We start from the raw sequence: 52,234 nt of genomic DNA on the forward strand, positions 1-52,234 counted from the left end.
GCCCATCTGTCCCTCACGATCACCAAGCTCCAGGGCACCGAGGCGCACCTCAGCTGGAGCAGATCCCCAGGCTGCCCCCCCCCACCCCGCGGCAGGGGTGTCGGCTCCCGCAGCAGGAGGGGGCAGCGGCGAGGCTGATGCTTCACCCTCACGTCACCTCACCCCTCCGCCCTGCCCCGGCCGCGCTCTCTCATGGCGGCGGCAACCGCGGCTCCCCACAGGCGCCGGGAGCCCCGCCCCGCCCGCGGACGCCAATCACCGCCCCCCACCTGACTGACAGGTGTCCAGGCCAACAGAACCCCAGAGTCCAGCCCCGCTGCGTCTCCACCAGCCAATGGCACCAGTGAAGGCCGGCTGGAGCTCCCTTCCACCCTCAGCTCGTCTTTCAGCCAATCGGCGCGCAGGCTCTGGCGGAAGCGGCACGGCGGGCTGCCAATGGGAGGGCGAGGGCGGTTACTAGGCGGCCGCAGGTAGCGGGGCTGGTGCGGACGGTTCGGAGCGGTGGTCGGAGCTGTTGGTGGCCCCGCGGCTGAGCCGGGCCTGCAGGTGAGGCGGTGGCTCGGGAGCCCCTTCCCCGCATGGCTGAGGGAGCGACGGCCAGGCCTCCCTCCCTCCCTCCCTGCCTCTCAGCCTCTCAGCGGTACGGGGCCCGAGGGGGCGTGGGGCGTCCGCTGGCCGTTCCCCCGCGGCCGGCTCTGTCAGGCGCTGGGCGGTCTGAGCTGCTCCTCTCTCTCCGGTCTTAGGCTCCTCCGTGCCTGCCCCGCCGCCTCCTTTCTGTTTATTTTCTGCGGCAGGCATGTCCGATGTGTGTATTCCCTGGGGTGGGGGTGGCCCTGCGGTGGGGTTTGGCCTGGTTGTGGTGGTCTGGGTGCGGTGCCTCTCCCGCCGGGGCCGGGCGGCGTGGTGGCGGCCTCACCGTCGCTTTGTGGCGGTGTGAGGTTGTGCAGGGCAAGGAAAGCGGTGGTGCCGGCGCAGGGAGAGACGGCTGAGGTGGGAAGCAATCGGGAGCTGAGCGCGGAGCAGCGGTCCTGAGGGCGATAACTGTGTGAGTTAGAGCCGGGTGGGTTCTAGCTGAGATGTCCATCAGGTCACACTGCTCCCCCTAAATGATGCTTTTCTCCTCTGTTACTCCTGCTCCAAGGTCCTGACACTGCTGCTAACGTTTTATAACAATTTTAGACTTCCTTTGGTTGGTGAGTGCTATATACACCTGCTTGTCAGCCTGTGTGACAGGACTCCTCTCCGTTCTGCAGATTCATATATAACAGTCTATCGCAGTTGATGTTTTACAGCTGGTAAATCCCTTACCTGATGCTTAACTTCTTTAAGGAGGTATGTTAGCAGCAGCTTTATTTCTACAGTTACGGCTGGAGGGGTTGCATTCTTACACAGGTCTTTTCAGAGAATTCATAACAGTTTCCTCTTACTGTTGATGTACCGTTGTCACTGGTGTGGCAAGTAATAAAAATTCCTGTCTGCCTCTTATAGATTGCTGTTTGGCTTCTGCAACGCTGGTGCCTCCTTCTGTAACAAATGTTTGTGGCTTATTAAACAGCGAACTGGTACAGTGTGTTCATCTTAACATGCCTTGTCAATGATGATCATGCTCAGCCATGTTCGTAATGCTTGGGTTGACAAGTTGTAGTCTTCCACTGATACGGTGTTTGTAGAACACAGTTCAGCCATTTGTGTTTGTCATATCTCATTTCCAGACCTTTGATAATGTGCATTTCCTGTGCAGGGAGTCTTGTTATTGACAGCTAGTCTCCGGTTGTTCTGTTGGTGTGTCTGTTTCACCTTCTTTCCTAGATGCTTGCTTAGTTCCCATATCAAAGAAGTTTGCATAAATTCTCTTGTCTCTTCTTGGATTAGTGGGTATGCAGTGTTTCTTATTATCCTAGCCATCATTTATTTCAGTCTCAAAGCCAAGAGTAAACAGGAAAGATCTTAAAGAACTTTAATGTTTGGGGGGTTCTATTCTTCTGTCTTATTTTTTAAGAATGCTTTTATTTCAGCTTTTTCGTGGGAGGTTCTCTGTGTTACTGAGTGATTTACTTGCATAGAGGATGAGGCTCACCTAAGATTGTGCCAGACTATCTTCTCTAGGGGTGGAAGAGATGTGGAGGTTTGGGATAAAACCTACCATCTTGCAAAACTGTTTCTGAAGAAGTTAAACTTAAAAAATAATTTGTTCTTCTTGTAAAAGCCTTTTTTCTATTCAGGGAATGAATAGCAGCTTAGGCTCTTAGTGTTTCATAAAGCTGCATTATTAAACTTGTCATGTGAAAGCCCAGAGATTAACATGCTGAAATAGTCACTGTTCTGAGATGTGGTACTAGGAAGGAAAGATGACAAAATACCATCATTTGTCCTTGACAAAGACATATGGAGAGGTTATCCAAATCTACTCAGTTCCAACTGTACATCTAGATGTAACTTGATGTACTATAGAAAATGGTGGCTTTAGGGCAGTGATTCAAACAGTCTGTAGTTGTAGTTTGACCTCGCTTGATAATGGAAATGTTGTGGGCGCTGCTGGATTCACATTGCTCTGTTACTCCCCTTTCTTGCTCTGTATCTCTGGCCTCTTCATCCTCACTTTAATGCCACCAGCTCTGGCAGTGCCAGAACTTAGGTTAACAAAGAGGATTTAGTAAAGTCTGTAGTAGGGGTGTACATGCCAGGGTCTGTGCTGCTAATTCCTGTTGAAAGGTGCAGGCATCAGCCTGAAACTGGTGTTTTTGACTTCTCAGCTAAAGCCTAAATCATCATAGTTCTGCTAGTGTATTGGAGACTTCATCTACACTTTCGAGTTTCTCTGGCAGACCATATTTCATGAGGTGTTAAACCTCTGAATTGCTATTCTTAATGTGCACTATAGATCAACTGAACTTCTGGGCAAGTATTTGCCCTTCACCCTAAATAGCTTGCAAAGATTAAGCTTAGATACAGTTAAAAAAATCTGATCAAACTCAGTTGATTGAGTTCAGTACCAAACAATTGATTTAACTTTAGTGTGCTAGGGCAGTCTGTCCTTATGGAGAAGCAAAATTCCACTTGCCCAACGTGTGGGTGGCGGTGATGCTAATACTCAGGCAGCTATCTTAGCCTCTCCTAGCTCTGGGAAGGCTTGTGTGCCTGAGGGTTTGTCTTTTCTCCAGCTACATCAGTTGACTTGATAATAAAGATTGTTTCATACTGCCAGCATCAGCCAGCAGTAGTTCAAAATGCTTTGCAGAGCAGTTCTGTACAAACCAGGTCCTTGAAACATCTTTTTGCTTGTGCTCTGTTAGAGGTAATGGCAGTGGAAGGAAGCATCATACTTGGCAATGTACAGACTTTCATCTGTATTTGTAGGTCGACCAAGAAGTGTAGTTGCCTAGCACTTACTCTACTGTTGAAAAATACTTGAGTTTCCCATCATCATGGGTTGTCTGGCTAAAATAAATGGCAATGGCAACTTCCTCTAATATGGACTGAGCTTCTGCAGACACAAAATCCTTCTGAGACTTCTGATGTACTAGTTACTAATCTTTGAGCTACAGCCCTGTTCAGGGTATCGAGTACTCCAATAGCATAATATGGGCTCCTGATGGAAAGGGTCAGCTAGGACAAGTGACTGCCTAGTAGTGGGGAGTTCACTGTTCCACAGTGTGTCCTGCTTCTAAACTTATTTATATCTCTTTGAAGATGCTTTTGTGTAGAGATGCAGGTTCCAGAAATGTTGTGCTGAGGGTGTTCAAGCTGGCTGTCTCTTAACTGGAACACCCAGTTCTGTGGAGTGTTGCTTGTGCATATGTGAATATGAAAGATTGTACAAAGTGAGCTAAACAGACGCACAGTCACTTACAGGGGACACCCTTGGAAGAAGGAGAAAAGATTCTGACACATGTGCCTGTAATATCCCTAACATCCCACTCAGATTCAGCAGGAGAGTGGGCAGTGTAGCTCCTTGGACTTTGAGTTGCTGGTGACTGCTCTAGTGCTCCAAAACCTCTGTTTGTTTTAATTGTCATTCTGGTAAAACTTGAGTATTCTGCAGTAGTGGTAGCTGTGTGTTGGTCACGTCCTGTCTCTTTGTATTTTGTTCTTTTGTCCTGAAGTGTTGCTGCTTCATTTCAATATAATTTTGTGAATTAAACTTCTCTAGCATGAGCCTTTTATCTTAATGGACATACTCTAAGGGAATGACTCTGCAAATCTTCTGTACTGCTGTGGAACAGAGCTGCCCATCAGGGGGGCAGTGGGAGCAGGAATAAACAAGGTCTTTAAAGACCTAAGAGTGAAGTGGCACCTCAGCTTTTGATCATGTTCAGATATAGGTGTTTTCAGGCTGCTTGAACTGGACCAGTCTTGAACAAAGTTCACTTAGCTTTCTTAACTTGGGCTTTGGTGATAGTCTTTCCCTGGTGTGGAGCATGCTTCCCATGTATTAGGGTGTGCACCCTGTAGCTGAGCAAACAGCTCTGAGGTGCTTGGACTTCGGACTTCGTGATACTGTGGGGACAGAGGGGTTGGAGTCTAAAGGTAAATGAGGCTTTAACAATATGATGGTACATTTCAAAATACAGTAAAGGAATAGAGCAGACTCCTTTGGGGGGGTTAGTCTGTAATGCAGTTTTTATTACCTCATTTTGCTATGTGTGGCTTCATGTTAGTAGCATTCCCTCAGCTGCTGATCACGGATTGTGGAGTTTTCTGCAATATGTTTATCCTGCTTCTTCCCTTGAGCTTAATGCTGCCTGCTGACAGTAAGCAAGTGACATCTGCTAATGCTGTAAGACTGGAAAGGTGTCAGCCCGTATTTCTTCTCTCTCAGTGCCTAAAAGTACACTTGACCTCTTCTAGGAGTAGCTGAAGCTCTGCCCTGTAGTTCCTTAGGGCAGAGGTTAGGGTGTGACAAAGTCCTGTCTCTGCAGTAATTGAATAATTGCTTGTTTAAATAACATGAGCCTTTCATTTAAGATAAGATGTGATTAGTTGATCTCTGTGGAGTCATCAGAGCCATGTCTTAATTTAATCTTGTACATCAGGTGTGTGTGATAAAAGCTAGTGCAGTGTTTTTTCCATCAGAGACAAGCAGGAACCAGATAAGGTGACATACAGAGAGTCTATGTAGCAGCCTTATTAGATAATATACAAAAGCTGCCTGTCATGCAGTGGAACCATTTTGATCAGTTAAAATGATACTATGAAGAAACAAAAGCAGTTCATGTAGTTGGAAGGAAGTGAAATTCAAGGCTCATTTGACTGACTGTCAATTAACCTTCTCGGGGAAGTGAAAGACTTGTGAGTCTTTGGCCCTGTTGGCTATAGACTTATTCTTGGGTGCTTTCTTAAGCAAGCTGCCTTGGTGTGTATACCCAGCCCTCCTAGGTGCTTGGCTTGTGCTCTGGAGGTGTAGGACTTTCTCAAAGACAAAAAAAAGAAAAAAGCTCTAGTTAAAGGCACCTGTCTTTCTGGCTGTACTGATGGTGCCTTGTGCTGTGAACTTTGTCCCTGTAACCTCACAGTACCTCTAAATTTAGTGTATGAGCCAAGTATTGTATCTGATGAAAAGGTCAAATTCCATTAAAGGCAGCAGTCAAATTCTTGTTAGAACATGGTGTAAACAGTACGTGCTGCTTTGTATACTCGCCAGCCAGCCGAACCCTGGCCTGGGTGCTGGTTCTCGCACAAGGTGGAGGGATTTGCATCAAGGACTTCCATGTGCTGTCCAAGTAATGTTCTTTTAAACATCCTTGTGATCGGATGTGTCAGTGTGCCCTCTATTTGGAGATAAAATGTCAGATGTCTGACAACAAAACTGTGATGGGCTTTGCCAGACTCCTGATGACTCTGGTGGAGGACTGCACTTCTCATGGCCACATCTAAACTGAACCTTAAGAGCTTGAAGTGCTCAGCTAATTCTTAATTATACCCTCTACGCTTTGAGGTCTGAGACTTAGTTGGCTCTTAAACGGCCAGAAGTACTGAGTGATACATCAAGATGATCTCAGCATTTGCTTCTGACATGTTCTCTTCTGAGCTACCGCTAAAGATAATAGGAGGTTCTGCATGGGGTAAGCTTGGGCTGGTTAGATGCCAGTCTCAAGATAAGTGGTGTAATGCCTTGCTTTGTGTGTTAAGCTGAGGCATAGTACTGGTGTGGCCCTAAAATATAACTATAATTTTTTGGAGATCTTAAAGTACCAGTTTAAGCTTAACGCTTTTCTGTAAAAATAAAATCTCCTTTTATGAAAGTGCCTGGTAAAAGGCAGGATACAGGACTGTGCAATAAATCTTGTGGTTTTCTTCTTGATTCCTTTTGCACAGGTTCCTGTACTCGTGTAGCTTGTGTGACCTCAGACTGTCCTTCAGCGCTTTACAAAAACTTGATCTGGCAGCCTTTCCCATTCACACACCTTGCTTCAGAGCCTTTCCCAGGTGTATATGTTCCCTATGTACATTTTCATCTGGATGGTGTCTAAACAATCTTTCTCTGCATTTAAACCATTGGAAGCTCAGCAGTGTGACACATTTCTGTACATTTCTTGGAGTGAGATTTGAATAATATGCTGGCATAAAACTTGGCTTTGTTTAAAAACCTTTGTAGTGCTCTGACTTTCTGCCCTTTTCTTAATAAAGTTCCCTTCTCCACGATGTGGTTCTAAGTATCTTACCTGGTAGTGACAGGCCTGTAACTTCTGGTTTTGCGGTGTAACTTTCAGAAGAGGCATTAGCTTTGGTTGATATTAAAAGTGCTTAATTTCCTGGAAACATTCCCTAAAGAACTAATTTCAGTGGAATAGCCTTCTTTCTTCCCCCTTCAAAGAGGTGTGTGTGTGGGAGGAACTTATTTCTGATCTGAATCTGCCTGGGCACAACTCTTTAAAGTAGGATGTCTTGCTTTCCTCTTGTCTAGCAGAATTGCGTCAGTTTTGTTCCTCAAGCAGGCACCACAGATAACTTATCAGATGTTTCTTGGACTGGTTTTATTTAACAAAGTCTGTCTGCTTAATGTGTCTAGAAACAGCCTGTGGCTCTTCTGAATCTTAGTGGGGAAGAGTGCTATGCAACTTGGTAGAAGCTGTAAAAGGACAGGAAAGGGGACTTTTAAAGGCTTTCAGTGCTGGTCAGGCATGCTCCAGTGTTGTGGTGTCCGGCTGAGCTCTCACAGCACTAGTGTGCCAAAAGCTGACTGGTGGGAGGGCATCTAGGAGGATTTTCTATCGAACTTAACGTTTCTGGAAATGTGATTCCTTCAAGATTCTTCAGTGAATGTAATGGGGCATAAAATCTCTTGCTAGTGGAGCTGCTATTAAAGAGGCTGCTTTTACTGATGTCTGGGCAGTTGCACACAGCTGCATCTTTGCTTTAGCCCAAAGCATTTCATAATACCTCAGTGAAATGAGTCTGCCAGGCTTTCAGTTGCTCATTAGAAGGCCTGAGGGAAGGGTCCTATGGGAGTGGCTTCCTTTAATGTCTTTGCTTTTTTTAATGTTGGCTTTCCAGTATGCTGAGTCAGGCCCAGCCTCGGCATGGGTGGGGAGCTGTAATACCTGGTACTTAGCAAATCCTGTGTGTGCCCCATTGAGTCACAGGGTGAAGTGACTTCTGTCCCTGGAAGTCTCCTCTCCCTGGGAAACCTGGAACAGAAATGTATACAGGTCTCAGATTTGTTGTCAATTGTGAAATCATTTACTATACAAGTCAATATCTTGATGATAGCTTTCCCAAAACCCAGTGCCTTTGAAAGGGTACATAAGAAATTTGCTGTAACTCTACTGGTGTTGGTTGTATCTTTTATTCCTGTCTGGAAAGGGGAAACATGGGGGGTATGTGTGTGTGTCTCATACTTGCACAGGTGAGGTACGCTCTTAACAGTAATGCTGAAGTGTTTCCTGTAACAGGATTTTCATCTTTTTATTCTGTGATGAAAGGGCAAATAAAAAGGCTTTACAAATCCAGCACTTGCTTTCTAGTGGTTGATTTTAGTTAGTCTTCAGTCACAAATGGGATGCAAGAATATTGCTTGAAAAGACTCAATCTTTGGGGTTGTCATGGCTTTATTTTAAAAAAGAATTGTACACTTAAGGTGCTTCAAATAACATCCTTGGCTCTAAGAGCTTCAGCTTCTTTGTGTTCCTCAATGTGGTTCTCAAACCCTGTGATGGATGAAAAGGCAGCCCTGACTGCTTCCACTGATATACTTACTGCCTTTTGCTAATTTTGTCTAGCCTGCTAAAAGTTAATCTTGTGTTCTGTGTGCAGAAAAGGCCAAATGTTTGTCTGTTTATATTAATGCTGACCCATTTAGAGGAGATACTAGATTAAAATTTGACTGGCTCAACACTGTGGTTGTCTGTCCTTTTTCGTCAACAGACAAGTTTATTGGGTCATTACAAAAAGGGTTTAACAAAACAGAAGCAAGGTGACCTCATCCCTGCTTTTAAATAGGGAGGCATTTGTCCTATGTGATTAGAGGCAGAGCTCTCAAATACATTTCAGTAAACTAAACCCTTAAAATCTTAGAGCACAGTGCTTTGGCTCAGCCCCTGCAAATCTGCTTTGGCTGAGATCAGGTCTGCTTAGGTCTTCAGAAATAACATATTCTAGAGGAAGTACCTGAAGTGCCACAGCTGGATCCACAGGGCATGGAGTTTATCAATCTAGTCTTCATGTACTCGATCATTACTTAGTTAATCACTGCAGACCAGACAGCTGTGCAACTGCAGCAACAGTGCCAACTTTGTTAGCTATGCACAGACTGATCTGAGCTTTTACATAAAGATTCTGACAAAACCATGAACCTCTAGCACATCTGAAGTGTGTAAATTCATTGAATGTGTATTTAGACTGTGTAAAATGGAAAAATACTAGTTCACAGTTGTTAAAGCATAATCCTGCCTACCAACAGCTGACTTTTCTGAAAGTAACTCCAAGTTAGTGTACTTTCTTTTAAGGTAGTGACAGGCTAAAATGAGATGTAGAAGTATCAGAAAAGATGTGGTGTGTCTGTAATCTGAAGATTATGTAGGAGAGGAGAGAAGCTCTCTCTTGGAGATAAAGCTTAGTTGGATCAGTTATATTGAGTCATGAGTACAAAATGCTAATGACTAACTGTGCCCAGTTTTCTTTTTTTACTAATTCACTAATAATGTGAAAGCTGTAAACAAACTAGCTTCAAATCCCAGTGGCAGGAAGGCCTTGGGTAACTTTTCTACTAGTATCTGTATTTTCTAAACAAAACAATGAAACAGAGATGCCAGCATAATTTCTGGGATTTCCAGCTGGGGAAGATTTGCTCAAGCAAGCACTTGGTTGTCTTGGAGTTCAGGAATTTGGTCTACTCTTCTGCCAGTTGTACCTTCCCTGAAGAAGCAATTGCTGTAGCTTGCCTGTTGTCTCCTACACAGCTGGCAGTAGTGTTGGTGAAAGTCTACTAAGTATGGAAGTGAGGTAACATATTACAACTTGGCACTGTACTCAAACGCTTCACTGAGACACAATACCAATGTAATCTTCTGATTAGAAGAATAAATGGCTTTTTGTAACCCACTCCTTTCCCTTCTACTGTGAAGCTCAGAACTGGAAAATAGAAGCTTCAAAGTAGTCCAGTATTAAGTCTGCTCTCCTGCAATGCACATGATTATGGTGGCAAAAACTTGCAGCTTTCCAGCTGTTGATCAGTAGCTGTCAGACTTGTTTTCTTCCAAGGGGTTTTGGTGCAACTGCATTGAGTACAGAAAGTACTTCTGCAGTTTTGCCTTCCTGCTAGGAAGAAGGGTAAGGCTTTAGTATGGCCTGTCCTGTTGGGGTGTTTTCAAAGGTAGAAGCAACAGCCATGGTAGAGAGTAGACTGTTCTGGGGCTTTTTCCTGGAAGCTCCAATTCCCCAGTGGTTTGCTGTGTCTGTAGGGAATCCAGTTCTAATTGTAAATGCCATTTAATGTTTTTATGGTTACAGACTGAAAGCTATCTCTCTTCTAGTGCCATCATCAAATTCTTGCAACAAGCCTTGTGCATGTGCACTAGTGTTAATTAGGTGGCTGTATCTAAGCCTCCTGGTGGCTCTCAGTCTTGTTGAAGTGTGATGTGTTGTAATGTCTCAAAAAGCAAGTGTGGGAATGAGCAGAGACTTGTTTACAAGCTTCCATCTGTAGGAGTGAGCTGCCTTGCTAAGCCTTGTAGAAGTAGCAGGAAACTTCTTTCAGACTGGCTTCACACTTCAGTAACAGTGTTCCCTCTAGCCTTTTAAACATGAAGGGGTTTGGGTAGCTTTTGTAACTGGGGGCAATGTCAATGTCTTGCAAAGATAGTGACTGTGATCTTCTGGAAGTTCATAGCTTGGCTTTCCTCTGAAGTTGTGCTAGTTCTCATTATTGCTTCTGTGTCTCTCTGCTCATGAAGGTGTATTTCCATACTGCAGATGAATTAATATGCTCTAGGCAACTGATCTAGTCTGGAAACTGTCCACAAGCAAAAGATTTCTGATGCAAATGGATCACAGTTGAAGCGGTTGTGACTGAATACACAAAACTGCAATATCTGTGATGGGACCTTTGCATAGTTTGTGCTCTTCCCTGGCAGCTGGGAGATGCAGCCTTATCAAGTAATAATCAATTTGCTTTTCCTCTCCTCATAGGGTAACTCGGGTAGCACGTGGATCCAGGTGGTGACAATTCTGCTGTGGACTGGCAATTATTTCTGGCTTGGATAAAAAGTGAAATTGGTAAGACTTGTTAGTCGGGGTTAACTTACTGGGGTTAACCATGTGACTGAGGAAAAATGCAGGGAAAAATCTGCCCCTTCAGCATGAATGATATGTCCCTGTAATAACTGCAGCCAGCTGTTAGAAATGTATCTTCAAACTGACCCAGCTTCTTTTAAGAATCTGATTTCAAGAATGAAGGATACTGTTATATCTTGAGATTTTTAATTCTCTCCCCCATTTCCTTTACTGTGAAGCCCTTGAAAGACTAGATGTTAATCTAGTGCTCCTTCAGCTGCAGAACTACAGTGAATTAAAAGAAATGCTGAAGTCACTGGTACATAGTGACCACCTTGAATACCTGGAGTTAGTACTAGTATTCTCATGGAGTTGCAAAATTCAGGCTAAGGAACTAAACCAGTAGTTCTTTCAGAAACACCCACCCAAAGCTGCTGATGTGCCTTTATAGCCTGGCTCTTCATTCAGCTTCCATTTGAGCTGGGTAGTCCTTGCCAAGATCCTGTAGGTATTGACTGGCTGCAGACTGTAGGGTTTGACACCTGAGACACTGTTGCAGTTCTAGTGCAGCACTGATCAGGAATAAATTTCCTTCTCAGTTGATCATCCAGCTTCTGTTTCTTGTGGTGGTTAGGGTGGTTGATCAAAGTAAACTTCCTTTCATCTTAGAAGTTGCTAGTCTGAGTTGATATGCTAGGACTTTTGTAGCAGTGTTAACTGGCAAATTTAGGTGGTTAGCACAGTCTTAACGTGGCAGTTGATATTTGTATCCAATGCTATATTGCAAAAGCTTTACTGTTTTTTTTTTTAATCTCCAGGCTCAAAATGAGTGCGATGTTGGAAACCCCTGAGCTGCCAGCAGTGTTTGATGGGGTGAAGCTAGCTGCAGTTGCTGCTGTTCTGTATGTCATTGTTCGCTGCTTGAATTTAAAAAGCCCAACTGCCCCTCCTGAACTCATTTACCAGGACTCTGCTTTGGCCCGCTTTCTACTCAAATCCTGCCCACTTTTGACCAAAGAGTAAGTAGTGTGTCTTTTCCTGTTGACCTGTGTTACAGGGAGAAGAGCTGCACTTAACCATTCTTCTGCCTAGTGTGTTTCTTAAACCTGGGTGCAAATGAATGTCAGGGTATTGTCTTAACTTGAAGCAGGTTTATTTTATTAAGCATTTCACTATTGTTGGTGTCTTGGGTACCTGGGTTTAGGACCGAGCCTTGTGCAGGGCTCTTCATAGTCGTATAGAAAAAGCCATCCGTGTCCCTCTGCTGTATGCTGATACTGTACTGTGTAGCCCGCTGTTTCTGGGAATGGGGGGGTGGGGGTGGATGCAGTCAGCACTTGTTCCTCTTCATGTACTCCCCTTTCTGTTAGGGAAGAAATCTCTTTGGGCTCACAAGAAGGAAACACTGTCGTGGTGTGGCTGTATACTTACAGTGAACACAGGGATGGCAGCTTTAGCGTGCCTACTCTTATCTGAAGTGCCTTAACTTGATTGAAGACTAATGAAATTTATTACTGGGTAGAGCACGTCATCATAACTAGTTTAATAAAGTAATGACATACTGTAGAACTCGTAAGTCTGTTGAATGCACTTTCAAATTGACCTTATGTCAACTATGTGTTTGAGCGGGTTGATCCTTGACCTTCCATTCTAGGACCTCCAGAGTTAGTGCAGCTGCCCTTACTTTCACCAATAATATGAAGCATTTGCTACAATTTCATGAGGCTTTGGAGGGACAAGGACTTTGATTATGGTATTTCTCTTCTGCAATCATTTTGAAAACTTGCAAGTCCTATTTAGGAGCCCTAAATACATCAATTATCTAGTAAGTGCTGAGTGCAGCTGCATGAACCTTCCTTTTGGATCTCAAAAGTCAAGCTGGCTTAATGATAGTCATTCTAGGGGAGATGTGAAGCTTTTAGCAGTGCTGTTAGGTGCCTTGATTACATAAGATGTAAGATCTTAGCCATAGGATCTGTAAACTCCTAGAGGAAGCAAAGCATTATCCATTTAAAATTGGAGCCCCGAGAGGGTTCCCTGCTGCCCTCTGAGTTTGGTAGTAACATAAGTGTGTGTGTTAAAGCTGAGCAATGAAATTGGATTCTTGATTATGTCTAGTGCCTTAACTGCAAAGCAGTTGCTTCCGTAAAAAATACACTAATGAGGTTCTAGTTACTTGGTGCCTTGTCATCTCAGTGTTGGCGCTCCAGATTGACATGTCCCTAGTTGCTGAAAGAGCAAGCATGAAGCTGTGCTGATTACCAGTCTTGAAGGCATATTAGTATCAGGCTAGTCTTTGAAATAGATTGTAAGTCAATTCAGAGTTGGTTTTGCTCCTGTTTCAGCTCTGTTCTTACAGCACAAGCTCCTAGGGCTACTGTATTAGAGCCATGTTTTTGACTTTCACTCAGCTGGAGAACATAGCATTCCCCAAGGAGTGAAAACACAGAACGTTGTCTAAATTGCAGTACATCTGCTGTGCATTAATTGCAGGAGTGAAGAGCTTCTTGTGGAATCCTAGTGGTGTTATGTGCAGTCTTGGGTTATTTGCTTTCTCTGGATCGACTGAGCTCAGGCTTGCCAACTTCTCTGAGAGCTGTAGCAGTGATTACCAACACATGGTTCTTGGGTAGAACACTGTCTGAAAGGCTTGTGTGACCCCAGGAAATACACTCAGCTGAAACAAACTAGAAAAAAAAGTGTCAATAGGTGGTAGTTCAGTCTTGTTAGCTCTATACCTATGCTAGGGAAGACAGGAATATAATTGCTGTCAGGGACTGAAAAGAGGTAAGTCAATGTGTATGTGGTTATTTTTTTCTATACTAGTGATGTTATCACAGACCCTTTTTTAATACAGAAATTTTAAAAAATCAAATAAATCCTGTCTTTAGGCATGAAAGTCACCTGGAGGCTGAAGGGGAACAAATATATTTCAATTCCTGCAATTATGCATGAAACAGTTTGTAGGATTAATTAGCAAAAACCTATGTGAAAACAGATTGTGCCATACTCCACTGGAAAAAATCTTGCAAGGCTTTGATTACTTGCTAATTATTCTGAGTGTTAGGAAAGCTGATTAAGCAGCTCTTTTCAAATTCTACCATGAAAGCAAAATAAGTAGCCCAGCAATCCCTCCTGCTATATCAATACTAGGTTTGTTGCAAGATCTGCTATAAGACCAGCTCTTCTGTACCATTGGGAACTGGCTTTCAGAGCTGGTTTGTTCAGCTCCCTTATGCTTAAGGGAGGAAGGGGTGAGAGAGTATTGCTGGAAAAACCGAGGTGGCAGGCAGAAAGCAGAAATAAGCAAAGTTACTTTATCTGTGCAGCTGTTCAAAAATACTTGGAAAAAACACTTTTGGATTTTTTTCCCCTTTGTGGCACCATCTTCACCTATGGACTTAATCAATATATTGTAACCATAGCGTCATTCTGTAAGCCAAGTGGTGGTGGACGAATTATTTAAGAACTTTGGATATAAAATTGCCTGAGATGGCTGTGTGCCAGGTACCTTGTGCTTGCAGATGTTAGTACTGCTTTTTACAGTTCTCTAAGCTGCTAGAAGCTTTCTACGTACCTGTTAAACACTGGTAAGCAAAAGACTGTCTTCCTAGTCTTCTTTTTCTGTCTTACTTCTATTTCCCTTCCTCTACTACCCTGTGGCCAGCTCTGTACTTCGGTTTACCAAGTGGAGTAGCATAATCAGGCCATTTTTCATTCAAAGAACTGCTTATTGCATAGAAGTTCTTGCAGATCAGCACAGCTGTTGGTGCCCTCAAGCACTTGGGCCTAGCCCCTGGCTGCAGCTGTCTCTTTTTCCTGTCTTTCAGATTGGTACAGAAAGTCTGCCATTTGCTCTTATTCCTGTAGAAATGCAGCATTGGCTCTTTGATTCATGGGGACAGATTTTTGGCGAGTGCTTGTGGTACTGGACTGGACATTTTTTTGGCTGATGCCAATTTCCTCTACCATCAAGAGTGCGTGTGTATCTTTATGTAGAGGCAAGGCACAAGTGTCATCCTTATTGAAAATAATTACCCTTGCTGTCTGCATGCTTTTATCTATTAGTAAAGGCAAGCTTTGCAAAGACTGAGGCAAATGACTGTCAAGCCTGTTAGTAAACACTGTCAAAGATCCAGCCTAGATCCTTCTTATCCTTTGTTTGCACGGTGACCTATACTGGATAAGCAGGCTGCCTGGTACCAGAAGACTCTTTTGCGCTGTCATTGCTGTTCTCCTAGATGCAAGGAGACAAGTAGTCAGAAAAACTGTCTTCAAGCTTTTCAGTGTTCCTTTTCTTCCACCTAATAGCAAACAGTGTTTGATTCCTGTCAACTCCTTGGTGTTTTACCCTGGGAGGAACACTTCCAGGAGAATAATAAACTAGAAGAGCAGTATTACTCCTGAAGCTTTGGCAGGTGAACATGTTGAGAGGTAGAGAAGAATGGCAGCTCCCTACTGATAAGCTGGAACATTGACCCTGGGGGGAGAAGCCCCCTCGGCAGGTATTAGTCCTTGCTGGGTGCTCTGCTGGGGCATTGGCAGCAGCCTGCTGTTCTCCAGCTGTTCCCAGCAGGGAAGATGTGCTGTAATACTTGTGCCCTGTTTTGACTAGAAGACTTCTTGTAGACGCTGAAGGCTGAGGAAGGGTGTGATGGGCACTTTACTAAATAAAAGCTGCCTAAATTGGGAAGGAGGTAGTTTAACCCAGGAGGCCAGCCTGTACTTTTAAGTAATTCTGACTTCACACAGTTTCCAGGGGCAGCAGATACTTCTCCGCTTACGTTAGCCTCTTTTTCAGAGACTCATGGGACATGGAAGCTCTTGTAAGCTGCTTTAAATTTTTGCTCTTGCATATTTGTGTCTTCATCACATAGAACAGTCTGAGCTGATGCAGAAAAACCTGTTTTCTACATATTTGGGGAGGGGGCTGAACCCTGCAGACTTGGAGGTGCTTTCTTGATTGCAACTAAAATTGCATTCTCTAGAATCAAACAAGGGTCAAGGTTTGGTTTGCAAAGCATCCTTTAAATACCTTCAAACTGCTCTGTAAAGGGGGGAAAATAACCTGTCACCTGCTGTAATACGGGTGGCTGTTCTTGGGGTGTCCCCTGACACAGACAAATTGTAGGCTCTGCTTTCTTGCCATCAGTATCCAGTGCACATCAAAGTGATGTAAGAGTTAATCTTTAAAGTGTTAATCTCCTCAGATGAAATGAAGTAATGCTCCAGAAATAAGCCTGTTGCTGAACTTCCATTGCAGTTCTTTGAGGACCTGAATGCTGATGCTTGCTAATAAAAATAGCACAGTTTTCATGTGCTTTGTGTGAGCTGCTTATACAGCTGCTGCTTTCCTAAATTCCTGCATACTGGGCATGTACATGTTCTAAAATTATAATCTGCTACCTAAGACCCACTAAAACAATCTACAATCATGTGTTGGAAGTCTTTTAAGTATTAAAATGCTAGGAGGATGTTTGTGAAATGCTTAGGAATTCTCTTGCTCTCGGGCACTGTTGTGGACCTATCAGGATCTCGGGCTGTGCTGCACAGCTGAAACACAGCATTTGGAGCTAAAACATTAGCATTTTTGAGCAGATTTATGTAACTGGCTGTGAATTCATTTAGCCAGTTAAGGCTGATGAGCTCTGTACTTGTTGTGCCATTGTAAGTCAGCTTCCATAGTGACTGTCATCCCCAGACCTGTTCTCGTCTGCCTTCTGTTGCAGAATCCTGTTACTGGAAGTTATAGGACTGGCTACTGGAAGCCATAACTAACTGTGTCAAATATTTATCTTTACTTAAAGTGCTTGGTATCTGTGGTGCAGCTGACCAAATCAAAACAGGAAAGTGAGTCAGCTAAAAGCCTTTGGGTCTGGAGCAAACTAGGAAGCTTTTTTTTTACCTCCTAAGTTATCAGTACTTGCTTGTCTGTGGTATTGTAGTACATCATTCTTGTCCTGATGTGGACATGTATATACATTTTTAGTAAGAGGTCTTCCTGATGACTGCTCAGCTCCTGTCATTTGTAAACTGCTACAGTGGAAATGCTGCTTATAGACATGGTGTCTGTGCCTGGGCGCTCATACATCTGTGACAGCTGTTCTGGAACAGGGTACACAGAGGAATACGTAGTGACTCATCTCAGTACAGTGACATTTGCCGTGCTGGGGTAGTCTTTACAGTATACCGCTTTGGTTTATAGCAGGCGTTATAGAGAAGCTGAAGTCTGTCATGTCCTTGAACACTTTCACTGTTTCTACTTAATATCAATGCCAGAGGGAAGCCACCTGCTTTAGGAGTGAGGGCCCCTTGTTTGGCAGACATGGTTAAATTTAGCAGTAGTGATAGTTTTAGCAGAAATCTGAAGGGCAATGCTTGAATGCTCCTTAAACTGAATACTTAGTTGCTCAGTCTGTATGGTATCTAGCTTGTGTTACCCTGCTGAGCTTGTTTTGTTAAGGTAAGCCATAAGAAAAATACCCTGAGTACACGTTCTCCTGCCTACAAGGATGATTGTTTTAAAGGAGCATCTCTTTTCAGCTGTTTGCCATGAGGAATGTTGGCTTAGCTACAAAACAGTCTGTGCTGGCTATTACTATCAGCACTGGACAGTTAGGTTTTTTCCAGCTGAGTTGAGGATGAAAATGTCTCAAACGTTTTTTACATAACCTAGATTTTATTTAACCCTATTATCAGATTTGCACTTTAAGAGAGTGAAGTCTTGCACAATTCCTGGCAAGCTTTTTTCCATCACCAGTGTGGTGTCATGCACCTTCATGATAGAGTTCTTTGTGCTCTCTTCTTTGAATAGTTTTACTAAAAGCAAGCTGAAAGTCCAGGTGTCTTGTCCTTCAAAACTGTACAGTCTTGCACTGTTATGCTCAGTACTTGGTCTTATACACTTTGTCTCACTGAAATATGTAGATAGAAGTCACTTATAGGAAGAGTTTCAAAAAAAGATTTGTGCATTGCTGAAATAGTGTCAGCAGCAATAGTCTGACAGGCAGATCATATGCCTGATTCTGCTATAGATTATAAGGATGCCTTGCAAAGTCAAACTTGGCCCTCAGCTGAGGACAGCTTTTACTGGAATGCAATGATGCAGAGGCATCACTTTGTTACTGTCAAGGCTTTATAGGGTTTTGTAGTAGTTTAGGTTGGCAACTTGTCATGGTAAATGAAGGTCTAATATTTTTAATAGCTGCTTGCTTTTGCATCAGTCTGGTAAAGTGAGTTATCTGTCTTAGCTTTTCACTGATCATGCAGGATGTATGCAATCTGGCCAACTTCTTTATCCTTCCCTGTTGAGGTCTTGTGATGTTTAGTCTCCCAGAGTCTGGATACTTAAAGAATTTTAGGGTATATATGTCACCACAAGCCTATTGCTTGAAGGCTGATGTGCAGTAGTAAAAGAAAAGTGAGAATAAAGCCCTGAAATACATGCAAGTGTTAAAACAGTTCACAAGCTGCTGCTCTATTTTTAAATGCAAACATAACATGTTTAAGTATGACTAACTGGGAGTAACAAATCTCTGCATCGGAGTACTGTCCTATGCACATTACTCATGCTGGAATGACCTTTGAATATTTTTCTAGAGGAGTGTAGTTACATGTAGACTGACTAATGCTAATGCGTCTTTGCAGGCAATGTGACGCCTAAACAACTTACTGGAGTTAATATAGAAAATAAACTGAGCATTTATTTGCTTGGTCTATAGGCTGCTCAGAAACACAAGGTTCTGCACTCTGAAGGGAGCAAGCAGTGAATGCACCCATGTCTGTAAGGCTTCACACAGTTTTAACTTTGAGGGAAATGTGGATCCTACAGGTATAATTTGTCCATCAGTATGGATGGAATCACAGGGGATTCCTGCCTTGGTTTTACTATTTCCTTTAATGAAGAGCATACCAATGAAACTGTATATGCTGTTTGGCTATGTGTAGTGTAAAGGTTTGACTTACTGAAGATCAGTACTTCAGGTAACTTCCAGATGAGTTATCTGAAGGCAGGCCGGGTTTGGTTTTTTTCCCCAGAGGAACCAGCTGTGACCTGAGGAGGTAGGCTGTGGTAGCAGTGCACTTGGTAAGCAATATGCTTGAAGCCATTTATCTTCATTTAAATGCCAGCAGTAGTGGTGAGGCTTTGAAGACTCTTCTAATTTCCTAACAACATCCTGTGGTATATGCTGCTGCGTCTATTCTGCTGGATGACTGTGACTTATGTTTACCTACAATTCAGTGCCCAGATACAAGGAGAGGCTTGGTGCTTGCAGAGATTCCTGATATTTTTTTTATCAATGTGGTAGTGGTAATCAGTCACAGCTGTATAACTTGGTTGCTGTAGCTGGAGAAATTGCTTTCCTGTTAGCCCTTTTGGGTAAGACTTTGGTTATGTCTTTGAAAAGCACTGTATAGAAGCAGAATCACCAAAACTTTCCAATGCATGTGCTTAGCCTAAGATTAGAAACAATGCAGCAATATTGATGCCTTGAGTGTCTTCTATAATAAGCATTTGCAGATCTTTCATGTTGTATTTGACAGCTCTCCTCAAAAGCTGCTAGCAAAACCTCGGCAAAGGACTTGCGTGAAAGAAGGCAAAGAGGCAGTCAAGCATAGTCTAGTGTGGGGATGGCTGCTGACCTGGACTGGTAGTAAATGACTGGGGTGAACCTAGCTGTTTGTTCTTGTGCTAGAAGAGCAGTGTCTCTTCCATCTGGCATAATAGTTGCTGTTCAAAACCCTCTGCAGTGAGCTGTATGTGACTTGAGCAGGACCATCTGTAGCTCTTCTTGTGCAGCCTCGTTTAAATTGACTGCACAGTCCTGATGGATACCTACTTTGAATTGTGAGAACATAATCTGCTCTGACAACTTTCCATCTCTACCAGCAATTGCAGAGGATGAGTTTGTATGGTCCCCATCATTGCTGGGGATCTCGGCACAGCTGGCGTGCTGCACCTTGCATCTGGCAAGACCCACGTGCAGTGCATATCTTCCAGTGCAGATGCTGGGCTGGTGATAAATAGTGCTATTAGTCTGACATAGATTCTTTGAAAAGTTTTATAGTTGAGTGATCAAATCCAGGATGCACTGAGGGCTAATTAACAAGGCTGCAAGGATGAGTTGGCAGCTTTTGCAGCCTTTATTGAAGTGGTATCTTCTTCTACAGGAATCTGTTTTGGGTCTTTGGGAAGTACATTTGCAGAAACTGAGTGAAACTGTACAATGAACTGCTGTGTTACTTTGATTGTAAGAAGTCTCCCTCATAGATGAGAGAACAGAACAGGGAGAAAGCGCATACTGCTGCCTTTGTCTTGCTAAACAAGCATAGATAGTTCTTATTTTTGTAGGAAGTCTTTCAAAAGTGTAGGGGGGAGAAGGAAGTTGTGGCCATGACACGTGAGAGCTGGCATGGGGAAGAAGGTCCAGCTGTGTGGGTAGGTAGTGTCAGAGCACAAAGGCAAGGTTTCTGTCACATTCTAGTGGATTATGGGCTTAAGTAGGAAATCTGAGTCCTGAGCTGCCTAGTTTTCTGTGAACAGGGAAGAACATGATCTCTACTTCATGTGGTGTCAAGCAGTCAAAGGGAATAACTGCAGGAAGCCCTAAAAATTGCAATAGGGAGGGAGCTGCTAATCTCTTGGGATCCCAAGGTGGTGTAAGTAGCTCTCGGGCTTCTTCTGGGTATCCTGCTCTGTGCAACAGAGACTGCAGCTCCTTAATTGGAAACATGCCCCCTGGGACTGTTCTTCTAGACAAGAAGTCAGTTGTGCTTTCCTGTTGAGAGCTGAAGTAACTATCTTTTTTCAAGGCATCAGCTCAGTCTCTCCTTTGTGGAGTGGCCAGGTGACTGCCCTGCCACCACTGTGTATGCAACAGTATGCTTCCTGTTAAACCACTTGCAGCTGCTCTTGTACTGAAAAAAACCCAGTAGCTAAGCCTTTAATGCGTTTGGGCCCATAGCTGTGTTTCCCCTATGTCCTTTTTTGAGGGCCAGGAAGCCAGGGAAAAAGACAGTCTGCTTTGTCACTTAGTTTTAATGTGCCCTTGGTAAAGATAATTGCTAGACTCCCCTCTTATGTTGAGAGGGATTTATTATTCAGTGGAGTTTAGCCAGTTCCAACAAATCCTTTTAAAACTGTCCCAGCTTTACCTAACTCTGCTTGTGAGGCAATATCACTCTGTACCATGCCTTTGCTTAACTGAGAAAAACAGTTCTGTGTAAGTGTGTCCTTGCTAGCAAGTCTTGGGGCTTTTGGTCTTCCAAAACTTGCTATGGATCCTATGATTTCTGCCACTGGCTTGTACAGTCAAGTGCTTACACAAGTTCCTGTGGTTCAACCCAGCAGGCTTCAGTGTTTCAATTAAAACAGATTTACAATGCTTTACAGGTTCTGGAGGTCAGTTTGGTTGGCTAGCAACATGCTGTCCCAATCTGAGGCACAAGGCTGCTGTGTATTTGGTGTTAAACATATGTGCATGTAACACTTCAGTATAGAAGAATGTCTGGTTTCTGACTTCTGCTGCTGTTATCAGTGCTGATTTCTCAGCTTTGAGAACTTCAGTCTCTCCTCTTGGGTAAGGCTGCAAAGGTCAACGTTGCCAGTTCAGTCAAAGCAAAAACAATTTATTTGTTACTATAGTTGGTAGTGAAGGGAAGATTTGTTGTGGGAGTGCTTATCTGTTTGCAAAGGCTTGTTAACTCAGCAGGGGTAAGCAATTAAATTACTGCCTCTTCCAGGTACATTCCACCCCTGATCTGGGGAAAGAGTGGACATATTCAGACTGCCCTTTATGGAAAAATGGGGAGAGTGAGATCGCCACATCCGTATGGACTTCGCAAGTACCTCACAATGCCAGATGGAGCAACAGCCACCTTTGATCTCTTTGAGCCACAGTCTGAACACTGCATTGGAGGTCAGTCAAACAGCTGCTGGCTGCAGCTAGCTGCTAACCTTGATTCTCTGCTCTGGGGGATGGGTGAGGACACTGCTACCTGATTTGTCAGCAAGGTTAGATGTTAAATCTGATGATGGAAGGGGGCTGTTAAGCAATACTAACCAATGTGTGGAAGTTATGAGGCCATCTTGCTGTATGCTTATCTCTGACAGCAGGAGAGACCCTATTGGATTAAGTAACTGTTTGTGGCACGGGGCGGGGAGTTATGGAATGTTTCTTCTGTTCCTTAACTTGTGCCTCAGGTGAGAGGCTGGCAAAGAGAACGTGTTGGTAAGCCTTGTTTGGAGTGTCCTTTGCCTGTTAAGACTGTGAGATCATAGACCAGAAGCTAACTGTATGATGTTCTTCATGGCCTGGTGCGTATGGAAAAGAAACTCAGCTTTCTCTCCCCTTTAGAAACAGATTCTTGGTAGACTTTACTAACAATAGATGTTTGAAGGTCTGCATGAAAACAGACTCTGTGCACAGTGTATGAAGGAGTCCAGACATGAAGAGAATTCTGTGGAAAAAGTAGAATACCATGGTGATTCCTTATGTATTCAGAGTGAATGTCAGCTTTCAAACTCACTGTTACTGCTAGTATCAGCAATGCTTAAAAATGAGTTACTGTGGCTTAACTTCACAATTACAACTTACAATAAAATCAGCTACTGCAGGGGTAAGCCCATGACTAGTACTTAGGCCCTCAGAAAAAGCAGAGGTTTTTTCCGAACTGTCAGTGAGGTCCTCATGGTATAATGCTGCATGAGAACAGTTACTGTTATCTTTATTGCTGAAGAGAATCTGAGCAGTGCTTTCCTAATGAGGGAAAACTCAGTAGATAGAGCTGCTAATGTTGGAGCTTTGCATGTAGGAGTCTGATAGCTAATTTGAAGCACATATGCTAATCCTAAATTTAATTTACTGTGGTTACTTGAATACAACAATTACTTCCTTAGTTGATGAAATATCTTGTTAAACTAGCAGTCATCTGCTTTGTGGCTAATCTAATGACATTTGATCTGCTGACACTGTTCACTAATGTCAGCTGATGAGAATATCTGTGTTTAGCAAAGCTTCATTTCAAAAATCTATTACACCCAGCTCTGGATGGGAAATGAGGGAAAAATAGCGCAGCCAGTACACTTGGTGCATGAACAAGCAGGGGGCTCCAGAGCTTACATACATTTAGCAGTCACAACAGGCTGTCAGAAGGCAGAACATGTGTAATGTCAAAAACATCCTTCAAAGGGAAGAATTTACTCTTGGTCTCTAGGCAGTGCCTGCAGAACTGTTTGGGCAGCTTTCCCTGAAGTTAGAAAACTGTTAGTCTCCTGTAACATGAATTACTTTTTTACATCTGTAGCACCAGAGCCACTAGTCTTCTGTCCCATACTGGATTTTTGGCAGAGTAGTAGGATTTTTAGCTTGCTTCTGGTAGATGGTTTCCCACGGATCTGAAATGGAAACCTTCTGAATCTCTTAATTTGCATAAAGTGACATTTACTTAACTTTCCTCTCTTTCTGTGCACAGAGGATGTCACAATGGTAATCTGCCCCGGGATTGCTAACCACAGTGAAAAGCAGTATATCCGCACTTTTGTTGACTATGCGCAAAAAAATGGGTACAGATGTGCTGTCCTGAATCACTTGGGAGCTTTACCAAATATTGAGCTCACTTCTCCACGAATGTTCACATACGGTAGGTACTTTATGGCAGCTGGGGACTTATTTTCAAGCTTGTCTTGTGGAATTTCTAGGGCTTGATCAGTCTCCTTCAGCATAACACAACTGCTGTATCTGAATGTGGATAACAAGTTTGTACTATTTCTTGGGAACTAAACTGAACTTACATGTGAGGAAGAGGGGAGCCTAATACTGGGATTCACTTCTCTGTTCTTACATGTGTATCCTAATAAAGGAGGCAGTTTTCCGGAAAGAACTACTGGGGAAAAAATCTCTGGTGGCTACTAAAGGCCTGCTCAGATGATTTTTAGAGATGCTGAAATGTCAGTTTAGTGGAGTGTGAAACAAACCTGGCTCTGAAGGATAAACACTACTTCTGAGGCTTTGTAAAATGTAATGAGAGAGGAGTTTTTACCGGCCTATGCAGAAAGTACGTTTCTGTCCTAGGAGGGACAGGTAAAGATTGGCCTCTGAAGTGCTAGTGCTTAACTGTTGTGACTTTGAGCTTCCACCTTGAGTATAAGGAAGTCTGTCTTAACCTAGAAATTAAAAGGAATAAAGGATTTGGAACTGTTAAGGGTGACTCCAGCTATTCTGAACTGCCCTGCTAGTGAGTAACATGATATTTGTAGAATGTGGCTGCCTTGCCTGTGACCTGATCTGCTTCTTGAGCCTTCATGTCCCTCATCACTGCAAATGTCTATAGGTACATCATGTTGGGAGTCGATTGTGGGTTTAGCAGACTGGTATTAGGTTTCTTTTAAAAAGATGACTAAGATACTGCTAAAAGTTTGGATTAACAGTTTGAATGTTTATCTTGAACAGCTGAATTGCCAAAACATTGTGCTTTGAGATTCTGAGTCTGGCAGGCAAATGGGTTGTAATGTTATGTTGCTTGTTTTATAGTTATTAAATCCACTCCTTGGTGGAAAACATTTCAGCAATACCAAGTACCTCAGTTTGTATTAAGGCCCTAGGCTGTTAATGGATTTAGGCCTCTGTGTCTTGGGAATTAAGCTTGTCCTCCTTAAAGGATTTGGGTTTTTTATAAAAGTTGAAGGCTTTCTTCCATGGAGTTTTACTTTAGACCTTAGGGAGTTAGCCTGTAGTGCATCTCTTGAGACATACCTTTCTGAGTCTTTTATAGCCTTGGAAAGGGCAAGGAATGCCTAGCACTTTGAGTAAGACAGTAAATCACTTGGCAGAGTTGCTTATTAAGTGGAGTGCCAGCAAACCATGAGCAGACTTTACTCTGCCTCCAACCCAAATATCCCAGTGTCCTTTCAGCTTTTGCTGGATTCCTGACATATTTGTTGAGGAGCAAGTAGCCTAAATGTGGGATTTGCCAAATCCTCCTGCCTTTAAATCAGGCTTGACCTGTAGCTACTCTAGTTTCAGATTTCTGAAATAAGTACCAGCTGACCTCAAATCATTAGGGTCAAACACTAAAATATTCTGACTGCTGGGTTTTTCTAGAGGGAACTAGAGCAATGCAGTACTGGCTATCTTGAGGAGAGTTGCTCATTAAGAATGCTCACAAGTTAGTGCCCAACTGTGCTGAAATGCTCAGCCAGAAGCTTGCTGTTTCACTGAAGTAAATAGCTACCTCTGGAGCAGACTGAGCACCAGGGTTGCTAAAACCACAGTCTGTCTAGCAAGGATGATACAGTTGGGGGGGGGGGGCACACTGGAGCAGTGCTGGGGTTCTACCCTGTGCCAACCTAACTCTTAGGGCTTATCTCCCTGGACAAGTTCCACAGGATAGAGCTGAGTTTCTGACTTTAGGCAGGAATAGCTGGAGATTTATTTCTTTTGTTCATGGGATGCCTCCTGTGTGGTTTGCAGTCTTAAATTCAATGGGAGGGTTAACAAAGTGCATAGACAGTCAATAGCAGTGTACTAATGCCATCAGTTTTGCAGCTGCTTCTCTTGATGTTTCCTTTTCCCAAAGTCAGAGGCAGGAGAAATAGCTGTAGGTACTCAGATACTGCGTGTGTGGAGGCCTTCAAGTCTGTCAAATGTTCTGAGGACTCCAGTACTGCCAGAAACTGGACCCCTTGGTGCCTGCAGCCTGTGGGTGCAAGTTGGGGTTAGCTGAGAGCAGAACAGATCTGTATAGAGGCACTTCTCTCTTGAAGAGGGGATACCTATATGTCTTCTAGGAAGCTGCAGTACCTTTACCTCTCTGGTGGTTAAAAAGGGCTAGCTGCCTCTGCTTAAATGCTTCCCTCTGATTCCAGAGAGCACCTGCTTAGTCAGGCTCTGCAACAGTCCACCGAGAGCTCTGTCCTGACAAGCCAGCTCTGCATTTCCATCCCTTCCCTACATCAGCATGGACTTAAGGATCCATAACAGTCTTGCTAAAAGCGAAGGAGCAAGCTGCTTTCCAGACACCCCACTGGAGTTTAGAAGTGGCAGACTGCCTCAGGAATGTAGTGATGTGTGCTGTTCTTAGATAGTAATGTCAAGCCCAGAGTTGTTGGACTTTTCTTAAGCTGCTTTAGAAAGGAGGAGTTCAGATTGTCAGAGTAGCTGTTGCCATGCTTTTTAAGCAAGTTAATTTCATCTTACTTTGGCACTCTGTCAGAACTAAGCATGAGCTAAGGTCCACAGGACTTGTAAAACAGATACACGAATACGTGTGAATCAGCTCTTAAAACCGTAAGGTTATTGGAAAGCCAGAAAGGGTAAGAAGCTGGACTTTAGGCACGCAACTGAAGTGTGAAGTGGTAATCTAGGTATGTTAGAAGATGACTTTTGACTCTTGCCTTTATTTTAGGTTGCACCTGGGAATTTGGTGCCATGGTTAATTACATCAAGAAGACCTACCCTCAGACCCAGCTCGTTGTTGTGGGCTTCAGCCTGGGTGGAAACATAGTGTGCAAATACCTGGGAGAGAGCCAGGCCAACCAGGAGCGAGTCCTGTGCTGCGTCAGCGTGTGCCAGGGGTACAGTGCACTGAGGTAGGTCTAAAACTTCTCTGTGCTGGTCTCTTCTGGGAGTGCAGGAGGGGGCAGATCTTTGGCAGGGTACGTGCGTGGAAGGGCAAGGTGAAGGGTGCAATGTTTTTCTTGCATTGAACTGGTCTGACTGCTCAGTCAGACTGCAGTGTGGGATGCCACCTTCCTGAAGGAGCAGCCAAAGCTATGTTGATTTGGAAGTACAAATAAGCTTTCTGTCAGTAATACAAATAAGTTTTCTGTACCTGGCCAGGTGCATGTTGGCAGCTTCTGGTCTGTGCATGTGAGCTGGCCTGTGTTGTTGCTACAGCATCCTAAGAGGAGGCATTCCTCATACCGTGCTGGTCTAATTAACCAGGCAGGCTGGGCAGCATGACAGATGGCTGAGATGATGCCAGGTTTGCAAGCAATAGTTTATGCTGTCTCTTCAGTCTGAGAAGTATCCCTTGGTTGCTAATAGCTTGTCTGCCTTCAGTGTGCAGTTTCATCTGGCAGCTCTTACCTGGGGAGACCAGAAAGAGACACAGCTCATACGCTGTCAGTCCATGCTCCCCTCTTGGTGCATGTCACTGAAACAGTGTTGTGGGCTGATGAGAAGATGGAGAGGGACTTGCAACTATGTTACACAATTTGGAGGGTGAGGAGGCTTACAGCCCTGAAGTCTAAAATGTTAACCTGTGGTTCCCCACCTAAAAGCCAAGGCTGTCAAGAGCTGTAACGGCTCCACCTAGTGCTAACACTTCCACTTCACTGATGGAGGATCTAGGTACAGTACTGGTGGCTTAACTAATGTGCAGTAACTTTCCATGAGTACATAGGTAATGAAGTTTAAGACAGTGTAACTGGCTAAGCTACTGCTTTCAGTTTTTACTGTTGGTACATAGCTACATCTCAGTAGCTGTCCATGACTTTACGGTAACATAACGGCACTTTTGAGCCCTGAGACTATCTGCAAGGCGAAAGAAGCTGTTGAGACGAGAGTAATTTGGGTTAAGATCCTTTGGGCAGATAAAAATGGTGAAATTGACAGCCCTGTGAGGGGTTTGCGATGGAATTTGGCTTCCCAGTGTGGTCAGGGTAGGAGGAACTCTCTTGATGCTGCTGATGCTCTGCCTGTATAGGGACCAGTTTGATATTTAGCAGTCTAAAGACACATTTAATGAGTTAACTCTTACAGGTGGAAGAAAAGCTTTTCTGGAAGCATTAGGATGTGACTAAAAGTTTGATGTGCATGTCAATAATATTGTCATACCTAACCCCTTCTGAGATCAGATGTGACTACACACACTTTTAGCAGTAATCTACTGCTAGGTCCCCATGAGTTCACACCCTTAAAATCTGAACAGATGCTTTCAGGAGCAGGTTTTTTCCTGTTTTGTTTCAAGTAAAATGTTCTTAGTTGTATTAAGGTTCTGGCATGGAGCACAGAGCATCCTTTTGAAGCCAGCTCCTCAATTGCAGCTGTCAGACAAGGTTTGCAAGGATCACATCTGGCTGTGGTGCACTTGGTTCATCTGCAGTTACGCAATATTGTTTTTCTGGTCTCCAAAGTGATGGTGCAAGTAATGCTGTTCTCTAAGCTGATTTCTGTAGTAGTATGTCATGATGCAGAACAGCAGGGAACAGACAACCTGTTTAACAATACCACAGTTGAATATCCGTGCGGAAAAATAACAGCTGCTTGTCTGAGTTAATTCAAGTCTTCCGTGGGTTATGTAGATTACTGAGCTCTTGACTCCACCTGCTGGGTAAACATCTACTAGCAAATCTTCGGTCTCTTCAGTCACAAAACATCTGCTATGCCTTACTGGGCAATCAGCAGGAAGGCTTTTCAGAGCTTGTCTCCCTACCTAATATCTACTTCTGCTTTAAATGCTAATTAGCTGAAGAGCTAGGGGAAAGCAACATCAGTAAATATCTTCTAAGCAAAAGAGAAGGTAAGGAGAGCATTGTGCCCTCATTTTAAAAGGAGGAGGGATGGGGTACAAAGCCCCTCCAGGTAGAATGGTTAAGCCTTAGCCTTCCTGGGCTTGGTCTGGTAGGGTAAAATAACTGGCCTCATCCCTCTGGGCTACATGAAAGTGGATTACCTTGGTAGGCATGACCAGTTAGTTTACAATTCCATTTTATTTTTATATTAGCTTGTACAGCCTTTATACCCCAAATAACTTTAGGAGATGTGGGGGGAAAAAAGTGGTGGTGAGCAAGGTGAAGCAGGGAGCTGAAATATGAAAGCGTTTCCAGAGCATTAAGCATGAATCCCATAGATGGGCATAATAAAGTAGCAGTAATACTAGGATCTGCCAGAAGAAAATGAGACTCTTAATTTAATGAATTAACACGGAGTCTGGGGAATGTGTTCCCTGAGGCTAGATGGGGACATGTTTCTGTATTCCTTAATCTCTGCCTGCACAGGCTTGATTCTGCTGCTTGATCTTGTGGAATGCATCTACACCATAGCTACAGGCTTTGTGGAGAGGCCTCAGCTTTGAAACCTCTGCAGTCCTCAATGGAAGCAGCCTCTTCTAGTGTTGCACCCCTTCATTTTAGGAGTACTACTGTACACCACAGAAACTGCAGGGAAATATAGTAGTTTTAACTTCACATGTCTTGTAGTAACTTAGTAGGTTTGCTTAGAAAATATTTTGTGAGGAAAGAAATACGCATTTTCCTGTCTTCATTCCCCTGCCCTGACATAAACATGGTAGGTGTAGTAGCCAGCTAGGCAAGAAGATATGGAAAGACTTTCATGCTTTTTTGTTTTTAATTCTGTACTCCAGCATTGCTTACTATGAGAAAACATAGCTTGCATCTGCTCTGATAGGGGACTTGCAGGTTGTGGCCTGGGAGGTCATGCTAAATCTGCTGCAGTTCTTACGGTATGTTAATGTTTAAACGGTAGGAGTACTTCAGTAGCTGAAACTGCTCCCAGCATTCTTAAGTTGCTCAGTAAATGATAGTTTGTTTCCTCAGTAACAGCAAACCCTGCAAAGAGTAAAGCTATAACCTGCCCATGACCCTTGCATAGCAAAGGAGCGCTGGTATCTGGCAGAGCTCACAGAAGTCTGGATGACTTTAATTCTGTTTTAACAACAGATAAGCTCTAAAGTGCTGTTCTGCTTTGAGAATAGGTAAAGACTTCAACTCAGATGCCACTTGCAGCTGCAGCTAGTATTTATTCCTATAGCTCCTGCCAATGAAGCTGAAACAGTAATGGTATCTGTACATATTGGAAACATCTGCACAAATTATCTCCTCTGCAGAGCTATATACACAATAGACAACAGTTTGTTCAGCAACAGGTTTTATTCCTTTCCTTGGTAGTCCCATTTAGGTAAATTGCACTCAACTTACACAAAGGGATACTAAAACTCTTGTCAGTGTTGCAGATCTTGATTGATAGCTCTTAAATGCTCTGATCAAAACTGCTAATTGCATTGTGCAAAATGAGACTGCAGATCTGTTTTCTGATACTAACAAACTTCATCGAAGGGGAAGTAATTTCCTGGAAAAGGTTAAGCTGTGGCAAGGAGGGCCTGGAGATTTGTTTTCGTAGCCTCTAGGCTGCCATAAGGTGTTACACTGTATTAAATCTGATCTTTCAAGATCTCCATTAACAGCTTTGATTGTTCTGCACTGTGGTTTTTCTAGGGCACAGGAAACCTTTATGCAGTGGGATCAATGTAGAAGATTTTATAACTTCCTCATGGCAGACAACATGAAGAAGATCATCCTTTCTCACAGGTACTGCAGTACATCACTTACACTGATAGTACTGATTCAGTCAATTGCTATATTGGATATGTCATCATGGTCCTTTAAAATAGCACTCCTGAAAGATGATGCGCCAGTTCCTTGCTTGGTGGTCTTTAGGTGAACCAACAGAGAAGGGGAGCACATGTCAATCTCATTCATGTACTGTAAGATATACAAATAAGCTTTGGTGATCTTGTTAGAAGAAAGCAGGCTTTGTTTTCTTTTTGCCTTTTGAGAAAACTTGCTTAACAAATAAACTAGATGTTCACAGGAAAACATTGCAATTAGACTTCAAAGTGGAGTATTCTGCATCTGTTTCACTTCTAGCCAAAGAATTCCATACTCAAGAAGCCTCTTGTTCTGCCATCTATCTGAGGTAGGACTAATCTTCAAGATCTGCTGTACGGGGCTGCTGCTTATCAAATAAGCAAATAGTCAAGCTGTAGCTCTGGCTTCTAGCTGTTCCTCTAGAAAGAGCCTGTAGCCAGCAAAATACTTAATGTTGCTGTTCCTGGAGTGCAAGTGTACTTGTAGGATCCCTGTGCTGCTGTTGTGGTCCATAGTTCTTGCAAAATAAAGGAATGTGTGTGTTAAACGGGTGACATACTCAGTGTTGCTTCCTTCATCAAAGTTTTCAGGGTGCTTTTTTCTAGGGCAGTAAACATGTAAGTACCTCATCTGTGTATATTTGAAGCTGTCTGACTCAAGGGAAAAGGAGGGGAGTATCTACGACCTGTTCCGATTAAGAGCATATGTCACTTGCAAACTTCTGGTTCATTGTTTACATTCCTGTGCAGTACGAAACACTTGTAGAAGGAATTAGGGCAGCTGACATGTAGGGTGATCCACATAATTCATTCCAGATTGACAAATATTTAGACAACTTGACAAAATTTAATGTGAAGTTAGGTAGGCCCCCATTAAAAGGTACTTAAATTCATAACCCAGAAAAAGCCAGTGCTGGCTCGAAGGCAAGTCTGTTAAGTAAACTTTTTTCCATAATCACTTGTGCTCTAAGGTAACTCCCCCAAATCAAATCTAGCCTCCCTCCTACTCTCTCCTGCAGCTGCCTCTGAAAGGGAATAAAGACCCCTTTCCAACTTGTGGCTTTTGTTATGTTTGTTAGGGGAGCAGTTTGTTCTGGTAAAGAAACACATCTTCTCCTGAGGGCAATAACTAATTATGACAAGTGTCCGTGGTAAATAGCTTTCTGCTAAGGTAATGCCCCAAGTAACTTCTGCTGTGTGAGCCAACCTCGTATCTGTGCTGGGGAGACTTTAGGACCAGATGGTAAAGGAGATGCTATGCCCAGGACTGCTAGTACTCTCACCCAAGCCACCCACAAGTTTGGTCTGAAGCCAAAGGACCCTCCCTCTAACATGCAGCCTCTGTTCTAAATAATTTTACTGCTGTCTGTTCTGGGAAGATTCTTCAGAGGCCCCTCATGCAGTTTCTAGTACAACAGGAAAACATCTTTTTTTCTGTAAAGGGGCTGCTAGGGTTTCTGTTATGCCTTGCTGCAGAGGGAAGTGGATTAATAAACTGTGCTTGTTCCCAAGAAAGCCTCGTGTATATTGTAGGCCACTTCTGGTCTGATCTTGACAGACCTGGTGAACTCGGTTATCCTTGAATAGGTCATGGCTTTGCTGCCCCTGTTATTTGGATGTTTTTCTTGATGTTACTCTTTCAGGCAAGTTCTTTTTGGAGATAACGTGAAGAAGCCACAAAGCCTGTCAGATGCTGATCTGAGCAAACTCTATACAGCAACATCCCTTATGCAGATTGATGACAACGTTATGAGGTATGAAGGGCAATTCTCTGATCCTTTGCAGAAGTCTGAAAGTACCTTCTCTTTCAAGTGTTGCTCTTGCGTGCCCCTTGCTGTGCCTGTAGGAATCTGAAATACAGTGCTGACAACCTCAAATTCTTCCTTGCCTTCACATTGAACAAAATGTACCAGGAAAAAAACTTGCTATTGACAGTCACAGCTTCTGTACGTAAATGCCTCCTGGGTGATTTTATCAGTAACATCTGAACCTGCAGCCCTCAATAATGTGGGAAGAGGCCAACTCTGCCTGCAAGCTCTAGCAAAAAAAGTGAGGAATGTGGAAAACAGCTCAGAACTGCTCATGGATGTCCTTAGCCCTGCTTGAATTTTCAAAAAAACCTTCTCCCCAAAAAACACTGTTCTCAATAAACATTAGGGTTGGCTGACAACATAACCTTTTTTACTTGTCGTGCTAACACCTAAATTAAGCTTTCTGCTTTACTAAGCCTATTACTGCCTGTGCCCTTGAAAACACATAGCACTTTTTTCAGTGGCAGTGTTCATACCATGGCATGTTCTGTATCAGGCATTGACACCTTCCCAAGATGAACCTGTAAACTGTCAGTTATATACCTGTAACGCTTCTGGCAGACTGGGAGTATTGCTAGCTGCTTTGTTTTTTTTTTTAAAAGCCATGGAAGAGAAACCTTCCTACTTGTCCCTCATCCCTGAGGCTTTCCTAATTTGGGCCAACAGCTATGTCATCTCTTATGTTTTTTGGTTTTTTTTTTTACAAACAAGGCACTTGAGTATGGGTTTACTGAATTCTTAGTTTGGGATGGAGTACAAATGCTTTAGCAAGGCACTGAAATGACAGTGAATTCTAGGTGGCTTGTAGGCAGACCCTGTTACTAGTATGTTTGACATTCGTAAACTGTGGTGGTCTTGTATTTGAAAAGGCTTTCAGGTAAAGATGAACAACACTATAACTGTTTCATATGTACAATTAACTGGAGTGGAATACTTAAGAAAATGCCCTGAAGGCTGCTGTAGACTTCAGCTTGCATATTTAACTTGCCCATGCTGTCATGGGTTTAAGCGCAGAAAGCATAAAGGCATGTGCTGCCGAAGGTGAGTTTGCAGAGACACTGGGTAGAAAAAAAATTGCCAGTGAAAATTGAGGCATCATTCCTGTCGCTGCGTATGTGTCCTCATGGGTACTAGAAGCAGACTATTGCAATGAGGGTCTTCTCTATTTCAGGAAGTTCCATGGCTACAGTTCCTTGAAGGAATACTATGAAGAAGAAAGCTGCCTGCATTACTTGCACAGGGTAAGCTATTGCGATAGCGATTGCTCTTCTACCTTCATTTTCCTACTGGAGGGAAAACACTCTGTGGTTTCTTTTGTTGATACCTTGACATAGCTGTCTTAGCTGGGATTTTCAGATATAATTGAGCGCAGTATATTGGAGTGGGATTTCAATTCCTGCTACCTCTAATACTGGGGCTAAATGCTCTAGACTATAAAGAGCTTACAACTGACAAGTAGTAACATGCAAGTGATCTAGATAAAGCCGTGCATTCAGCTGAACTGCGCTTGAGTGTATGAAGATAAGGTGAGAAAGGTATGGTGACGTAGAGCCTGCAGTTTTAAGGAAGAAAGGTTTGCTAGATACTGTGAAAGAGACTTAGGATGTTATCTGGCAGGCAAGATGCTTAGCAGACCAAAGTTTTGCAGAAATGGAACTGGAAGACTAATTCCTTCTTGATGTACCGAGCCAGAGGATGGAGACGTTCCAAGGGAGTTTCCTGGACTTTACCCAAGGTGTCCATAACAGAGCTGGCACTAACTGCCTGATGTGCAAAGCAATGCAGAGCAAAAAAGGGTGTAGCTATCTGAATTCTGAGAATGGGTAAGATCTGTGACTCAGTCTGTATTTGCTGTCATGCACCTCTGGCCCTTTCATACAATTGAGTTGGGGGGGGGGGGGGGCAGTGTGTGTAACACAAAAAAATAAAGTACTGCAGAGTAGCCCATTGGTAGGAAAACCACCAGTCTTAATTTCTGACTCTGCTTTTCTGATGCTTTTCATGCTGCCATGTACCTGGAGAAACTCTGAAAAAAGATACCATAATTGAGTGAAGCTAAGATGCTTTTACCATTTGTAGACTGAAATTCAAATGCCTCTTACTAGTGATTTTTTTTTCCTTTTCTGCCATGTTTCTTGATGCAGATCTATGTTCCTCTTCTGTTGGTTAATGCTGCTGATGATCCTCTTGTGCATGAGAGTCTTCTATCAATTCCAAGAGCTCTTTCAGGTATGTTGAAGCAGTCTCCTCAGCTGTGTATGCTTGTATACCTGCAGCTTCCTTATCACATCATGATCTGATTTCAGAGCAGGTTGACTTGCTTCCTTACACCTGTAAACCTGTGGGATGTGTACTAGGCCTCTTTAAATCATCAGTTACTAGAACTAGCAAGGCTAACCTTGAGCAGGGAGAACTTGAGTCCTTTCAGGCACGTTTTGCTGTTTTGGCTTGCGTTGATAGCCAGCAGATTACGTTCTTGGATGAAAAAATGCTTCCTTGTGTCTTCATTCCTCATTGGGATTTAGTAGAAAAGTGGGTTGTTATATTGATGGTCTTCATCAAGTACACCTGAGTGGCCCCCTTTGCTGATGAAGGCAGGGAGCACATGCATAGCTGTGTCATTTGGCACTGAACTAGGATCTCTCCCTTGAAAGAAGTCCTGCGAGCTGTCTATCTTGAGCTAAGAAAAAGGGCAGATGACCTCTAGAAGCTCAGAAGAGAGAGCTGGCTGCTGCTTCATCACACAGATAGCAGGTGCATAGGGCGGGAAAGCAGGGTTCGTTCTTTTCCTAGTTCAAAGCTGTGAGCAGACTATTTGTCTACAGCTGCTTACAGACAGAAGCAAGCATGGGGGCGTTCTCACTATATGTGGAACAAGGTGGCTGATCTACTGTCAGAGCTTAGGACAACTCAACATGATGCTTAACAGTTCTAATTCCAGTGTATGTGTGTTAAAGATGTTCACTCCTTCACGAATGAGTGTTCTTGTGGCGATACAGATATTGCTGTAAGGGCTCAGCCAGCAGCATTTCTTTCAGCAGCCTTCTCGTACTGGCTGGGGCTGGTTCTCATGGACTGTCCTGATCTGTGAAGCAACAGGTTTGTGCTTTGGACTTCAAAGTAGCTGTGACCTTTTGTCAGTGCACTTCTGCTTCCTACACATGACTGCTCCTTTGGTTCAGATGCTATGCCAGAGGTTGAGTTTAATTATCACAACTTAAGATGGTTTCATTCTCAGCTTGAAGATGTTAACCTTCTGGAACTTTCTGCCTCCTTTTGTTTTACAGAGAAAAAGGAGAATGTCATGCATGTGCTGCCCCTTCATGGAGGCCATCTGGGATTTTTTGAAGGGTCTGTACTATTCCCAGAACCTCTTACCTGGATGGATAAGCTTGTGGTACAGTATGCCAATGCCATCTGCCAGTGGGAAAAGACAAAGTCTCAGTGCTCGGACACAGAGCAGGCTGTATCTGGCCAGGAGTAATTGACCCAAAGACTCTGGATCACTTTAGTGTATCTCCCCCTTTGGGAACACATTGTTCCCTCACCTGCTGCTTCAGGTTTCCATTCTCTTTGGTATCCTATGGCTGGGGTCTGATCACAATGTTTTCTTCCAAAGTGGAGTTAAAGCAGAGATTAGTATCTGGTCAGAGCATCTTTGCATATATAGTCACTTGGGTTTGTAATTTACTGCTCTGCTTGAAGAGTTAGGTTGCTGACTGTGACTTGCTACAGGATTACTGAGCTAAAGACTGCTTGCTTTAATATAGCAGAAGTTTCAAATGTCACAATCTCTTCACCTGTGGGTCAAAAACTTGATTTGCAGTGTTTGTTTAGGTGTAGATGACAGGGTAACAGTTGACTGTTTTCAGCTGACCTGGTGCTGGAAAAATCCTGTACCAAGCCACAAGCCAGTGAGCAGTTCAGTCCAGGCCACTGAAATGTGGGCTGGAAAAACAGATGCTTGACTACAAATGGAGTTCCAGCCTTGCACCATCTCAAGGGAAGCCTTTTAGTTCCTAGGAATGCACTTACATAATTGAATCAGTTTTAAAATACTTTTCCATGCTTCAGCTGTCTGTGGATTGAGGTGTCTTTATGCTGGGAGTCCAAGTAGAGAAAAGCTGCAGGCTGGTAATAACAGTTAAAGTTTCTGTCTGAACATGTTCTTGCACCAAGACCAGATCAGTCACCTTCTCATGATCTTTGCCTCTTTTTAAATGTAGTCATCTTCTTAGTACTAGATTTTTTTTTTGTTTGACCCAGGGCTTTTTAAAGCTGGCTGTGGCTTCCAAATGGAAACCAGGGATTCGGAATCTGCAGGATCTTTGTGACATTGATCTGCTTTAAAGAATATTTTGTAAAGAATTAGGTACTCTGTTAAGGGTTAATTTGGTTTTGGTGGTGGGGTAGGGTATTTAGATTTATTCCCCTAATATTAGGGTAAATAATACAAGAATTCTTCCCCTTAGCTTTCAAAGCATCAAATGGTTTTCAGACACATGAGTTGCCTTATATTTGGTGGGGAACTGGATGTCTCTAGCCCTGTGCAACTACAGTGATATCTTTGCATGGCTAACTACTCCCATATCGATGTAAATGTCGTAGGATTACTGGCTCCAGTAAGACACTGGGCTCTTCCTCACCTGAATTGCTTTTCCACACCCAGACATCCTCTTCTAGTTTTAATGTGCAAAGTGAAGTCTGAAAGCTGTTTGCAGGAAAGATGCCTACTCACTTGTGCTTTTCCCTCAAGTGGCTGTTATGGTCTGTGCAGAGATGGTTATTAAAGACCATAGTCTACCCCCTGGAAGGAAAGCAGTCCCATGGCAATCTGGAGACTGAAACTTTGAGGTCAAAATCTTTTAGTTTGTTCTGTCAGTGGTGTTGTCTCACTAATTCATCCTTAGGACTTCTTTATCAGTGTCAGTGAAGTTCTTTTCCTGTCACACTTCCCACTCTATTAGCACTTTACTGCTTCAGCCTTGGTCTGTGTTCCAGGCACTTCAGTTTATAGCTTAAGGGTGAAACAAGCAGCAAGACTTCAGTCTGGTAATACAGGGGAACAAGCCTTCTGGACTGTCCTGTCCCGAAACCTTCAGTAGGTTGGAGAGGTGGGTTTTTGTTTTAATAAAGCAATAATTAACTATTGTAGCAAAGGTGCATTATCGTATCAGGAAACTCCTTTCATTTGCCTTAGGCCAGACACCTTGGCCTGTTACAACAAACTGTGGGTATCTACACATTCTCCTTATTAGTAAATACAGGTTTCCTTTTTTCTTCGAAGAAAAGATGTGACCAAGTAAAGCTATAGCAAGACTTGGCCATGGTTGTGGCTGTTCCTTTAGAACTATTTTAGGGCATCAGTTAGCAAGGATATTCTTGGCTGATGGATATCTTGTCTCTATGTTGTTATGGTCTTATTCATACTGCATCTGTATATCACTAAAATCTGTCATAAAAGACACTTCAGATTTTTGCTTAAGTAGATGTTCATGTAATAATCATTGGATATGACTTAAATACCTTCTCACTTTAACAGAAGTGGAGTGTAAACAACACTTGTAAGCATCAAATAGATACAGGATAAATTTAGACATGTAGAGGTATATGGTTTTTATCTCCAATGGGTTACAACTTTCGAAGTGTTTCAGATTTCACAGTATACTACAGCTGTAGCTTACACAGGTCATGGCTGTCTGCCTTGAGGAAACAAAACTGCCCTTCGTGTGCTTCGTGTGTCATTCCTCAATCGACCTTTACTATGCTGAGGTGAGCATCAACTTCAGATGGCTCTAGGGGAGCAGAGGTTGTCCTTGGTACCAATACTGCTGTTGAGGTGAAGAGCCAGCCATATGACCCAACATGTGGTTACCTATGAATGAAAGGTCAGCGTGCGTCTGACCTCCTTTTGAGAGTAAAGTGTCTGCCTTCCTCAACTGGAGAGCCTTATCAAAAGCAGAGGCACTCTGGCCAGCTCCCCAGGTGGCTGAAGCTCTGTCATCTTCCCCAGGACTCCAGGCTGGCAGAGCAGTTCAGTGGTTGACTGGCCCAGAACATGAGTCAGGAGGGTGAGAACTGGCTGGGTGCTGCCTGGGGAGGTTAGTGCTGAGGCTAAGCAAGTGTTTTAGCTCTGCTTTTTGACCGCATCATGCCAGTTGCTCCTGAATGCACAGCTTTGTCCTGGGAAGCTTTTCCTTGGGAAAAAAATCTTCTTTACAAAATGGAATGAAGAAAACTATTCTTGGCGGACCAGACTTTCAAATGTTTTTTTCCATTTCTGAGATATGAGGAAGCTGCCACCTTGTCCAATGTACCCTTGTTTCAAACAAATTTCACCACAGCAGGTGGCCAGTCAATGACTGGTTTTTAAGCAAGTCTTCTAAAATGAGGTGAGCAACTAGGCAGTTCTCAAAGCAGCAGGAGCTGTAGCTTTGTCTGATCAAATAGAGATATTTTTTTTTTCCCCTCCCTTGAAAAGACTTTAAAGAATCTCCTTCCTGCCCCACAACCCAAGCCTTCATACTTCGGAAGTGCTGATGCTGTGGACTTTCTGAAACTCTTAACTACAGAAGTAATAGGGGTTTCTTGCTCATTTGAACTGTTTCTGCACTTGCATCTACAGCTGTTCAGACCACTTGTGGCTTGACAAACCAATTCTAGCCTGTTTGGGGAAGAGAAGCTTTTGTTTATAGCTTATTTGTGCAAGGTTTCTGGAGCCTGAGGTTCATCTTAACCAAGCTTCTTGTAGATGGAAGCAGTTAGGAGGAAAAACATTCCATCTCACCCAATGTGATGCTGCTTTCAAAGCAAGACTAGTGGTGTCAGACTCACAGCAGTAACTTAAAGAGATCTTAAGGATGAGGGAGAGGAGAAAGTTAAGCTGCAGTGCTCTAAAGACCTTCAAATAAGAGAATTCTATATTAAATCTTGCTGCTAAGAGTGATGGGCAACCCCAAGATGTGTGGGACTTTGTCCAATCAGAAATACTCTTCTCTCAAAAAATACTAGTCTTGTGACATGGGCAAGTGGCTTTCATCTGCCCAGCGAACTCAACCTTAAGTGGATTCTGAATTTTTAAGTCTCAGAGGTCAAGCTGTCTTTTTTCATCTTTTGTCAAGACACGTGAGGCTGAAGTGTACACTTGTAGATCATTACAGTATAGTCTGATAGTGGAGGTCAAGATTACAGCATGATGAATCTGTCATGCTCTGTTTAGTTTCAAACTGGGCTTAGAAAAAGCATTAGCAGAGCTCTTCCACAGGTAGTCTCATGTGGTATACACCCCTCTTTCCTGTCACTGCACTTGAACATAAACCCCAAGGACTCTCAATCGGATAGCAAGTTACAAAGCTATTACTCTTTGGTTAGGCTGGTCCAACCATCACCTTTGCTAGTGTCTGGAGAGACCTGAAGATTGAAGGTGGGCAGCTGGGAATTGCTCTTACTGAATAAAAGGAACTTGTGGGTTCTGCTACATCAGATCTGCCAGCATTTGTAATGTCCCTTGGTTAGCTTCTAAATTGGAGGTGCTTTCAGATGGGTCTGGCAGTGTTGTAGTTGCACTATGAAGACTGAAGTTTGAACTTCCCTGCAGTCTTTCCTGAGTGTTTTTCTGCAGTTGCTGTATATGAAAAGATAGGTTACAAAGACAGGGCATTAATCAAAGAATGTTGGGAACTGTTAGCTCCAGTACTGAACTTAGCCAAGTTATCTGTGTGTCATCTGTTCTGGGTCTGTCACAATTTCCTAGACCACAGCCCTTTGACACGTGGTGCCTTGCCCTTCTCCTCCCTTGACATCAGCATATCTAGAGATTTCAGTTAACAGCTCTGCCAGAGCTTTTGAGGCTTTGCTTTTTAGTAAATTAATTTTCAGACGCTAGGTAGTGAGACAGTTCTGGCAATGCATACTGTAGAAGCGTGTGCTGACTTAAAGGACCTCTGTGGGCAGCCTACAACTAGCTACAGTCTATTTTGAGGCTTAAAATAACAATGTACATAAGCAGTGGAGATCACTTTCAGCTCTCTGCTCCTCTAGCAGGGATTGAGTCATAGAAGGAGGGTTTGCTTTGCTTAATATGTGACTTGTTAACTTAGAATCCCAAGGCTCTTGTGTCTGTTAATGCTCCAGCAGCATAGCTGGAGGTGGATTGCCTAACTGCCTACATATTAAAAGACAGTGCAGAGAGTAGCAACTTCAGGATTTAATTGCCAAACAGTTTAGTGACCTGGATTGCTTCCAGGTTTTTCTAGAAATACTATGCCAGTCTGGAACTCATTGAAATTCTTCAGTCTTCTTCCAGGAGATCAGAAAAGACCCTAGCCTTGTGCTGCATGTATAAGTCACTTTTGTGAAGAGCATCTTGTTTCTGGCTTGTCATGCTCCATATGTCCTTACTCTTTAGGTAGGTCTGTTGGTTGAGTAGGTCGTGGAGCCACAGTGACTCAAAGCAGTGTCTCCTTCATGGCTTCTAGCTGAAAAGCAAACAGCCCTTCTTGGCATGAGGACTTCCTGAGTTTTCTCCAAGCTTAGAATGCCTCAGAGCAACACCAGCCCAAGGGGAGGGTGCCTTGTAATTGTACCCCTTTTATCACCTGGACCTTTTCAGCTGCTGGGGTAGCTTAGGTGTAAGTGCCATCAATGAGTTAAAGCAGTTGCCAGCTTTCCACACTGTGGTAGAAGGGTTTCTAGGGTTATCCTGAACCGTTGCATTCTGAATATCTGTATTCTTGGTTTTGCTGGTTAATCAATGAACACAAACACTGCAGTCCAGGGCAGCATTTATCAGGTTGGCTCTGCTAGTATTGAACAGCCTTTTTCACATCTATCTGATAACACACTAAAAGCTCCAACCCATCATTTGTGGGTAAAGGCTTTTCTTTCTTTCCCACCCAATGGCCTTGCCTAACCCAGGTAGTTGAAATGCAGTAAGGAGCCTGATCCTGCAGAGTGGCTCTACACAAAGCCTTTTTGCTTCTGTCTGAATGACAAGCTTGCATTGTCTCTCTGGTCATGCAAGAGCTTTGATTAGGTACAGAACTTCCTTCTAGGATCTATACTATAGTTCTGTTGGGATGTTGACCCTCATGGCTCCTGCTAACTGGGAAGTCTTTTTTTAAAAAAAAGCCAAACAAAACCCAGTTGTAGTTAATATAACCAAAGTCTACTGCCCAAGTCAGCAGCTTTCCAAAGAAGTATGATTTCTCATTGTGTTACTTGACAGCTTGATCGTAATGTCTAGTGACAGATCACTAAATATTCTTCTTGAGAAAACGTAACCTCTTTCTCTGACAATCCCAAGCTGAGGTGGTGTGCAGGGAGCCTAGGAAGAACAGACCTGTGCCCTTGTTTTGCCCATGCAGCTGTGCTAGAACAGGCTGAGTGACTTCTAGTGATCTTGGTGAGTAGTTAACTATGAAAATGTTTTCAAATTGGCAAAATTATACTTTGCAACCATCTCTAAATGCTGCCCTGCAAAAAGCTTGTATACTGAGACACTCTCCCCGCTGCCATGTTCTGAGTCAGATTCTCTGGAGCTGAGAGCTGCAGGGAAGATGATTTGCAACTAGCAATGCAATTTTTCTATATCTGCTGATGTTTACCTTTGAAATTATATATATAAAACAATGTCTGATTTTTTCTTTAATTTTTGTTTGTGTGGTGTAAAATGGAGGTCATTGCAAAACAAAATGTAATTTTGTTATCTTTGATTCAGTGAGATTTCTTTATTTAAAAATAAAGGACTTATTGAAGTCAGTGATAATGTGTAGTGTGTGCAATGTTGTTGGGTGGTGAAGGCCAGCTGTCACTTGACAGGCACAGCAGCCATGCCTTCTTATTCAGTTCCTCTGCAGCAGGGAGAGGATAATTTGATATGGGAATATATTGGGCCAACAAGGTAATATTGATTAAAATGCAACTGGGTATCTGAACATGTTCCCTCGGTTGCAAGATTCGGATTAGCTAAGGGGAACACAAGGAATCATTTAGACCCAGCCTTTACACATGCGAAAGATTTTAGTTTCTGTTCACTAGTGCTGCCTAAAGCAGGACTGCCTTAGGGGAAGGCTATCCCTACATCTCTGCAGTATTACACCAAGGCAGCAGTTAGCTTGTTGACAAGACAACTTTTGCAAGTAACTCCTGTTTCTGGTGTTGCCTTTACACTTTGATGCACTAGTTTGCTGTTCTAGCGGTAAATGCAAGAACTCGGATTGTTCTAGGAAATGTGAATGAACCTCTCCTTCGAGGGAGAAGGCTCAAGTTTGTACTCCTTCTGCACTGCCGAGGTGGGGAGGATGGGAAGAGTGACAGTTGGGAGTATCTTCACCTTTCGCTTGTTGCAGCTTCTGTGCCCACCTCTCAAAGACCTGGCTCTGCTGCCCACTGAAAGCTGAAGCAAGTGTCAAGTAGATAAATGGGAAGACTGCACAGGGGCCTTATGCAGCAACACATGGGTGGTGTGCCAGCCCCTGCCACCGCTGTCATCTTCAGCTGGAGCCTTCCTTTGCCTCTGTTGTGTTTCAGAGAGCAGAACAAGGACAGAGCTGCTACAGAAAGGCTCTAGAGAGAAGGCAGTCTTAGCAATTCCTGCGATATGTAGGAGCATCCAATAGTTGCCCTGGCTCTTGAATCTGATGGGGCTGGGCTTGGTGGCTAAGCATGGGGTGTCTAGCAGGTTCTTGAGTGGAGGAGCGCATGGCTTTCTTGGCAGTTGGCAGAGGCCTTCCCTGAGGCCCAACTTTGGGAGCTAGCTGGGGGCTGACTTTATCTTCTCCCCTTTTTCCCTTGCAGCATGAGTGATGCTTGAGCCTTTTGTAGTTGCTTTGTTTCTGGCCAAAAGGTATTCAGTACTGCTCTGTTGGAGAGTGGAGTTGGTATCAGCTTAAAAAGCTTAATGCCTGCCCTGAAGATACTGAAGAAGGGCTATTTTTGCTATTGGATGAGAGAGCAGGTTGTGACAGTCCTGTGTCAGCTGCTGGGTTCTCCTGGGATTATGAGGTTGCTAGCTGGAGGAATCCTCCAGAGGCAGACCTGCAGCTGTGCCAGGACTAAGCTGAAGCAGGATACAGACAGGGTTTAACTGTGGCCCTTCCTGCAGCATGACAGAACTCTCCTCTGGGACAAGAGCTTCCCTGGAGGGTGCGCAAAGCTTTTGGCTGTGTTTCTGCAGAATCATCATGTGTTATTCTTCCCTATTTAAGAGTGAGTGGGTTTCTTAATCTTTCAGCTGCTGGCAGAAAAAACCACATAACAGCATCTCTGGCCAGGACACTGACATCTTTGAGCCTAGGGCACAGAAGAGCACTACCTGACTGATGCTAAGAGCTCACTAGTGTGTGTGGGGGGGGTTTAACTACAGACCAAGTGAGGCATGCAGACGGTAACTGGGACTGGTGAGCCATCAGGGTGACTGGGCTGGACCAGGACTGTTGCTGCTTTTCCCCTGTAATAAGAATTGCACTGTGGGAGGCAGTGTTTTGGGCTCCATTTCTAGTTTATTGGCCATTGCAATTTGCTGTTTGACCAAGCCAGGAAGGAGTTCTGAAGTAGATAAGAGTCACTCCGGGGGGGGAAACAGGCCAGCATGGACCATGCTCCTTGCTCCATTTGCTGTGCTGTTCTATGCCTCCCCATCAAAACAAGCTACTGGCTGACAATTTGTCCCAGCAGTGCTGATCAGCCACAGGGACATCCTGAGAGCTGTGACTGTCCCAGTCCAAATCCCAGAGGGCAGCAGTGTGGGGCTCCCGTGTCTGTATGGGGGGTGGGGGGTGTTTGTCTTTTTTTTGTTTGTTTTTTTTTTGTTTACAAGAGAGCTGCAATTGCTCTGTCTCCCAAGCAAGCTGTGCTGTTGTGTGCACTGGTTGTAGGGCTGTTGTATGTGGTTTCCCTGGGACAGCTCCAGATGCTTCCCAGGCCCTTGGAGAGTACTGCACAGTAAGGAGCCAAACGCAGCAGAGAGGTGCCTTTCGCTCTCCCTCTGGGCTGTCACGCAAGGCTGGCGCAGGCGTGGGCTGGGACTGGCCATACGTGGGCTAGCTGTGCGGCTGAGGCTGGAGAAAACAGATCTAACCCCAGTCGCCTCTGCCCAGACAGGCCCCATCCTTCCCGCAGCTTTGGAGCCGATGTCCTGTTTGGTTTGAGCCTGAGCCAGCGCCCTGATGAATGTGGCTCTTGTCAGTGCCCTCCACCTCGGCCGGCTTCGGGTGGGAGTCTGGTCTTCTGGCTGATGAAGGGCACCCGTGTGGAGCTGAGAGGGAAGTGGGGGGGGGGGGGGGGGGGGGGGGCAGGGCACGCTGCAGGACCAGCTTGACAGAGAAGAAGGTAACTTGGGCAGAGACCAGCAACTTGCTCTTCTCCAAGCCTTACTGCTGGCCAAGGGAGGAGAAGATGGTCTGGAAATGGGTATCCGATCAGCTCTTTGAAGATGCCTGGTTCATGGGCCAGAACGGAGTGCCTCGCCTGGGACACAGCTACTTCTGCCTCCTCCTCCCCACCCAGGTCTTGCTGACTCCACATCAGCAAGGGCTAATTAGCATTATCATCGGGCACGGTTTGCTGGGCAAGGACCCTTCTCTGCCCTCCACAGTGGCTTTTGGTGGGACTTCCCTGACTGAGCTCCCTCTCCCAGTGCAGTGCTGGGGGAAACAGCTGCACTGCTGACACTTGTGAAGGATTTAGGAGAGTATATTTTGCTTGTCTTTCACTGTCCTGTGGTTAAAATCTTTTTCCTGGTCTTAGGGGTTGCTACAGCCTCCGTTCCTCCTGCCTGCCTGCCTGGCTGAGCAGGAATTAGGCAGAGCCAGCTCCCCCCCCGGGCCCCTGGTCGGGTTCTTGTTTGCATCTTTTGGGCTATTTTTCCTGGTTAGAGCAGTTGGCTGAGGATAGGGTCTCTGCTTGGGCAGGGGTGGCGCTCCTTCTGGGATGCAGGGAGGATGGAGACGGCTGGTTCCTTGGCCCCTGTGCCAAAGGGCAGTCTGTAACGGGGGGACAGGGATCTCCCACCAAGCACTGACACTCCTTAGAACCAGCAGTGCAACCAGTGCCTGTGACCAAAAAGCTGCATCCCTGTTCCTTGCCACATGCCACAAGGGACCCTGGAGCTCTGCTGTTAAATGCTTTATTTCTCCCTTGCTGTAGCCCTCCCTTCCCAGAGCAGACACTCTCCTGTCCTCCCCCCCGCAGTGCCAGGGCATGCTGTGGGAGAGGGCTGGTGGCCTCCTTCCTCTGCTGGCTCCCAAGGGAAGGATGCTCTGCCTGGGAGGGGCAGAGCTGCTGGGCAGCCCGCTGCCTCATTTGGGGAGAGGAGGGACAGGCATGGAGCAATACGGCCAGAATGCCTCATCACAAGCAGTCATTAAACCAGTGCTACAGTAAGGAGGTGGCTGGGGTTAGAAGGCCACCTCTGATCCTATTGTACAGGGGAGAGGAGGATCAGACCCTGGTTTAGAGAGCCGTGTCTTCAGCCTCGATGCGGGGCCCAAAGAGTTTCTCTGCTGTTGCTTTGCCATCATACTTGGGCAGGTTGCCACCAAAGTCTGCTGGCAAGATGTCAGCATCAATCTCCTGGTAGAAAGACTCCAGCTCCTCCCCATGCACAAAGACCTGGAGGGACATGGGAGCAACCCTCAGCAGTGGCCTGAGGCGACTCTTCCCAGCTGCTCTTTCACCCAGGGAAGTGCCTTTGCCTCCGGGTCCCTTTCCCAAACTCACCCTCTCCAGCAGTTTGCTCTTCAGGAACGGTTTGACCACGTTGTAGGTGGTGGTGAAGTACCAAGGCTGGTGGATGAAGTGGACAGCCTTGAAACGTGCTGGGAAGGAGTCCTAGGATCCCAAAGCCAGACATAGATGATTACAGATGTTGCTGTCCGTGTGGAGCTGGGCAAGCAGCAATGAACACCCCAGCGCTGCCTCAGCTCTCCTCACCCAATCTCCCCTTATTTCTTTGATTGCCCCTTTCTGTCCTGACCCAGAGAATTGGATGTCCTAGCACCAGGGAAGCTGCAGAGCCTCCCAGATGGCTCATTGCTCCCACTCCATGAGAAGGACCACATCTCTGCTGTCCTTCCCTGAGGGGAGCCGGGAGCCTTTGGCCTCTGGTCCAAGAGCAGAAATCCTGGAGTGCCTGTGGGTGTCTGTCCAGCATGGACCAAGCTGGGCTGAGATGTTAGTGAGGAAAGGCCGCCATGCCATGCCATAGGATGCTGCGAGGAGTGGTGCTACTGCTTCTGGTCCAGCTTTTGAGAGGGCAGGGAGATGGGGCGGGGAAAATAGGATCCATTTTGCAGGATGAAGCCGATTCACAAGCAAGGCAAGGAGCATGTGATGGGGAACAGCCTCTCCACAATGCTTTCTCACTGTATCAGTGTGGTGGCAATCCCAAACCCTGCTAGTCCTGCTGCCTTCCTTCCCTGGGCTCTCGGCTCCCCCAGGGCCCTCTCTGCTACCTCACCTGCAGCATGTCCACCATCTTCTTGAGCTCGGAGGGTTTGATCCCTGATGCCTGCTGCATGGTGAAGCCCTTGAAGTTCTCAATGATGCAGAACCCATTGATCTGGGTCTCTTCATTTTCCAGCAGCTTCTCCAAGATAATGCAATAGGCACGAAGGATCTGATGGAGAGGAGAGACAGCAGGGTTTGGTATTAGGTCTTACTTTCCGTAGACCCCAGGAGGGTCCCAGGAAGAGTCCCATGGACCATTAGACAGGGCAGGGTCTGCTTGACTTCAGCCTGCTTGTCACAGGCAACCCCAGGACTTCAGAGCAGGGAGGGCATTTCTGGGGATGCTCAACAACCACCACATTCCCCTTTCAAGTCAGGTACATCTCAGATCTGGATCAGTGTTATGTTGCGACCAAATTCAGAGCTGAGCAGAAAATGGGGCTAGGAGAAGCTGTGAGTTACATGCCTGGAAACTTCATTGCCAAGAAGCCCTTTCTGTGCCCTGTGCCTCAGTTTCCTCCTCTGCCCTGCACATCCCTCCTTTCTGAAGTGCCTTCCTTTAATGGCGTGGTGCCTTTTTTCACCCTGTCTTACCTGGGCAGGGGGATGCACACCCCAGATTCGGCCTGCACTTTGCACCACATCAGGGGGAAGGAAGGGGGGGACCCTTTGGGATGGACCACACTCTCCCACACTCCCTCGAAAGATAAACTCAAAGGGCTGCAGTTTTCCTTCAGCCTGGATGGCTGAAGGCTGCGTGTGGACATATGTTGATGTGTTAAGGGATGCTGCGCTCAGACGTGCTGAGCAGGACAAGCCCAGGAGCAGGACCGCTCTGCTCCGGGAGCAACAGCTGAGCTGGGCTGACCTCATCAAAGGTGATCTCTTCATAATCCCAGTTCTCGATGTTGAAGAGCATCACCACCCGGCCGTACTTGTCCCTGCTGGCCAGGATGCCAGGGTAGCCAGCTTCGATGGTGCTGCGCACAGCCTCGGGGGTCAGGTTGTCGAAGAGCTCGGGGTACTGCTGGCGGAAGTTCACGTAGCCTGGAGGGAGGCAGAAATCGAGGGCAATGGCTGCTTGCCTGGCCTCGGGAAGCTGCACGAGCCACCAGAGCCAGGATGGACTGGCAACGGTGAGAGGGTCCTGAGCCCAAGAGCTACGGACCAGCTGTGCCTGAGCTCAACATGGGTCAGGTCTCCTCCAGCAAAGCAGGGAGAAAGGAGCTCGGCACCAGATCAGCTCCAGCCCCAGCCCCAGCATGTTGTGTTACCCACCCCATGCTGGGGGCTTCCCGTGCCTGCCGCCTTTCCAAAACCCCAACAAGCAGATAAAGTAATTTTCCCCCTCATTTCCCTTCTCCTCTTCCTCCCTGTTTGGGTGACATCCTCTAGCTCCCCTGCCTTGGCACCCTGCAGGCATGAAATAAGGAACCTTGTCCTGGGAAAATGCAGGCAAACAAAACAGCTCGCCTGGGAGCCAGCACTGATAATTACAACTCATTATGCCCGAAGCTGACACAAAGAAGAGTGGAGCAGGAGCCAGGCAGGTCCTCACCAGCGGCCGCCCCCCAGGCTGCCCTCCCACTCCCCCTCCATCCCTAAGGATCACTCTCCGTGTGGGGAGGGGGTGCCACAAACCCCCCAACCTAGCCCCCAGCCCTCAAGGGGTCCCAGGAGCGCTGAGCCCACCAGGCATCATGCACAGAAGCATCAGGGTGGGTGCAGGGCTGGCTCTTTACAGGATTACAAAGGGGCATGTATAGGACATGGGGCTCTTGAGGGAGTGCAGCCCAAACCAGCTGGGTTTGCTGTACAAATGAAACAGCCTGCCACCATTAAATGCACTTTTTTCCCATTTTTCCCAGTAAATTAGCAAGGAATGGGATTGTCCTGGTGTTGCAGGATGCCTGGCATCACCCTCATTCATTTCCTTCCCCATCCCAACTCTTTCCCCTACATCCCAAGCCCCCCAGCCCTGCCTGTTTCTATTTATCTTCTCTCCTCATCCCCTTCCCATGCCAGGGTCCTGCTGTGCCAGCACCACGCGGATTAGGGGATGAGGAGGCCCCAGCACAGGACTGGGAGCTGCTGGTGGATGTGTACCCCTGTCCTCACCCAGCGTCACAGCCTGGGACCCCTCCCCACCTTTCAGCAGGTCATATGCCCTGTGGACGTCAAACTTGCGGGCACGAATGAAGCGGAGGAAGAAAGAGTCGTCCTTCCCCTGCACCTTCTCAGCCACCGCCTTGCACACCTCCTCGCCGCCCGCCCGCTCCTGCACCAGCTCCCGCAGCGCCTTCACCGCCACCTCCCTCTGCTCCTCTGTCTCGTTCAGCTCATCCTTCGCCTGGGGGGGGCAAGCAGAGAGGGGACCCAGCTCAGTGATGCCGCACACACACCCCAAAACCCCCCGGGGTTCATTTAGGCACCCTGGGTGCTGGGGGAGTGCAGTGATGCTCCTTGCAGCATCCCAGCACAGGGAGGGGAGTGTCACCCACGTCCCCTGCTTGGAGACCCTTTGCGGTAAAGTACATGCCTCCAACACAGGAGCTCAGTGATGGTCTCCTCTGGCCCCTGGGAAGGAGCAGAATCCCTGGGCTGTGCCTGCCCCACCACTCCCCATGGCCGCCCTCACCTTCTGCAGGGTGTGCGGGGGGATCTTCTCACACTTCCCGAAGACGGGGCCGTGGTCCTTGGTGGTGAGGCGCTCCAGCTTGGTGCGCAGGGCCTGCTCCTCCTCCGAAACGATGCGGAAGGTGCCCGTCTGGGGGTGAGGAGAGGATGTGGGATCTCCCCAGGCAGCCCCCCCACCCCCTGCAGGTCTCCTGGGATAGGGGACTGTGGGGAAGGGCAGAGCCTCCACGCATGCACCCAAGGGGGTGCAATGGGATGGGGGTGGGCTGTGTGCTGCCCAGGCTCCCCGCAACAGGCTGAGAGCAGCCGGAGAGGCAAGGAGTGTGCGGGGTGCACCCCATCCCGACACTGCAGGGACAGGATGCTCGGAGCGCAGGGGAAGGGTGGCATGGGGGCAGTACTCACAACCGCAGACATGTTGTCCTCTGTCCTCCGTTGGCTGCAGGACACTGGGAGAGGGAAAGAGGGATCAGCAGCAGTGGGATCCTGGTGGCTTCTGCAGGACTCCTATGCCCCATCACCTGCCCCTCTTGCTCAGGCAGGGGTGGAGGTGGGTGCCCAGAGGACACCCCCAACCCTCCTCAGTGCCATCATGCAATGCCTGCATCTCTGCCTACCTGCCGGAGGCTGAGCAGCCTTGAGAAACACTAGGGGTGTTCACAAAAGCAGCTTAAAAATCTACGTATTGATCGTCTGACCCCTTCGTCCTTTTTTGCTGGCTCTGCCTTTCCGCTGGAGGTTGGGAGCATCTCCTGGGGACCCCTGACCCCATGAGCTCATCCAGTGCTGTTTTGTCTCAGACCACCTTCATACAGGCAGAGGCTAAGCACCCAGCCTCGGCCAGGCAGCCAGCCAGCTTGTGCTTTTATTGCCTTTAATTTCCACTGCCCTGTTATTCCCAAAGTTTTTCCGGAACCATCAAGCCCTGCTGCTCCAGCCCAGAGCCCATTGATGGCTGCAGGGCTGCACCGTGAGCTTCTCGGCATCCTTCCAACGCGGTTTGGGTGAAACACCTTGTTCCTATGCATGGGAAGGAGGAAGAGGGCTGCCTTCATCCTACCTCCAGCACCTGACCCTACCCAGCTGTAGCACTGGCTCCAAGCCCAGGCTGTGCGAGGGATGCTTGGCTCCAGCTCAGCCACTTCCCAGGGGCATCCTCTTCCCCAACAGCTCCAGGGGAAGGGATGGGCATCCCCCTTTTCCAGGCACTAAAACCAGTCCCAGTCCCGGAGGTGCCAGGTTAAGGGAAGACTGGATGATGGTCTCCAACACAGTTATTTCAGGTGGAAAAAGTCCTGGATACTCACCAGGGAGAGGAAAAGCTGAACCGTCCACAGAGGGTCAGTGCCTGGGGCTGAGATGGATGCACGAACGGCGAGGCCGGAGTGGAGCAGCACGATCACCGTGCAAAAGCTTTGTAGAGTCACCGGGTTGGGATTAGACCGTCACAAGGCATCAACTCACTGCAGCTTTGTAATTAAGTCAGCAAAACCCAGGCAAGAAACCCCATTAAAACATTACAAAAGGCAGCTGAGGAGAGGGAAGGAGGGAGTCAGGGCTCCGCCAGCCAGCCGGAGCGTGCGTGGAGGGGCAGGCTGGGATGCCGGACCCGATTAATGAAGTATAAAAGCTTCTAGTTGTGTAACTTGCTCATTAGCACGGGGCAGGGGCAGAGGCAGGGGGTGGGCAGCCTGCCATCCTGGCCTGCTCCCCCAGGGTGAGCGGGCCAGGTCTCTTCCCCAGCTTCTGCCCCCAAAAGCCTGGCAAGGTCCTACTTTGACTTGGCCGCATGGTTGCAGGGATGGGTCCACAGCAGAGGATGCTCCCACAGCTGATTTCTCCAACGCTTCCCCAATGAGGCCACCCGAACCAGCATCCCTATGGGGCCCCTTTCAGCTTTTAAAATAAAAAAACCACGGGCAGATTATTTATTTTACAGTGCCCCCAAGTGATGATTGCCTGCTTGGGAGCTTTTGGAACTGGGCACCAGTCCACCCCTGGGGCGATGCCCTGGACCCGTGAGGGAGGGGAGCCCCGGGTTGCAGCAAGGACTGCACTAAGCCTGCGTGTGGGTGCACTGGGATGGAAAAATGGGGTTTTTGGAACATTCCAGCATGCTGAGGCCACATGGGGCAGGGGAGCCCCTGCAGCCTTAACCTTTTTTGAGCCCAGAGTAGTGGGAGCCAGGTGAGAACGCGGTGAGGATAAGGCTGTGCACGGCTCTTTCCCCAAGCCCAGGAGAAGAGCTCGGGCAGGCTCATACCACAACAGGGATTTTGGGGAGGTGGTGGGGCTGGGCTAAGTACCAGCGCAGGACTGAAGGGGCTTACACAAGGCATGTTTTGTAATGCCATCGGGATTTACGGATTTGGTTTCCACAGGGCTGCCCTGCAAATGGAGCTGAGACCCCGCTGTGAGGGAGGGAGGAGGAGGGAGGCACGAGATTCCAGATGAAGGGCAGGGAGGAGCCAGGAGGGAAAGCTCGGTCCTGTGCCAAGACCCCAAGTGATGCCATCATGTCCAGGGGCACTGCATGCTGGTTTTCATGGGAGACCCCGTGCCACCTCCTCCTCCTCTTCCCACACCAGCCCTGGTGCCAGGCTCAGCTTCTTACTAGAGCTCATTGGACCTTTGCCTGCAGCCCAGTGAGCAAGACAGTGTGTGACGGGGGGACACCGTCAGCATGGGGGTTCCCAAACAGCCCCAAGAGCCCCGTATGGGGATGGCAGAAGGGACCTGTGCTCCCCAGACCACCTGGGCGTCGTGCCTATTGCAGATGAAAGTTTTGCAGACTCATGCACAACCCATGGCATCACCAAGTGGGTGGTTTTTCCTGGGAAAATTAGCCCTGGGAGGGGTGGCAGTCCCAAGGGGGACCCACCTCAAGGGGGAACCCACCCCAAAGGGGGACCCACCCCCAGGAGCTGTGGCCAGAGCCCTCAGGGATCTCGTGGCCAGGTCAGGTGATCCCCCCCTCCCCGGCCCCTGGCCCTGGGCGAACCCGCTCCCCCCAGCCCCGCAGCATCAGCTCCAGCTCCCTGGGAGCACGGGGCTTGCGAAAGCCCCCAGGCCGCGCTGGCACCGGCTCCTCCGGCTAAATCCGGGTGCTTACGGCGGGCTAAACCGCCTGGTGCACCCCGGGCCACCCCTCCTGCCCCCGGACGTAAGGGGTTTACTCGAAGGTATCTGCACCCCACGTGGGTGGCACGCGCGGGGGCCGGGTGCTGCTGCTGTAGGGT

At 46.0% G+C, this 52,234-nt stretch overlaps 2 protein-coding genes across 2 annotated transcripts; one reads left to right on the top strand and one right to left on the bottom strand.

Annotated features, from left to right (window-relative positions):
* Nucleotides 1–449: 449 nt before the first annotated feature.
* Nucleotides 450–41,030, top strand: ABHD2 (abhydrolase domain containing 2, acylglycerol lipase). Its single transcript, XM_037393274.1, has 11 exons — nucleotides 450–546; nucleotides 10,627–10,713; nucleotides 11,529–11,729; nucleotides 21,454–21,629; nucleotides 23,185–23,352; nucleotides 26,116–26,299; nucleotides 29,948–30,040; nucleotides 31,743–31,853; nucleotides 33,082–33,151; nucleotides 34,055–34,139; nucleotides 35,198–41,030. Exons 3-11 carry the CDS (start codon nucleotides 11,536–11,538, stop codon nucleotides 35,392–35,394), a joined length of 1,278 nt encoding a protein of 425 aa, XP_037249171.1. The 5' UTR covers nucleotides 450–546; nucleotides 10,627–10,713; nucleotides 11,529–11,535; the 3' UTR covers nucleotides 35,395–41,030.
* Nucleotides 41,031–43,688: 2,658 nt separating this feature from the next.
* Nucleotides 43,689–50,596, bottom strand: RLBP1 (retinaldehyde binding protein 1). Its single transcript, XM_037393275.1, has 8 exons — nucleotides 50,303–50,596; nucleotides 49,401–49,444; nucleotides 48,997–49,125; nucleotides 48,507–48,708; nucleotides 47,227–47,405; nucleotides 46,369–46,527; nucleotides 45,630–45,740; nucleotides 43,689–45,521 (listed from the first exon to the last, which is right to left on the bottom strand). The coding sequence occupies exons 2-8, from the start codon at nucleotides 49,410–49,412 to the stop codon at nucleotides 45,363–45,365; spliced, it is 951 nt and encodes a 316-aa protein (XP_037249172.1). The 5' UTR covers nucleotides 49,413–49,444; nucleotides 50,303–50,596; the 3' UTR covers nucleotides 43,689–45,362.
* Nucleotides 50,597–52,234: the final 1,638 nt, after the last annotated feature.

Source organism: Falco rusticolus, chromosome 7 (genome assembly GCF_015220075.1).
Source record: "Falco rusticolus isolate bFalRus1 chromosome 7, bFalRus1.pri, whole genome shotgun sequence".
Taxonomy (NCBI): Eukaryota; Metazoa; Chordata; class Aves; order Falconiformes; family Falconidae; genus Falco; species Falco rusticolus.

What these genes read in the sequence shown, in the direction of transcription:
- ABHD2 (XM_037393274.1), top strand. Translation starts at nt 11,536, where the DNA reads ATGAGTGCGATGTTGGAAACCCCTGAGCTGCCAGCAGTGTTTGATGGG. An exon ending in CAGGGGTACAGTGCACTGAG is followed by an intron (nt 26,300 to 29,947) that starts GTAGGTCTAAAA and finishes TGGTTTTTCTAG; the next exon opens with GGCACAGGAAACCTTTATGC. An exon ending in ATTGATGACAACGTTATGAG is followed by an intron (nt 31,854 to 33,081) that starts GTATGAAGGGCA and finishes TCTCTATTTCAG; the next exon opens with GAAGTTCCATGGCTACAGTT.
- RLBP1 (XM_037393275.1), bottom strand. An exon ending in AAGAGATCACCTTTGATGAG is followed by an intron (nt 46,528 to 47,226) that starts GTCAGCCCAGCT and finishes CCTCTCCATCAG; the next exon opens with ATCCTTCGTGCCTATTGCAT. An exon ending in AGAGCAAACTGCTGGAGAGG is followed by an intron (nt 45,522 to 45,629) that starts GTGAGTTTGGGA and finishes ATGTCCCTCCAG; the next exon opens with GTCTTTGTGCATGGGGAGGA.